The 66,297-nt window shown below is 35.6% G+C and overlaps 4 protein-coding genes, 1 non-coding gene and 1 pseudogene across 7 annotated transcripts; 3 read left to right on the forward strand and 3 right to left on the reverse strand.

The window, feature by feature from the left end:
- Positions 1-174: 174 nt before the first annotated feature.
- Positions 175-909, reverse strand: LOC137719697 (small polypeptide DEVIL 11-like). The gene has a single exon (XM_068458739.2). It carries the CDS (start codon positions 803-805, stop codon positions 506-508), a length of 300 nt encoding a protein of 99 aa, XP_068314840.1. The 5' UTR covers positions 806-909; the 3' UTR covers positions 175-505.
- A 31,167-nt stretch (positions 910-32,076) lies between these two features.
- Positions 32,077-36,605, forward strand: ARP5 (actin-related protein 5). 2 transcript variants are annotated; one of them, XM_068459368.2, is made up of 12 exons: positions 32,077-32,252; positions 32,346-32,416; positions 32,553-32,677; positions 32,891-32,935; positions 33,262-33,364; positions 33,506-33,615; positions 34,031-34,140; positions 34,226-34,316; positions 34,396-34,839; positions 35,102-35,229; positions 35,444-35,786; positions 35,878-36,605. In XM_068459368.2, the coding sequence occupies exons 1-12, from the start codon at positions 32,152-32,154 to the stop codon at positions 36,382-36,384; spliced, it is 2,178 nt and encodes a 725-aa protein (XP_068315469.1). In that variant the 5' UTR covers positions 32,077-32,151; the 3' UTR covers positions 36,385-36,605. The 2 variants fall into 2 exon arrangements, with proteins under 2 accessions (XP_068315469.1, XP_068315470.1); XM_068459369.2 differs by lacking the exons at positions 32,077-32,252; positions 32,346-32,416 and having other exon boundaries at positions 32,595-32,677; positions 33,257-33,364.
- Positions 36,606-37,083: 478 nt separating this feature from the next.
- LOC137720772 (B-type cell cycle switch protein ccs52B) lies at positions 37,084-40,506 on the forward strand. Its single transcript, XM_068459887.2, has 10 exons — positions 37,084-37,984; positions 38,489-38,611; positions 38,735-38,839; positions 38,923-39,102; positions 39,193-39,255; positions 39,360-39,554; positions 39,629-39,730; positions 39,859-39,921; positions 40,035-40,103; positions 40,225-40,506. The coding sequence occupies exons 1-10, from the start codon at positions 37,385-37,387 to the stop codon at positions 40,276-40,278; spliced, it is 1,554 nt and encodes a 517-aa protein (XP_068315988.2). The 5' UTR covers positions 37,084-37,384; the 3' UTR covers positions 40,279-40,506.
- Positions 40,507-40,645: 139 nt separating this feature from the next.
- Positions 40,646-42,367, reverse strand: LOC137719425 (uncharacterized; annotated as a pseudogene). The gene is made up of 6 exons (XR_015962959.1): positions 42,197-42,367; positions 42,035-42,121; positions 41,882-41,944; positions 41,675-41,776; positions 41,088-41,344; positions 40,646-40,969 (listed from the first exon to the last, which is right to left on the reverse strand). The product of XR_015962959.1 is annotated as an uncharacterized LOC137719425 (transcript).
- Positions 42,368-43,154: 787 nt separating this feature from the next.
- Positions 43,155-43,305, forward strand: LOC137721584 (U4 spliceosomal RNA). Its single transcript, XR_011066659.1, has one exon. It is a non-coding gene; the product is annotated as a U4 spliceosomal RNA (small nuclear RNA).
- Positions 43,306-45,985: 2,680 nt separating this feature from the next.
- Positions 45,986-51,284, reverse strand: LOC137720205 (telomere repeat-binding protein 3). The gene is made up of 10 exons (XM_068459243.2): positions 50,885-51,284; positions 49,574-49,721; positions 48,624-49,464; positions 48,342-48,527; positions 48,167-48,229; positions 47,996-48,075; positions 47,554-47,789; positions 46,794-47,111; positions 46,635-46,698; positions 45,986-46,481 (listed from the first exon to the last, which is right to left on the reverse strand). Exons 2-10 carry the CDS (start codon positions 49,652-49,654, stop codon positions 46,317-46,319), a joined length of 2,034 nt encoding a protein of 677 aa, XP_068315344.1. The 5' UTR covers positions 49,655-49,721; positions 50,885-51,284; the 3' UTR covers positions 45,986-46,316.
- Positions 51,285-66,297: the final 15,013 nt, after the last annotated feature.

Below are 66,297 nucleotides of genomic sequence, written 5' to 3' on the forward strand. Positions count from 1 at the left end.
AATCTCCCCATCTCTTTGTGCTAAATAAAATATTTCAACCATTGCCCCATCTCTTCAATCTCAAAATTCAAGACCAACAGATTAACCAAACCATTAAAAAAAAAAACACAAGAATTTAACCATAAATAGCTAAAGCAAATTAATAATTTAAAAAGGAGGAGGGAAGAATAAGAATTAGACCTCAATAGCTCTATTTTCATTGAAATATTTCTCATAATTCTCAGATAAATTAACATCAAGAACCCACCTCATCTCCTTTGTCTGGAGATTCAGAGGCCCAAAAAAAGAAAATTCAAAATCTAAATTCTTAACCCCCATTACAAATACAAATAAAAACAGAGCAAAATTTTATGTACAAGTATAAATCTTTCTCCTCGTGCTCTTTCCTCAAGAACAAAAGCTGATTGTGAACTGGGTTTTTCTGCAGCAATCAAACCCCAAAAAGATCTAACAAAAACAGAGGCAAAAGATTGCAACTTTCTCTCTCCTCTGTTTTTTTCTCAGTTTATGAATCGCTGTAGTCGTGCCAGCAGATGAGCATGGTGACGCAGCGCCTCACGATGTAGAACCGAGCTCTCTGCTCCTTCACCAACCTCGCACACTTTCTGGAAAACGCGCACCGTCGATTCGACTGCGATGAATTCTTCATCAGATGAATGGAAGATGATGAACGGCTCGATCTCGACAACCCTCCTTTCTTCGACAGCTTCCACTTCTCGTCGAAGTAAAAAGGAGGCGGGTGGTGATGAGAAGCACTTGCAGTAGAAGCACTGCCGCCAGCTGCAGGTACAGAAACAGAAGCCATTTCTCTAAAAAGCTGGTATCTTTTGTGCCTTTGATTACTTGGGGTTCTAGAGAGAGAGAGAGAGAGAGAGAGAGAGAGAAGATCACAAGTGAAAAATCAGTGGGTTTGCGAGTAAGTTTGGGGAAGGAATGGTGAGTGAGATTGGTATTTAAAGGGAGATGGAGGAAAGAAAATGAGGAGGTTGCTGATGAGTGGCAGTGGGTATCACCTGGGCCTACTGTGCCTTGAGAGGCCCACAATTATTGTTTTTAATTTTATATCTAAATTATAAAATTGGGAGGTTTTATAATATATGTATAGATATACATACAGAGATATATTTTACATTAAAGGGATGAGAGTTCGGTTAAGCCACATAATGGATATCTAATTTGATATCGAATTTGTCATTTACGAGATTCAAATCTAAGACCTCTTACTTATAAATAAAGAGGAATATCACCATACCGTAGTAAGTATCTATTTTGATTGTTTGTTAAGAAGATAATATTATGGTAATGTGGTGGGTTCCCAAAGCAAACGTCATGGAGTAGTCTTTAGGTCTGTGAAACAGAGGGGGAGAGGGGAACTTAAATGCACCAAATCTCACTTAGCTTGTCACAGTGAATATCTAGGTTTGGGGAAAATAAGATCTTTGTGGAGCTTCAAAGCTAAATAGAGCTATGGAGGAATGGGTGAGGGAGAAAGGAAAAGGTATTTAGATTTCAGAAGATCAAATTAGGCGTACGCATTTTAAAAAAGTTAACTTATTTGGCAGAAATGTGAAGATTTTACGATTTGATGATGTTTTTATTGAGACGGTTATTCAAATTTGAGTGTAAGAAAACAAGTATATTTATTTGCCTACATAAGACTTTTTAACTAAGAAAACAAGCACATTTATTTGGCTACGTAAGACTTCTTAACTATGAAAACAAGCACATTTATTTGGCTACGTATAAGACTTTTTAGTTAAAATGGTTTCTGATATTGTCATAACTCTTTATTTTGGTTCCTGATATTTAAAATTAATAAAACTGATCCTTGAGTTTTTCCGCCTTCAATCATTTTAATCATTCTGTGAAAATCTCAGTGAACTAAGGAAAAATATCAAAAATATCCTCAATTTTATCAAATAATTTTGGCCCATTGTTGCTTAAATTGAGTGTATTTTTCTCATTTTGATCTTTTTATATAACAGAGATTTTTATGAATTGACCAAAATGATTGATAGTGGACAAAATCAAGGACTACTTCTATCTATTTCAAATCTCAGGGACCTAAGTGAAAAGTTACGTCAATCTCAGGAATTATTTTGACCAAAATGCCTACTGCATGATACATATACGAAAAAAGTGAAGACTCCTCAAATTTTCATGATATGTATAATGTATAAATAATTGAGAAAATGTATACCAAGAAACAGTATTCATGTGTATATGTATGGTTGTGTCTACTGTTATGAAATTTTCTAATGAAGAAAAAGAAAATTATATAGTGTGAAACAAAAAAGTCTATCCCTCACTTAATGGGTTATGGAATCCCTAATAGTTTGTGAATTTGACACCATTTATGCCATATTATGGGATCCACAAAAATCTGAGATCCCCCAACATCTTTATTGCCAAAGACAGATGCATTTTTGGGTTCATTCACGTACTAAATTCAAGATCCAAAACTTCATATGAGTTAAATTTATTTCTTCTTAAATTAAAGTAGTTTAAAATATTGTTTTGCCAAAATTCAGAATTTAAAATATACAAAAGAACGACGGACAATCCCAACACTAAGCCGACTGAGCTTCCACATGAAGAGAATGCATGTCACATCTCGACCCGGGCGGGACCACTTCCCGAGCCCGACTCTACCGTAGCACGATATTGTCTGCTTTTTTGGGCCCCAACCAGGCCCTCATGGTTTTGTTTTTGGGAACTCACACGAGAACTTCCCGATGGGTCACCTATCTTGGAAATGCTCTCACGCGTTACTCGCTTAACTTCGGAGTTCCTACGGAACCCGAAGCCAGTGAGCTCCCAAAAAATCTCGTGCTAGGTAGAGATGAGAATATACATATAAGGATCAATTCCCTAGACGATGTGAGATGTAACAATGCACCTATCAACAAGTATCCGAGAAATTCTATCCAACCGCTACAAGCGTATCTGCAACAAAGTTTACCCGCGAATTGATATGCATATGCATAATTAAGGGGGTTAAAGTAAACTAAAATGCTTGTGTGGAGATGTGACATTACGTGAGAATTGGGGGGCCGCCCTTTCCTTCTGTATGGCTGGATAAACGGAAAAAAGGGATTTGAGATCACCAGTAGTGACATATCATAAGGTAAGGTCTGATGAATCAACGGATCCTTCTTAACGGCATGCGGGAAAAAGTTGATTGAACGCAGCAATCTGGTGTTCGAGTGGCTTCATCAGTACGCACCGGCATGCACCTACTCATTTGCTTCACTTTTAACTCTCTACGATCCAGCTACAACTTTCTTTGTATTTCTAGAACTCTCCTTGTATTATTGTAACTTAACTCTTCACGTATACAAGAAAAGAAAAAAGAATTATTCGTGTTGTGCAAGTTTTCTATGCGCGTATGCTATTCTGTAATAAAAATATTTTTAATGTTTACTATATACCTGTTTGGGCCCAAAATATTATTGTTGGGCCTAGCGGCAGAATGTGCTCGGCCCAAGGTGATGATAAATACTATGGGCCGAATAATAACTCTCGGGCAAGCTGGCAGGGTCGGCCAAATCTTATCCCAAGTAGTCCGGGTGAATAGAAAAGGGTCGAGGAAGTCCTGGTGCAACCAAGATTCTCGACCGGCAAGGAATGGAGTCCCGAAAAGAGGAAAATTCAGAATCCCAGTGGGAGTAGGTTTGTTCGAGTTAGAGTCAAAATGGGACAAGGACTCCCAATCCAAATCAGAGTTGGTTTCAAGGAATGGGGCACTATAAATACAAGAAATTATGCAACGGAAAAGGCCCTTCAAAATCAGCATACAATTGCCCTGCGCAAAACCTCTCAAACACCTTGAGATTTTTTTCCTTTTCTTTTCCTGCCAACACACCTTCAGTTTGGATAAACAGCACTGTGGAAGCACCCGGCGAGCATCTTCAGTTTGGATAAATAGCACTGCTGCCGCAGAATCAGCCGACCGAGAAGCACCTTCAGTTTGGATAAACAGCACTGCGTCGAGGTCGACCGATTATCTATCCAAGTCTCTGTCGAGAAAGGTTTTCGAACCTTTGTTGGCAGAGGTCACCTTACTAGCCTTCTCGGCATAGTTAGGTGTTACGAATTGCATTGCTCGGCGTACTGGTCGCCGAGTGGTTTTATGATTGGATACTCACAAGCGAGTTTCAGGGTTCGGCATTCCGACGGCCGAACTACGTTTACCATCAAGACATACATCACGTTCGAGTACCTGTGCCCATACATTTTGGTCTCGATTCGACGTGCTTATACTCTCACGAATATAATCACAGTGACCGAATCGGGCTCGGACGATTTGTGAACTCCGCAGAATTAGCAGCCTTGTCTTCAGGCTGTAGAACCCAGAGATCGAGAGTGTTCCTTCCTCGGTCGCAATCGCAAGATAGAGAAGTCAGCGACGCGCTCAAAGCTACATCAACAAATTTACTCCTCGGCCAGGCTCGGTCGACGAGTTGGCACGCCCCGCATTTGACCGAAGGACGTAGTTAGCTTATTAGTTACTCGACCTGCGCGCCACGTAAGTTTTGTAATTTTTAGGGTCAACAATACCACTATCAAATTGTATGAAAGGAAATCAAAATTGGGTGGGGAGACTATTTTAGTCTTAGGAATGAGCATGAGTTTAAATTCAGGATGCAATTAGTTGAAAATGACTACGGTATACCAGATAAATCTATCAATGCAGGCTTCTTGTATACTATTATTCTATATATTATCATATGTGAAATTTATATTACAAGGGAAATTTGTATTATGTCTATAGCTTATAGAGGAATATATTGGGGCCTAAAAGTAGGATACAAACTTAACTTAATTTTTAAATTTTTTTTATGTAGTCAATCTCTTGAACTACTTTACCTTATATTTGCAATAATACACATTTATATTAATTGATGATTTTTTGAATTCATTAATTTACAAATTACATCTCAATTTCCTAGTAGTAACATTTTTTTTTTTTTTATCAAACGATAGATTTTGTTAAATTAGATGTTACATTAATCATCGACAAGATTTGAACCTATCTCACCATGTAAAGGCGTAATACTTTTTTACTACTGTGATAAAAATAACCACTTGCAGTAGTAACATATTAATTTAATTTTTTTTATTTGTTAACTTATGGGAAAATGATTTGTTTTAAAATGGTCGGAGTTTTAACCCCACAAGCCCATACCTTCAAAAATTTAAGATAAGAAAATGTCCAAAGCGAATTGCAACTAGTTGTAAGGATAGGGTGTGATCACATGCTGCACATGGCGACGGTATCATGAGTGGGCCCGCCTTTTTTACGGTTTGCTTGTGCTTTCTCATGCACACGTGTCGGTTGGCCCAATAGGAGCTCTGTGTCCCCGGTCGCTCGAACCAAAAGTCCCTCCTGTGCTCTACTTTTTAGTCAAAGGTCAACGTTTTCATCTGAGAGAAGATCTGATGCCTACACGTGTACATAAAAATGGTAAAATAGACTGGACATTTGAGATTAATTTTTGTTTATTGGCATGAAAAATTAAAATTTATAAAACCGTTTGATTCCTCCTTGGGTCGCAGCACCAAAGAAAGTAAAGAAAGATTGATAAAAAAAATTAAAAAAAAATTAAAAATAAAGAAAGAAAACTCTAACGTCAATCAAAGCTGCGGAACAATTCTGTAAGCTCTAATATATATATATATTTTTTTCACCCAACATGCATATGCATATGGATCATATATGTTTGAGAAAAATATATATAGATTATATACAACCACCAAATGAATTATGAAGTCAAAACTTTAAACTTTCAATTTATCTATAGAAACAAGTTGCAGATTAAATTTTGCACTAGTTTGAGAAGTATAATCTTAAGAAAAACATATTTTGAGTTTCCAAAGTATTTGTGGTTCCGATGTTCAACTTGAATGCATAATACACTGTTTCGAAGGTATAACAAAGTGGCATTTTTTCCATAATACTAGGGCATTTTGTACATTGTGAGATTTGTTTGATAGGTAAACTCCTAATTTCCAATTTATTGAATTTCAACAATTCGGTAACTTTTTTTTTCTTTTTAATTTTATTTTAGGGTTTGGGTTTGGTAGAAGTATTTAAACATTGGAGGCTGCCCTAATGTTAGTGTACTATTTTCGTACAACAAAATCATTGTGTATTCATACATATTGGTCGAGTTCGTTTGCAAAGTTAAGTGCATGACGAACAGTGTTCACATATTCATGCTGACTCTGAACTCTTGATACATCAACCTCTCATGAATAAACAGCATATATATTTCATGTCTCAGACAATCTTTCGTGGCCAAAACATGAAAATCTTTAGCTGTGTTCTTGTTACATTTGCTACTGTGTATATAATATATTTTTCTTAGCCACAATTGCTTCATTTCCACTCAAAATTGTGTCTTCTATCAAACAACAAAATCTAGGACAAGCTAGGAATCCAACAACAGTGATTAATTTCTCCACATTCAACATTCTCTAACTATTTCATGAACAAAAGGTCAACCGTTCGAACTCATTCATATTGATAAATGATGATTATCCTTGATTATTATTTACGTATATTACTCGTGTACTTTGTTATTGTCCCATATTCTTTGAACTTAGAAGGATATAATTCATCGAGTTTCAGTCATAAGTTAGAATATAACTTACGACTGAAATCCAAGTTCACGAACCACAAAGAACTTGGAGAGATAATAGAACTTATGACTAAAACTCAATAAATTGGGTGTTGACAGTTTTCTTCAATATATATTGTGACACATCATGGTGGATTTGTAATGAGATGATCATTCTGATTGTTGTACATGCAAAATGAGGTGCAGGCAGAACCCTCTTTAAACATGCCATGTTCATGAAATGAGGAACAACTTGCTATAAAAATATTCCTCAAGCTTTTCTTCCATTGGATTTCATGAGTATCTTGTATCGCTTTTCCATGAAACAGATGAACTTAACCAGTAAATAATAAGAATTGTTATATATTAATGCATGCCGCCGCTCAAAAGGGTGCTAAAATGCATGCAGTCATACATCTCCCACATGAATAAGAAGCCAATGAAAGAGTCTAGGTTCCAGAACCTAAATCAGCAACCAGTCGAAGGGCATCTAGGATCATGGGTAGTTAGTCAATTCAACCGTAATTAGACTTCATTAATCAAGTTTTAGAATTGATTAACTCAGTTTTTCTTTGTCCTGCTCGGTCCTTTGTCCTTTCCGTTATTATTATTATTATTTTTTTAATTTAAGCTTTGGGACCACTAATTAGTAGAGATTTTATATAACCCTCTCTTCTAACTTCTCAGATGTGCTTACCAGCTACAGATACTTTGTTGTTTATGATTGAATTGTTGAACAGGTGCTGGATTCTTGTATTGAATATTGAAGCAAATAATAAGAAAGAAACGGTACTAACAGGGACAAGATAGCTGCAAATTATTGAGGGAAGAGCTAGTAAAATAAACATTTATAAAACATAATCAATATAAGTCCGTTCTTCATTAATGGATGGACATACTATAAATATCTGATTGCTTGATAATATAATTAAAATTAAAAAACAAAACGCTCAACATGTTATCCATATGTTATCAACATTAATTATCGATACCAATATCGATTATTATGGATAAATTGGCCATGCTTAGAGAGAATTCTTGACTGTTGATATATAAAGAATCCACAAAACCCTTATCAGAGTCTTCTATAATGTCCGAAAATTAATAACAATTATATTGCAAAACAAAGTGCAGCCAAACTAGCCACCTTTTAGCATGCCATGTTAATGGGATGGGGAAAGTATTCTTCACCAGAAAACGTTTTGATTATGCTAAAAAGATGCCATGCACATGCGAATACTCTAAAAGCCAACTTAAGAAATGAAGGGTTGGAATCTTTATTTTTGATTAATGTCTTAATCTGCTGCCTCTTGCCCTCCAAGTTAAGCTTAATTAGCTGAGAGTTTTCTATTTGTTATGATCCTAAGTTGTCTCCATTTCTCTTTTCAATATCAAATTAATATTTATTCTTCTGTTTAATTGGCATGTATGATCGTTCCACCACACTTCTATTCTAATTAGTGAGAAGAAACAGATTACTGTAATCTGTTCATAATTATATATATGAAATTAGTATCTTTCTGTTGTTTGGCAGTCTGCTGTACAAAATTTACAAATTGCAGACACCTCTAAAATTTTAATTACCCCTCAAACAAGAAAAGTTTTGCTGTGTTTAGCTAGCCATGCAGATTTATAATACCATACGCAGAAGTGAAACTTATCTTTCTTGGTTGATTATGTGACTTAATAATGACAATGCCGACGATGATTTGTTGGGATTTTGAATCTCCATGTTCGTTTGTATCTTCTCCGAGCTAAAAATCAAGTGCATGGACTCGATGTTCCTGTATAGTGTTGAGAATGAATCTCACATTGATGAGAGAAGAAATCTTGCGTAGACTTATAAGTAAGTTGGGCTATTTCCCATATTTCCAATTGGTTTTATGGTGGAACCTCAACTTCTTCATGGTATCAGAGCAGGTTGTCTCATTTGTGAAGCCCAATGGCCACACACGCTCCACGTCACCCTGTTTGTGTTATTCACGTGTTAGGCTTGAAAATTCACCACAAGTGAAGGGACATGTTGAGAATGAATCTCACATTGATAGGAGGAGGAATTTTGCGTATGTGAGGAGGCATGTTGAGAATGAATCTTACATTGATGGGAGGAGAAATCTTGCGTGGGCTTACAAGTAAGTTGGACTACTCCACATATTGTTAATTGGTTTTATAGTGAAACCTCAACTTCCTTCATATAGATCACTAATTTTTTTCTAACTTTTTAACGATGAGCTATCAATATTTGTGGACAATGTTGTGACAACCTTGTCAACGTGATTACTTGATTCATTAGTTTTCTAAAGAAGCAACTGATCTAGTTTTTAGCAACAATAGAAGTGCAATTTTTGCACTTTGCACTCCACGGGGCTGATTTTTCTTGAAATTCTTAGATTGATACAGTAACACTATATTTTCGTATGCCCTATGGTACTTTTACTCACATGCAACTAATTCCTGACAAAAGTTTTCCACTCATTGATTAGTTTCATGCAAATTGACGTTACTTTTTTTGAACAAACATTTATCTTATTTTGCAGCAAGACAATCTGCTTGATTATTACAAAAAAATCTTGCATAGACTACTTTCTACGATCCAAAAGCTCGATACATTGCGAACAATCATAATTAGCAGCTTCAAATATAAATGAGGAGCAGCTCCCTTAAGTTCTATTTTCCTTCTCACATTCGAAATTTTATTTTAACTATCCAGAATACAAAAGAGCATCCAGGTAAGTGATTGGGAATCTTTTTGCAAGAGATACCCGAAGTGGTGTTGCTATCTTTTTCTTATTGCTTGTGATTAGAGATTATGATTTACATGAGGCCAGAGTTGTTTATGCTATCAACTTGGGAAAACTCAGTATGGGAAGTGCAACGAAGTATGGAACGTGCCAAACATTGGGAACTACGTACCCCAGGAGGAGTTAGGAACAGGAAGAACAGCTAACTAAATGAAAGATACCGATACGTACCATGAGTTTGATTTCATAGTGCTGTGCGGACTGTAAAATTAATAAACTGATCTCTCTTAATAGAATACTCTAATTTCTAATTGATCCACACAGTTTGAGGATTTTTTGACTAAATGTTCTGATTGATTGAAGTTAAGTAGCATCCTGTAATATGTTGTCCGATTCAGTTGTGTCCCATTTGACTAATTAAAAGAAGTTGATGAATGTTTCTCGTATAGCAGATTAATGAATTGTTTATATTTGTTGCTTAAATAAATAAACATGCATCAAGTGCTCTCTCCTTCTCTTCTTGTGTTTTTGTTTGAAAGTGAATTAATCACGAGCTAGCAAAGGACATTCCCATGATTGGAAGTAGTGTTTAACTTCTGCAGAAGCAAAGGGCGCTGAAATTGAGCTTAATTAATTACCAGAAGTAGATTTAATTTCTTCCTAATGATGCCTGAGTTCAAGTTAGAATTTACTTAGCTGCATTAGTTATTTGCATAAGATTGTAATCAAGTGGGAAAAGATGAGCACATCTCAGATAACACCATGTGAGCTACATGTTCCAAAGAATCCGAACTCTCCAGACGCAAGCGGCTAATTGCTCCAGGTATTAACATAAAAAGAACTAACATATTATATATATGGTCCAGGGATTAACACACACACACAGACACACACACACACACACACACACATATATATATATATATATATATATAGAGAGAGAGAGAGAGAGAGAGAGAGAGAGAGAGAAACAGAGAGAGATATGGATGTTAGGGGGACATGAGACACCATTCCCCATATTTTTGCTGAAATGAAAACTGATTTTTGATATTGCTGTCGACTACTTGTAAACATATTAACTAAATGAGAATGAAGTGGAGCAACAAGAAATCATCTTATAATTATGATTAATATTCAATTGAATGCATTAATATTTAATTTAGTTCTTCTAACAATCGCGTGATCTTATGGTTGAATATTATCGTATTGGAGGAGATTTTGTTCCCCTTTCTCAGATCATCTTTTGCTAAGATCATGCACATGTATAGCTGCGTGTTTACAGATGTTCATTCCTCCTAATTGTTGCAATTTACATTTTTGAATTTTTTTACGCAAGTTATATATATATATATATATATATATATATATTTAGTTTCTTATTACTACCACATGCAAATTGGTCAAAGTATACATGTTTAATGTGTGCAAAGTGTACAACTGTGTGTATATATAACATACCGCGACATTACTGACACTATATCAACAACAAGTCACAAGAACATGTCCATGTTCATATTTACACTATATGAGCGCGGCATCTAGTATTGGCAACTCATATCAACATTTTATCAATTATGGGTGACTTATCAATGACATATCGAGTTTATATATAATGTTCCACACAAAAGTCTTAGTTAGTATTTTGGGTAAGTGGGATAAACTAGCTATAAGTAAGATCTAGCTCCAGATGAATTGTCCTATGCTCATTTAACCTATGCTTAAGCCTAAGGTTTCATTTTATCCCAGATGAATCATGCACCAAATTAATTAAATGACCAATTAATCACAGCAATTAGCGTTGTATATGGGATACATATAGAATCTAGCTGAACTAGTTTTTAGTTAAACGCATTTAGACAACCAATCCGTATTCATGCCGTTTAAAATTCTGATACAAGCATCTGCTTCTCAAGAATAAACAGGATGCATCTTGAATGTGTTTTCACAGACAACTTATCACGGAAAAACAGGAAAATCTTTATCTGCTTATAATGTTAATGTAATGGATGATTCTGGTAAGTCAGTTGCTTAATTTCCACTCAAAAAGGTGTTTGAGGAATCCGAGAACAGTGATTAATTTTCTCGGAAATTTATACGTGTGTGTGTGTATCCTTAATTAATAAAGTTTTGCAATGGATTAAACCAGTTTGTCCTGCTCTGTTCTTGATGCTTAATTTCCTCTTTTTTTTGGTAAAAAAAACAGGTTGAAAAATTCAAGGTTTTTCTTGATGCATATGACCAACTTAATTTCCTCTTGTTCCTTCTTAAATTCAAGGTTTGGGACCACTAATAATGCTAGCTTTTCAGTTTTCTTGGAAGCAATAGCAAAGATTAAGATTATATACTCCTCTATTCTGACATGTACTTACCAGCTCCATATATTTCTGTTTGTTTCTGATTAAATTGTTAAACAGGTGCTTGATTCCTGCATTGAGTTTTGAAACCAATAACAAAAAAGAGACAGAATTAACAGCCTGAAAAATAAAAATTAAAAACCCTTCAATAAATCATTTTTCTAATTTCAACAGTTCAAAATAAAGTGCAGCCAGCCAGCCTCCTTTAACCATGCCATGTTAATTGGATGGGGAACACTAGAACTATAAAAACTATGTATTGAGAATCTGAGATATATCTTAATTATTTAAATTCATGAGGACCTTATGCATATCTTATCATTTGGCTTGATATAATTAAGATGACTTGGTAAACAATCAACTGTATTCTTCAGCAGCTGCACAAGAAACGTTTGATTTGATTAGGAGTCTTAATCTGGTTGAATAATTATATATATATATATATATATGTATGTATATGTTGTTTGGCTGTCTATACAAATTATCACAAAACAAGAAAGATATAATTACTTAATAAAACTAATGATTCTCTCTTAATTAGTGCAACAAAATCTGTCTTGGGTCAATAAGCTTCCAGCATTACCCCCTCTACCGTGTTTAGTTACGCAGATACGGAAACCCTTTACACAGAGACAAAGAAAGTGAGAGAATCGCTAACTTATCTTTGCTTAAAATAATATATGAATCAGCAGGAAATCATTTAAGTTGATTGCTTTTCAAGATTGATTACGGGACTTAATGATAATCGGGACAATGATTTGTTTAACTTTTTTTATTTTCTATTTCATTGTATCTTCTCCTAATTCAATTCTCACTAAGATCTGCTGCATATTCCTCTAAATTGCTGATTTTGAATTATTACTTTCATTTCTGATTGAACTCATCGATATTTGTGGCCAATATTGCGACAACATTTACAATGTGATTACTTGATTCAATAGTTTTCTGAAGAAGCCAGAACAAAGCGATTGATCCAGTTTAAACAAGTGAAGTATATATGCAGCACTTGGGTGGCGGGGGTTGAAATTGAACGTACTCAAAGTATTCTCAATGTGATGAGTGGTACTTTTAGACACATGCAACAAAATCCCAATCAGATATTTATATATTTCTTCCACTATTGATTAAACAGTCAAAAATTGATAATTCTCTATGAACAGACGTTATTATCTTCTTTTGCATCAACACTTTCCGCATAGACTACTCTTAAGTTCCATGAACCAAAACTTCGATACGTTGCAACAATCCGTTGGGCCCTCCTTTTTCCCGCACCAAACTCAATCATTAGCAGCTCAGTTATGCCATGTTACTAATTGGATGAGGGAATATATATACCCTTGAAATCTTTCTGCATGCTATCTTTCTTTTTGCTTAAGCTTAGTGATTAGGGCTAATGATCGATTGAGAGAAAAGTTGTTTATACTTACTGCATACTATCAACTTGAAAAAACTATTTAACAGCGACCATGAGAGTGATTTGCATAGTGCAGACTGTAAAATTAACAAATAGAATCTTTAATCTTGGTTTTGATACCATGAGATTTGCATATTTGCAGCTTAAAAATTAATTGCAGCAGTGGATAATAAGATTAATGATCTTTTATGCCGGGTTTACAAGATATCTTCTTATATCAGCACATGGTTTCTACAAAGTTCTAGGATTGTTTGATTAATTAGCAATGTGATTGATTGAAATTAATTAACATGCATATATGTTGTCCTATTCGGTCGCATCCTATTTAGCTATTTAATAAGAATAAGAATTATATTTATTTATCAGAAGTACAAGAATACGCTTCTGAGAGATTTGTATTATTGTATAAGCATGCCAAGATTTTATTTGTAATGATGATTAAATTATATTTAGATCCTTGTCTAATTTGACCAAGTTGGAAGAGATGACTATGTATCTCCATGTGAGCAACATGTGCATATGACCAACATAAAACTAAAAAAACAAACACAATATAAAACAAAACTATTAACAACAACCAAGTAGCAACCAAAACTTATTCCACTTTCAAGCAAGAATGAGAGAGAAAGGAGACATGATCATTCCCATATGTGTTGTTCACTTCTAAATAAATTAATTAATCAAATTACGAAAATTAATTACAGCTACAAGGAATCGACTAAGGCGATTTAGTGCCTTATAATGTTTTAATTTTGGTTTTTGTTCATTGTTAACATTTTCTTAAATCTTAGGTTGATTATGGTCATAATTGGAAGTGAAATTGTTCCCATTCCTCAGATTATATGACCCAAAAAAAAAAAAGATTATGTCATGATAATATCATGCAAATTGGTATACGAAAATGTTGATTCATCATGTTTTTTGCAACTAATAACCTGATCTTTTAATTCTGTTTCAAATAGCCATGTGTGTTATTTAGGGCATGTTTTATGACTTTTTAAAATGGTTAAAAATGTCTTTCTCTTTCATATGAAGAGACTGTTGTTGGTTCATATAAATATTTTTTAGTGCTAAAAAGAATATACAATCAACTGCTTTTCCATAAATAACTTAAATTTATATAATTTTTTTTCACTTACTTTGTAGAAAAAACACTTTCAACATAAATTAGTTGTGAGCATAAGTTAGGATATGGATTTATATAAGGATGACTTCCCTAAATACAAATTCTACAAAAGGACAAAAATATAGCCCATTAAATTTCCTGTCACCCAATAGGTCTTTTGAGCTGTTTAGCCTCGCCCAACAAGACCACAACTTACAACCCAGCCTGTACAATTTGTGATCCTAAAGATTAAGGCAAAAAGAAATGCAGCAGAATGTTAAATGTCCCACATCGGTGGGTTCAAAGAAATCCAATAGGTTTGAATAGAATTACTCTACTCTAACTAATACCGAGTTTTTTTGTGGTAAAATCTCACACCTGACGGATTAGGCAGGTGGTAAAGTTGAGGATAGTATTGGTGTCGTTAGAATGGGGTGGGCCCGACGATCCAAAAATCCAACATGGTATCAGAGCCCACAGTTTCGAGTCCGTGCAAACCAACGAGCTTGTCACTCAGAAGGAAACAAGTCTGAACTCATAATATAGAGACAACCGCTAAGTTCCATTAAAAACAAGTGGGCCCAACGTGAGCCGATCTCTGAGTTTTAATTACCAATGTGGATCTCCATGTGTAAACCACTAAATGGGGTTACACGTGAGGGGAAGTGTTGAATGTCCCACATCGGTGAGTTCAAAGAAACCCAATAGATTTAAATAAAATTACCCTACTCTAACTAGCTAATACCGAGACCTATCTTATGCCCAGAAACAAGACTCATGTACTCCTCTACTTGTTTTTTTTACCTTAATTTTACAATTCGTAATATAATCTCGTGCCTAAAGAGTGCATGAAGATAAAAAAAGGAGTGCAAAATCTTCCTCAGAAGAAAATTAGGATAGGGAATTCATGGAAGCTGCGTCCAGTACTGATTCAAGGCCAAACCCATATTAAATATTGTGAGTCACTTTTCACCAACTTATGGAAAATCATATCAAGTTTATTTCGACCAACTTATTGATTGCAGGGAATAAATCAGATTACAAGGTATGATTCAAAACGCATCATTAATTGGTTCATAGGAAGGGAGGTGTATCATAGAAGAACCAAACATGATAACAGAAAGCGAATTTTCTCACGACTGTAAGTTGAACAAAATCTATAACCCTAAAAATTCCTCCATAAGAACAACTGTAAGATCCGTTTAACCAACCAACATAGATGTAAGGTGTCATCAAACCATAGTAGTTTTGGTCTGTTGATACTTCTCTTCTCAACCATCGAAGAGATCCCAAGAGCGAATCACCATTCCACAATGATAAACAAAAGGTGTCATCCAGCTATCTAACTTATATACAAAGAAACAAAATGGACTCATGTTTACAAAACAATGTGAATTTACAAAAAGTTTGAAGCATATATGCACATCATCCCATAGAAAAGGTTCCATATATTTACATACATAATATCTCAAGGACAAAGGAAATTCACGCTTGAAGATAGGTGAGCTCTGTAATGTATTATTCGATACAAGTTTTCCCTTGTTTACACGTCCTACTGTTAAAACATTTACGCACATTAAAAGGTTTTTGGCTCTTTATGTCATTAAGTATAATTGATCACTACTGATTGATGCTGGTCTGGATCTCTCAAAAACAATATGCAAACAAGAGACCCATCAAATAAGATCAAATCACTCTGAGAAACGAAAACTCCAGTAATATCAAGAGACCTAAAATAAGAGTATAATAATTAGGGAAGTGATAAACACTCTTTTTAACTTCTTATACACCTCTATTAAATCTTGTTTGTTGATTTTGTTTGATTTATCCAATATGATTGCCATAAACTAAGAAGAGTGTGTGAGAAGCTAAAACGAGTGTCTCCCTTACAATTATTTCCAGCAAAGATATATAGCTTATGCATCACATTAATGAAATAATTCAAATAAATATTGCATCAAATTAACAAGATATTTAGCATACTAAGTAGTATTGTAGTAAAATAAAACCCAATTAATAAGGATCAACAAGACAGACAATTCTATAAGCAATGTGAAGCATACATTTATGAAAGCAAAACAAGCCACATATATAGCAAAATCTTTGGCTTCTCCAAACCCTAAAGTGCTATGAAGATCAAACTATATCCATAAAGAAAACATGAAGTCAAATATTTTCTTTTAATTAAAATCTCAGGATCCCAAAAGCATATCCTATGTACTCAACAAAAAAACATCAATGAGTACAAAAGATTGTAAAAAAGATTAGAAAAGATATCCTGAAGCAGAGATATAAAACTCAACTATTTTCCGTACAGATGCAAAATCATGATTGTATGTGTGACTCTCTATTGTGTGCCAATTAATTCATGTTTAACTATGAGGAGAAAAGCTGGTCACAAATCTGAACGCCATGGTAGATGGTAAAAATCGATCTAGAGTAAGAAAAGCCAAAGCCGAAATAAAAGAGGATATCTAGAGAGCTCAGAAGTACCCAATAAACAAAAGGTGCCCATGACTTCTCGTACCATTTCGACCAAAGTGGACATTCCTGAGATCAGTACATGGTTTGCAGTTTCAGAAAATTTATCCCCATCTGAAACTCTGATCAATGAACTCAAAAACTCTCCCTCATCTTTCTCTTTATCGATAACGACAAAATCGCAGAACTCGAAATGGTGCAGGTGGAAGCCAAGCAAACCGACACAGAACCCAAACCATAAACATGTGTGGTTTGCTGGTTAGCCTGGTTAAACAAATTAACAGGCCAATAGGAAATACAAAACAAAGCAGCAATGTCAAGATCAATGAGCTTAAACATAGATTAGAGTATTACTTAAAACCAAATTAAAACAATAGTAATGCCAGTATCTCATATAATAAATTCACCAGAACCCTAAAAATTGTAAAAGTAAATGAATATACTCGGCAGTATTTGTTGGAGTGCCGTCTAATAGTAATTATCCAGTCTCCACCCCATGATGCTGATGATCCGCCAGAAACCTAAAAGCATATGATGATATTAGTCATTTATTGCCGCTGCAGCATCATCAAGATTCTCATATCATCAAATGGGGCTAAAATTGGAGCCCAAATAAGATTGTGAATCTTGATGATGCTCCACCCGCAAAAAGTGACTGGTTTTTCTTTCTTGTATTAAGATGGTATTTTTCCATCTGCATCCATCATCACAGGAGGTAAAGGAAACCCTAGATATCGATCTAACCCTAAATCCATGGAGAGAGAAAAGTAAGGAGAGGCAGAGGAGGCATGACTGAGAAGGACTTTAAATACAAAAAGTAAAGGTAGCAATGTGAATAGTTATACATGGACCCAGGGACCACAGGGTGAAAAGATAAAAAAAGAGAAAAGGGTAAAGCCTTATATAGTTCTTCTCTGTGCTTGAACCGGCAATGGAAAAGTGAAAATATAAAAGGAATTATTTGAAGGCTCAACGGGAAGTAGATAAAGAAAACTGAGGGAGTGGTAAGAGGCGGAGGGCATGAATATATAGAGATTCACCACAGGAGTAGGCTGGTAATTTAATGAGAGAGACAGAGAGACAGAGAGAGGTGGGTTGGTGACGAGAGATATGAGGAGGAGTAACAGTTATCAATCGTAATATTCGGTACCAAATTGACCAAAATCTTAATCCCCTCTGACCCAGTCTGTGCTCCACAGATGTAAAAAATAAAACAGAATAAAAATTAAAAATGACTTTTTGCTAACGACCCTCAAGTAATGCTCTATCACTTTATTTATCATTTATCACTGTTAAATGAGTTTATATTTTGAGATGTGTCTATTGAATAGACATAATTATTAAAATTTAAAATCATCCAACAATGATAAATAAAGTGATGAGTGTTTATATTTCGAGATATGTGTATTGAATAGACGTAATTATTAAAATTTAAACTCGTCCACTTGAGGGTGGTGAGAAAAAATGATTAAGTTTGACATTAGAACACCAGGTCTCATGGTTTGAGGAACCTCCCGATGTACTTTTTTGGATATTCTGTTTAAGGATAGTATTACTGGTTAAGTATCTTACTTGAACTAACAAAAGGCCACTTCTCTCTATACAATCAATTATTTAATTAAATTAGCAATTGTACGCATGATATGCATGTGCTTAATTATTAAAATTTTGAAACTATAATTTACAAAGAGAAAACATAAAATGGTCGGCTAAATCTTTTTGGTGACGACCTTCAAACGATTTTTCGTCGTTGAAGAGGTTGTTCATATTTTTAGCGATTAGTTTTTTATAACTATTACATCACTAGAAGTTTATTTTATTTGGGAAAAAAACGTGAAAGAGAAAATGAGGTAATTGATACGGTTACCTAGCTGTGAGGCTTTTAAAAAAATTATTTTGTTCTTAATTTGCTATACTACTCATAGCTTTCATTTTAGTTATTTTTCTTTTATTTTGGTCTTCATCGCCACATCACCTACTAAATCAATGACAATCATCTTAACTTTTAATTATGACCATTAGATGAAAAAAGATCCAAGACCTAATGAGGAGTGTAAAGATATTTGTAAAAATAGTTGTCCCTTAATTCTATCCTTTTGTTAATAGCTAGGTAGTTTAGAAGTTTAGATTAAGACGGTATTGGAAAATGAAAACTTAACCAGTAATAGTACACTTTAACCAGTAAATGTACACTTGGTGATGGTGATCCTGTTCAAATATTATTGTTGTTGATGTTTTGGGGAAGTGTGGGGATGGCGTTTAGGTGTGGAGATTAAATATGTTGCGTCCTCCACAAGCATATTTCTTGTTCTTGAGGGTGGGGATCAATTGACAGGCCCCCTTCACCCAGATCTGTGACCTTCATGAATGAATTGAGACCCTATACATCTAATTCTAGCTAGGGTTTAAGGTTCCTTGTGTTGATCCTTCATTTCCCACTTTTGGTTTCTTTTGAGGGAATAAGTTTTACAATTTTATGCCCTTTAATGTCCTGTAATCTACATGTCTAATCCAACTTAGTTTTCCTAAGCGCCTACACCATCTTCTCTAGCTCTTATGTTTGCATTGGCTTAAGTCACCCCCAATTCTACATGGCTAATTACTTTCCCATCAATCACTGCCTTTATATAAATTTATAATAAACAATCCCATTGTTTCTCTTTTATGTTTCTATTTGAGCTTAGTTAGCTGTTTGGGAAATCTAGTTTTATTATCGTGACGAGTAGTATTGCTAGAGACACTAATTACGTGACAAAGCAATAATTACACTGAAAAGCTCACAAGTAGATGAAACTTATCACATAATCTTTCACAAGTATATGGAGCTTATCACATAATATTTCACTAGTAAACGAGTTTTATTGTTTGGTTTTTCTTTCCAAACCCCATTTTAATTATAATTGTGACCAGTAAGTATACTTGTATCAGCCATCTTGCACGACTCAAAAGTCATTTGAATACGCATTTTTCCGTTTTCAGTGGACAGCTGTAGTGGTCCAAAATTAAAATAAATGGAAATCTGCAGTGCATCTGAATTAATTAGCATGGGGTGGTCATTTTCTGAAAGATCCATTTCCCACTCATCTAAATTTATGCGATGAATTTACAACCAAGTTTTATTTTACTGGTCATTATTTTTATACGCATTTACAACCAAGTTTTATTTTACTTCGTTGACTTTACCACTGGTTTTGCCCGCGACTGATGAATTTCACCAGTCCATCTTTTTTGGTTGGAAAGAGGCTAATGTTTAATTAGAGCTTTTGTACCATCATAGTATTAGAAAACTGAAAAAAAAATGTCTATCCTCCACAGCCCCACCCCATTATCCGTTGCAATGCTAGATATCCAGTATATATATGCTCATAATCATGTTCCCATTCATCAAACTTTGAGAAAGGTGTGATGAATCATGATACTTCTAAGTGGATTAATTAAGATAAGATTACAAGAATCTTGTTATATTAGAACTTTTGGATCTATCCTACTACTCATACGCAGGACATGCGCAATACAAGTGGAAGGTACGATTCCCTGAGTGTAAGATATCATTTTCAACCAAGATAAAGGATTTGGAAGATAATCATAATTTTATGGGGTCTAAGATAAGCTTTATTGAAGGAACAAATTGAACTTCACTAGCTTTAAGAACCTTTTCTTGAGTAGATGGCCTCTTTGTTTTTAATTAAATTTCATAGTGTTTCTCAATCCAGAATATTGTCCAGCTAGGGTGAAGTAAAGAAACTTCAGGTTTTACCACCAAATCAATTAAAAATACCTAGAGAGAGTGGCTCAATTCCTTATTAGCCTTTGTATGGTTTGGCAATTCTCAAATGTAAGACAATTCCTCAAATTCTCATACGAAGGCAAGCATGCCAATTAAATTTCGCAGACCTACTTTAATGATGTTTTGTGTAGATTTCTGGTTCGGGTAAAATATTTATACAATACCAATTAATTTTAAGGTTTTTCACGTTCAAGTCATTGATAACACTTAAAGAAAAACACTTAAAAAATTTCACTGACTTCTCGTTGAGAGGAGCACTAATAGAATCATGTAATTAAGAATCAATTAAAGCATAATAAGTGGTTAGCAGTGGCTTAGAGCATCTCCAAGATAGTCTACAAAACTAAATTTAGAGTGTCACGCATAATTTTCTGTGCTCCAGCAGAGTTGTTAAACTTTAAATTTAGAAAATGTCCTACACTCTCTAGATTTAGATAGTTTCAATCCCACTCTTCAAACATTTTTTTCTGATTATTAAAAGTTATCTTTGTCAGCGTTTATTAAAAATAAATATAAAAAAAAGGTTACATGATGAAAGTAATAAAAAAATATGAAGATTCGTGGAGTATGTAGGAGCAAATTAAATTGTGGATCAACATATTTTAGTGAAGCTCAATGGCCATATATACGTGCTGCATGTTATCCAATTTTTGTTGTTTACGTCCTAGGCTTAAAAAATCACCGGTGAAAGAAGCAACTTTGCATGTCCATATAAGTAATTGGCTAATTTTCATATTGCCAATTAGTTTTATGATAGAACTGTGAACATCGAAATTTTTCGTGTTTACAAGAACCTCAACTTTTTTCAGTATATAGTTATCATGGTGTTTTTTTTTCTTTATCTAAATTAGAATAATTGTAATATTTAGTATTCACATCCACACGCTCTTGTGTGTGGCAATTTACTCTTTTACATCTTATTCTTTGTTATTTATTTGTGTTTAATTTGGATTTTTTAAAAGTTAAATTATTTTGTTTTAAGATCCCAATTAGAGAGGGGTATTTTGGAGATGTTGAAAGTTTCATCATTTTGGTGTGTGTTTCATATAAATATATATGGGACGTTTTGATATAGACATCTTGTTTTTAAATGTCATAGACTAAACATCTATTCCTTTTGCAAATTTGATTAAACATTTTCACTACAATTTTGATACTTTAATTTTATTTCATTAGAAGTCTATTCACATTAGCATTCCCTTTTTTCTCCTATTTTTATGCATCTCTTATTATGATGATTTAAGATTTTTTTTATTAAAATATTTATTTTAGTAAATTAAATAGAATGTAACAAAACTTGTTGTTACATTTAATTATAATGGTACATTTAGTTACTTGGTACATTTGAATTTTTGGTCCATTTGGCTTCTTGGTACATTTGAATTTTTAGTACATTTGAATTTTTGGTACATCTAGTTTTTGGTACATTTGAATTTTTGGTATGTTTATTTTCAAAACATAAGTTTTATTACTTTTTGTCCTAATAATGAAGAATTACTGTAATTAATTTTTTTTATATATAGAAAGAGTCGTTAACAATGTAAAAGTTTAGATTATTTTAATTAATTAATTTTTTTTTTATAGAAAGAGTCATTAATCAAGGGACAATAGCATTTTTTGTTAATTCAAAATTATATGATTTATCGTTATTATTAATAAGGATTTATCTCCGATCAACTAAAAGTTGTTCCAGAGACTTATCTACCAAAAAAAAGACTGTCTAGAGCATTGTGTATGAATCAAACATATTTTTAAACATTCCAAAAAGATGAATATTCATTTTAATATAGTTTATAATTGGGTACGTTTTAATTCGGGGTTGGTATGACGTTGATACGTTTTCATTTAATATTGGCACGTTTTCATTTGGCGTGGGTTTACATTTAGATTTGAAAAGTTTAAATTTTAAGACTTAAATATAGTTGAAATTATTTAAAATATATAGCAGATATTTAAGTGTAAATTAATTTCAATTAATCTGAAGTAGTTCAAGTCTGAGTATCTTAATTAAATGTTTCAAAAGCTTAATCAGAAACTCAAAAAGTATAAATATTTAGTCTACAAAAGTCTAAAACGAGACATCTAATTCTAATTTATTCTCTCTCTATATATATAGACTAATTAATAGTTACAAATAAAAAAACAGCATGCAAATACAAACTCAACTAGCTAGCCACTTAATTAATACCTATGATTTAGTGGTATTTTTGTCCATTTTTAATGATAGGTTTAGGTTCATCTCAATTTTTTTAGATGGTGAGTTCGATACTAACTTATTATGGTTGATTTATTGTATAAATTAACTCAAATTTCTCAACCTTTAATATAAATGCATCCATGCATTAGAAAGAAAACAAGCCAACTGACCAAATAGGATTTTGATTTTGATTTTTTTGAACAAAAATAGGATTTGATATTTAATTTGCATTATGGTTGCAATTTTGTATCTAAACTACCTATTAACAAAATTCTTTTTATCAATCAAAATAGGGTGAAAAGATCAAATTAACCCTGTCAACAAAACCAAAGAAAAATAACCAAAATAAAAATTATGGCAAATATAGTAAATTAAGAATAAAATAATTTTATTGTTTTTTTATTGTGACGAATTAATTATTCAAAAACAGTCACTAAAGATATAAACAACCTCTTAAGCGACAAAAAATTATTTAAAAGTCATCATCAAAAAATTTTAGCCACCTCTTTATATTTTCTCTCTTTGTATGTGTGCAAAATTTGAATAAGCATATTTATAATATATGTACAATTGCTAGTTTTATATTATACAAAGAGTATAAATTCAGTCCGAACAGAAAAAGAACAATGGTTTCAGATTAGTTGATAGCAGTAGAAGTCCCACTGTAATGGAGGCAGATTGACTGCCCTATCTTTTTTATTTTGTGCGATTATGATTAAGTTACGTTAATATTTTATATTAATTTTTTTTATAAATATAATAAAATAAAAAGTAATAAGAATATAAAATATTAACGTAACTTACCATAATAGCACAAATAAAAAGAGATGAGAAAGACATCCAAACAAGAGAGCAGACAATTTGCATCGCAATGTAATTATACAAAGCTTATTATTGGGTGGACGGTGCGGGAATCTGACATACGATTTACAACTTTGAAGCAGCGAGAATCATATATATATAAAGAGTTGATGTGACATTGATGTGGCTGAAATTGTACTGGAGAGAGAGAGAGAGAGAGAGAGATGGCGTCGAACACGAAGTAGTGGATCAAAGAAAGCAACGCCCGCTCACAGAAAACACTCTTGATCTCTTTAGTCCTGAGACTCCACCTCGTACGGGTTGCTGAGGTTTCTGCTAGTCAGCTCTAAGATCAAGACAAAGTTTACTTTATTAATTATTTGATATTTGACTGTGTAATACAAGAATAAGAATCCTTCCTGGATTCATTTTGTAAGGATCTCGAAAAATTTTCAATTATGTGTGTTTATTCTATATCTTATAGTCAGAAATCATTGAGAATTTTTTTATTTAAAATTGAATATAAATAATACCTGACGAAAACTGATCGCACGATATACGATGAATAAATGTGATTCGAAGATCATCAAAATCTTGACAAAGAGGATCCTCGTTCCACTATAGCTTTAATTATTATTGTTCTTTAATCCTAAATTTTGTTTTTGAGGGTCAAATCCTAATCCTAAATCAACTCGCTCCAACTACTGTGTTTTCTTTAGTAGGAAGATATTTCACTAGAGTCCAAGCTTCCATCGATTATAATTACATCACTCGCATCTTTTCAGATATTTCCTCTAAAAGAAGTTTATATATGACGAAAAAAGATCCGGAGAGGATCTCTTACACCAAAACCCGCGAATCAAGTGATTCTTGAAATTTGATCAAACGATTAAAATTATTATAAATTTTAATATGGACCTCTACTTTTAGCTGTTTGATCAAATTTTAATACCCAGATCACTTGATCCGCATGCTTTGGTGGAAGAGATCCAGAGAGGATCTCTTTCCATTTATAGCCTATCAACGAATCAAAAGGGATTTTAGAGATAAGAGCTTCAACAAGATAATTCCTAGAATATAACCTGAAAGGTTTTATATATTCAAAAAAGATCATTTATTTTAATGCACCATGACATGTCACTTATAACAAAACCATAGATTTTACTACTATTTACAAGTATGTCATCAATCATTGTCTTCAACGTAACCTCCACCATCAAGGTTTTAGAAACCTAACTGTTGATTCACTATCAGTTTATCACCATAAATGTAACATCCACCATCAAAATTTTAGAAACCTAACCGTTGATTCACTATCAGTTTATCACCATAAACGTAACCTCCATTGTCATACTTTTGAAAGTTCTCATACTGATATTGTGAACCAGTTCCATTGTCATACCTTTGAAAACTCTCATACTGATATTGTGTGGAGTACATATGCACTTATTTATATCCAAAAATTGTCTTAGCAAAGGCATGATTACTTTACAATGCATACCATGTATGTGTTGAAAGGCCTATGTGGGGATTTTGCGTTGTTTGGTTCTTTCGGTTGAATTGGTACGTTTGGTTATGTGATGTAAATAACAAACATGTACGTTTGTACTAGTTTAGGTCCGATAGTTTTAGTACGGTCAATTAGGTTGTTACGTTATATAGTTTAGGTTGGATAGATTCGGTATGGTTTGTATTTTCTATGTTTTAGTTCCTTAGGTTAGATAGATTCAGTACAGTCAATTTGGTATGGTTTGTATTTAATTTTTATGTTTTAGTCCAGTAGGTCTGATGATTCCGGCATTATTGATTGGTTAGGCCTTGTATATTAGTTATGATTTGTAACACTTGATGCTTTTCAAACCTATTTTTTGTGTTCGAATCCCTAAAACAATTGGGCCTAAGGGTAATATAGTCAAACTAAAAATACAATAAATCCAACAAGATTTAATTAAATCTAACATGGAATATAAAGCTGACGTGGACACAAGTCAAATGACTATTTTTAGTTTTTTATCTTACATAATGTATTATTAAAAACATGATCTTTTTAGGGATTAAAATGAAAACTAATTCTTAATATCACTTATATAACAAAAACAATATAAAGAAACGTCTACTGATTCTAATTGGTAAATTTACATAGTTGTATTTGAAATAGACTAGATTAGAGTTACAATTAGTGAACTATTTCTTGTGCCTCAAGGAATAGTGAGACCCGGATTAATTTCTTAATTATAGGCTAAGAGGTTGCTACGTGGAATACAATTTCATGGCTTTAGTATTGTAGTTATAAGCATATTAGGGTTTTTAGGATCCATTAGTGGGTTGTATTAACTTGAGATGTGATGCCTATACAAGTTTGAAGTCCCTATGCACACTGCAACACATCACAGACGCTAGAATTCCCTACCAATTTGTGAATAAAGAGCAACAATGCATAGAAGTGCTTCGAGCTATCTAGTCCTCGTTTGACGTCTTCTCCAAGAATGTAAAGCTTATGTGTTTTGATTAGCATGAAATTATAAAATCTTCAATATAATTATATACTGGGTCCATGGGGTAGGTCTGCATATTATCGATACCTTTGTTTTATTTGAAATATTGAACCATCAAGGTCTTAATCATGCAATGCACTACATATTATTTATCTTTTCAACATATGATCATTAACATTTCAGAAGAAAAAAAAATTGCCTCGAGTATCAGTGACTTGGTCAATATATATAGCTTAAGAAATTATAACTATAATTAATATGGCATCACATATTTAACCATATCAGTTGGAGTCTCTCTCAACCGTTCTTTGAGGTAGTATATTGAACCTAACACTAGATAGCTTGTGCAACAGCTCAGGAGAGTTCTGTTGGTTTACTGTTTACAATATCATTAGTGGATCTATCGAATCAAATTATCAAATTGCAGCTTTTGGAACCATTCTAATAAAATTAAAATATGTTCAGAAAGCTTTAGGAGCCCCAAGTATGGTGACTCGGATCATTTTCACGTGCCAATCAGCCAATGCCACAGGCCATGGCAAGAGGAAAAACAAAAGATCTGCTTATCCATCAGCTGGGTGTTGAGAGAGAGAGAGAGAGAGAGAGAGGTTTTGTTTTTTAATCTGCTGAGAAATATTCCTTTTGAACCAGTGGCCGGTGGGGACTAAGTACTCTTCTCGTGCCCTACAACCGCCTTGTCTTCTTTTAAAACGAAATCCAAGCCTGCTATAGATTTTCGTAAGCACTACCTCCAAACAAGTCTTTCAATTTTCTTTTTCCTTTTTGTTTTGTTCTTTTGTTAATGCGCACCATCTTAAGATGAATAGTTTATGCTTAATTAATTGGTAAAGTGTTAATTACGATACATCGTCTTCTTAGGAGGCACGATTAATTTAAGGCCTTTCCCCAAGTAACTTTTCTGATATATATTTTCTGTTTACCATGTGAAAAACTCGATTGGAAGACTTTATTAACTTAAAGTTATTGCAAATTATTAATTTTCGAATTATACAAAATTTATTTTACCATGCCCTGATATTTTAATTTCGTTAGAGGAACCAACAAACATTATAAACCTAGTTCTCTAATACGCACTAGCATATAAGTATAAACCAGAATACTTAGAAATTTAATTATTAAATCTTCGGTATAAACCCTAAAGTCTTTTAATATGCACCGGTGTATAGTATACATAAGAATATTTAAATATTTATCATTAAGGTCTCGTTTTAAAGTGTTTTTAAAATAACTGAAAACGTATTTGGTGATTTTTTTTTTTTTGAGAACTAATCCTTAATAAAAATGCAAGTGAATACTTGAAAAACACTTAAGTGTTTCATGCAACAAACTCATAACTAGACTTCTTGCAAGAAGCACTTCAAACACTTTTGGAGCCCAGTAACATTTTCTCTAAAAATGCTTTTAGTTATTTTTAAAGCTCTTCTAAACGAGCCCTAAATTTTTGACCACATATCCAGCTAATCCTCAATTGCACCGGTACATGTCATAAAACAAAGCACAATAAATTTTCACAAAACCCTAACCTAGTATTCTACTTTCTTGCCTTCTGGGCGCACCGCCTATACTGTTTTCTGAAATGATTTGTCAAAAACGAAGCCCTGAAATCTCGCTGAGGAGTCTGGACTGTGTTTTGACACAAGACAACTGCAAGCAGCTACATTGCATTACAATTTGCACTTGTATATATAGGTTTAGCTTACCCCATTTAGAAACCACGGTGACCTCGCTCTACAAATCGTATAGCCTCATTTCAGGTGCCTTTTTTTCTTCATTTCTTCTCAACACGCTATCTCATTTTTCTTTCCCACTCTTTCTTTTGTTTTTTGCTTTGGTGTTTCTCGACATTAGCTCAGATGTACTAGATATATATACTTTTATTTATATAGCAACTTTTTCTCTCCTCTACCTATTGATCCCAGAGTTATATATGTTTTGAGTTTCGACCAAAAAGTATCATGCTACAGTTATTAATTTTGTAAACTCAATGATTCGTCAAAATCTTTAACAGCTCTCTTGAGTCTTATGGACGACTGATTGAAAGTATCCAAAATACCATTAATTGTTGTACGTAGTAGTACCATGTGTATAGAACTTTAGATAAACTAACTAGGATTTATGTTACGTGTCTTGACTTGTTTGTGTGTTGAACTACAAAAGCCAATGGAGAATTTTTAGGTAGTCGTGTTGGTGACAAAGATATATATCAAATCGTGATCCCATGCATCGAGAGTCGAGAGATGGATGATCACAGGAGAAAAGGTTAATTGGCTTTTCTTTCTGGGTTAGGAGGAATATGACTCTGACTGAGTATACGTACGTAGATGTGCAGTGTGTTGAGGTGGACAGACACGAACTGTGCCATGCGGGGCTCTTGCTCGTAAGGTTCATACTTTCCCGTTTTGGTAGCTAGGTCCTTTCTTTTACAGCTCTTAGACTGCTCTCTCTCTCTCTCTCTCTCTCTCTCTCTCTCTCTCTCTCTCTCTCTCTCTCTCTCTCTCTCTCTCTCTCTCTCTCTCTCTCTCGTACTTATATAGGGTGCGCTATCTACAGACCTTTTTTATTTGTCACACATTCATTTCAATTTTTTGTCGTCGTCAAATCAAATGAATTAAAAAAAAATCAAATAACATTAATTAACAAGGAATGTATAAGAGGTAAAAATTAGTGTCTTAGTAGCACCTCCTTTATATATTTAATTTATATTTAGATGCATTTGAGTAATCAAATCCCAACAAGATCCTCCCCGGATCCTTTTGGTAAGAATCATGAGAATCCGTGAATCGTATATGTTCATCGTATATCGTGTGGTCATTTTTTGTTAAGTACTGTTTATGTTTATTTTTAAATAAAAATATTTAAAATGATTTTTGACCGCACGATGTACGATGAACGAACATGATTCATGAATTCCTGAAATCAAGGATCCGAACTCAATCAAATCAACAGTTTCAACCAGAGCAATGATGGATGGAAAGTAAAAGTACGTATACCTTGGGTAGTAATTGTTGTGATGCCATCTCAAGGCATAGCTATATAGCCATATAGGGAAGGGTTTCATTTCTGAAAAGAAACTAGGGTTTGAAACATCTTTTTACATTTCCCCATTTCTCTGGCCATTTTGTTCTATCAGATCGATGTGAAGATATGACGCCATGTTACCTCATTCACATATCTAAGAAAATGTCTTATTGGCCTGTCACGTTGAGTCATCTTATATATTAATTAGCTTTCTCTGTCAATCTCTCTCGGCTGCAACGTACAAACAACTTGCCATGGTTTAATTGGTACGCAAGTGATCATGTTCTTCGGGATTTTGCGCTTGTCAAAAGGAAACTGGTTAAAAGAGTAAAACCGAAAAAGAGATGTTGGGGGTGAGACACTCTCCCTTTCAAACCCTAATTTCACTCTTCCAAATAAAAGGAGTCGCTATATCTAGCTAGCATTTGGATTCTTCAAAGGATAAGAACTTCAATGGTGCGTTTAGTTAGAATACACTAAAGCCTTTATAAACTTATAAAGTTGGGATCAAATAATTTTTATTAACTTTAGAGAAGTTATTTTTTAATTGAGGTGTAATTAAAAAAAAATTATTTATTGACTTATTTATCCTTAAAAAAAATTATTTTTATTAACTTTAGAGAAAATTATGGTGCGTTTAGTTAGATTCTTTGGGCTCAAATTATTTTATTCCTGCACATATGTATTTAATTTACTTGTACTTCAAGGTGTTGTTTCTTTATGCCCAATGCTCTGTTGTGTATGTTGATGATGAATCCCACATTGATGAGAGTAGAGACCTTGCATATGCTTATAAGTAGTTGGGCTACTCCCCATATTGCCAATTGATTTCATGTTGGAATCCTAACTTTCTTCATGGTATCAGAGCATATTGTCCCACTTGTGCTTCAGGTGAAACCTAACAGCCATTTATGGTCCAGGTCACTCGAGTACAACCACTTGTGCTCGAGGTGAAACCTAACAGCCACTTGTGCTCCACATCCACTTGTGCTCCAAGTCACTCAAGTTGTTTGTCTGAGGGGCGTCACTCGAGTACAGCCACTTGTGCTCCATGTGAAACCTAATAAATCTCACATTGATGAGAGGAACAACTTTTAAGTAGTTTGGCTATTCCTTATATTGCCAATTAGTTTAATGATGGAACCTCTTCAATGTTAGAAAGGGTGTTGAATATCTTTTTTTTTCCTCTGTCAATATCAGTCATGCCCACCCAAGGTCAATATGAAAAATCAGTTACCTAAAATATTCGTGTTGATTGTGCAAAAAGAAAGCATCAAACCCCAACTTGAAGCAAAAGTTATAATTACATGGAGGTGTGTTTCCTTAAGATAGGACCAAGAAAATTATAATTGATTACAATGTGAAGTTTATTCCTATACATAGCTGGTTCCAAGTTGAAACCATAAGTTTTTATGACTTTTAAAAAGGTTATTCCTTTATACAGTATTAATTTAGAGACGATTTACTCAATGGGCTAACAATAATATAGTTCAAATTCGTCTTTGGCGAGAATCAAATTTAATATCTCTCACTTACAAACGAAGATGAATACTACTAGACCATAATATTAAGTGCCAAAATGTCTTCAATTAATCGTAAACATATTTTTGATTACTTAATTGAAGAGGATCGATGAGTACCCCTTAATAAACCTCTAGATATATACACTTGAAGAGTGAAATATAAGAGTGGTATCTAATGCACGATAGCTAACAAATAACAATGCACATATATCGATCCCAAACCTCAATGATTCCTCCTAGGACAATAAGACACATCATTTGTACTCCAAGTGTTTTTTAATCAGTGAGATTTGGCTGTGCCATTGCCAATGTACAATAATTCAATCCCTAAAGGACGATCCTCACCTGCAATGTTTCATCACCTCGCCTTTAGTGTCAATCCTTCATCATCATTACTTGTCCTTCACTTTCACATGTGAACTCCATGTCTCTTTCCAAGTAAATGTTGGGCGATGTTACTAGTTAAATTATTTAACAACTTCTCGTGCATAAAAAAGATTAACGCTTTTGGTTTATAATTCATGATTTTCATTTCATTTGTCATCAAATCTTAGGGCTCAACTTTGGGTAGGTGTTGGAAAAACTACCAAGTTTTGGACTACGATCATATGTGTAGAGGATATTTTCGATGGAGCGGTAAAATTAGATGGGAAAGAACACCAACCACTATGAAGTAAATGATATTCTCAAAGTTCATGTAAGATTCGAGGGTTGAGATTTCACAATTTTCATTATTACTACTATTATTTTTAGTAAGTTTGTAATTTAAATGAGTAACAACAGTTATCCATGCACTTGATGTATTATGTTCAATTTCTTGTATAAAACGGAATTAAAGAAAATGATCATTAAGTGAAGGTAAATTCGATACAATAACTTGTGTTAAATAGAAACAAATCAATAGAAAAGGGTCAACAAGTTAAATTAGACGATTTTGTAAATGTTAATTTAGACTAAATTGAGAATGAAGAGTCATCGAATCACTGTTATTTTTTTCATCAAATTCAAGTTTTATTCGTAATCCAGGATGAGTATCAACAACATATAAAATATAAACTCATCTTCCAGCCACCAATCACAAAAGGTCACTACAAATTAACAGTCCACTAAAAAGCAAGCACGCGTGATTATACCACGCATCGTCCACATAAAACAAAATTTATACTACTAGCTTCACAAGAAGGAGCTATAAACTTGCACATAACAAATTAGGTTGAGTTTTTTCAAACTTATTCCGACTAAAAAATTGTTCATGTTACCATTGACCTCCAAAATTCCATCCAAGTAAATTCCCCTATGGCGAGAGGGTGACACAAAGTGGGACTATGGGCTTTGTCTGAGCCCAACTCAGCCAGTCTTTTGGGCCCGTAAAGCCGAAAAAGCGCGAGAAGCTACAGAGCGGGTCCAATCTTTGGCGGCAAAACCGGTTCGAGCGAAACTTTCGTGGGCTTGAAAACCCGAACCGGCCCACTTCTGGCACTGTGCAAGTCTGCTTCTTCTTTACCATGGTTGAACACTCGAACTGCAACAGAAGAAGCAGAGAAAGCTAGGGCACAAAACGCAGGCACGGCCTCGGCTCCCTCCATTCGAAATGCCGTTTATCTCCAAAATTCAACGGCAGTCCGATTACAGACGCTTCCCTTCCTCCACTCCCATCGTCATCGACAATGGCGCCTCCTATTTTCGCATCGGGTATAACCTCGCAAAAACCCTAATTTCAACTTCCGCGTGCGTAATTCATGGCCATTTTTGTTAGTTTTCACCTTTTTTGTGCGGGATTTTCAGGTGGGCAGGAGAGGCCGAGCCTCGTGTTATTTTCCGCAACATTGTTCAGAGGCCGCGCCACAAGGCCACCGGTACGCTCGATTTTCTCACTGTTATGTATTTTGAGAGCTTAATTTGCAAGGTTCAAGAAGCTTTTTCGTGTATAATTTTGTGTTATTATCGAAGGTGGTAACTTTAAAGAAATATCAAAAAAAATTCTGTATTCAGGAGAAACTGTGACCATTGTTGGAGACCATGATCCTGCATTGTTGAAATACTTTGATTGCACGCGGTCGGGACCCCGCTCAGCTTTTGACAACAATGTTGTTTTCCAGTTTGAAATTATGGAATATGTAAGTTCAGTTTACTAATGATTATGTTCTGTATTGGTTGGCGCACTCAATTCATTTTTGGCTTGGCATTTAGCTTTGCTACCAGCTCGAAATGAAAAGTTTACATGGTTTTGGTGTACACCGTGTCTAAAATTTATAGTGCATCAATCTTTTCTGGTTTGCATGCAGTAATCTTAGACTTGTAGCCTTACTAATAGTCTCTTGCGTCTGTAGATTCTTGACTTTGCCTTTGATCGGTTGGGTGCAAATGGATCACAGGTATGATTCAAATTGGACCGTTTGTTTCTTCGTTTTACTATACTTGCTGAAGCTCTAGATTTTGATTATGGAGGTTCATTTTGTTAAAAGCTGTTTTCTTTGCTACCATGATTTTGTCTATCTTGAGGCCAGTTCTTTTTAATGAGATTGCCAATACCAGTTTGCATGAATGATATGCAATAGTGTTCTTTTTTTTTTTTTAGATCGTTACAAGCATATGCAAAGTCATTTATTTTGAAGCCTGTTTTTTCATGTAAGGTTTCAGATCAGTTTATATATTTGTAAGACCTTTTCCTAAACTTTGTGTTCATTTGAGGGCAGAACAGATTGATCACCCAATCCTGATTACTGAATGCGTGTGCAACCCATTTCACTCTCGTAGTAAAATGGCTGAACTTTTGTTTGAGACATATGGAGTTCCATCTATAGGTATCAACAGTAACTTAAAATTTTACCTCTCTTCAGACATGCTTCCTTACTGGCTCTTTGGCCTGTGTTGTTTTTGCTCCCTTTAATATGTCTACTTTTGTTTAGATTTTTTTTTTTTTTTCTTTGTTTCCATACTTACAGCATATGGTGTCGATGCTGCATTCAGCTATAAGTATAATCAGCAGCATGGGGTTTGTGATAAAGATGGTCTTGTTATCTGTCCTGGGTTTACCACTACTCATGTTATTCCGGTATGCTTTCTTGGTCTTGGTAATTGCTTAACTAATGACGGATTTAGTAATGAAAAATATCCAAGACTGAGGTTTCATTACATCTCTGATTGTCAATATAATGATAAATAAGCTGTAGTTTAAAATTTTCTGTTGCGATTCTTGTTTTCCATAAATCCCTTCATTAGTACCTCTTTAAGTGAGCATTATTATACAAATTGGTTACTCAGTATGTTATCATGATTCATTGTGGGATTTATAGATTGGGATTATGGAAAACATATCTAGTTTTATTGGCCTCAAGCAAATCTTCAGTATGGAATTCCACTACTTCAGTTCATATTTTCAGAACAACTAAGAAATTGATAAAGATGATAACATACCCAAGACCTCTCTTGATTGCTAGGTTGATCATTTTTTTGTATGTCATTCCCAGTTTATTGATGGTGAGCCCGATTATAAAGGAAGCTGTCGAACTAACATTGGTGGGTACCACATCACTGATTATATGAAGCAACTTCTCTCACTTAAATACCCTCATCATATGTGAGTATAATTTGGTTGGTTTCCAGTTCACTTGAATGGGGGACCGATTGAGTAATATTTCTGATTATGTGTATCTATGCAACAGGGCTAGGCTTACATGGGAGAAGGTTGAAGACCTGAAGATGGAGCACTGTTACATTGCTCCAGATTATGTGTCAGAAGCTCGGTTATTTCAGGTATTGATGATTGCCTTTTCCAATCCATTCGCCTATCCCAATCTCGTTAGTTAACTGTTGATATATTTTTTGTTTTCAGAGGGGGGCAAAGGAAGCTGAAGATAAAACAAGGATGTGGCAGCTTCCATGGGTTCCACCACCTACTGAGGAGCCCCCTTCTGAAGAAGAGATTGCAAGAAAGGCAGCCATTAAAGAGAAACAAGGTCAACGATTGCGAGAAATGGCTGAGGCGAAGAGATCTTCTAGGATAAATGAACTGGAGAATGAATCACACGGGTTGGAGTTTCTTCTAAAACAGCTTGAACAGGTTGAAGAGCCTGATATACCATCGTTCTTGTCAGCCACTGGCTATGTCTCCAAGAAGGAAGTAGAATCTGCCCTGGTGAAGGTAAGACAATCGTTACTGAAAACAAAAGGTGAACCAAAGGGTGAACAAGCTGAGCTTGACGAGAAGACAGATCCTGCAGGAAGCGAAAGGTTTCCTCTTTTAAATATACCTGACAACATGCTTACCTCTGAGCAGGTATGCTTTTATGCCAACTTTCTTTCACATTCCCACCATTTTGAATTCGTTGTGTATTGCACTTTTAGGATGTGTGCATAAACTGCACACATTCATTGCTCTTAACACTTATTTATGACTTGAAAAACCTGAGGTCCTCTCTGTAAACCTAACATTTGAAGGCATCAACCAGATAGCATTTGAGCTTTTTCCTTATATTCATCTTGCTTTTAGGTTTTCACATCATCGTTAATGGAGTCCTTTGGTACTGTTCTCTTGACAGCTGAAGGAGAAAAAGAGACAGTTGTTTCTAAAAACCACATCTGAAGGTCGGCAGCGAGCTAAACAGAAGCGTCATGAAGAAGAATTAGAGCGGGAAAAGAGAAATCAACAAGATGAGAAAAAACGTTTGTATGTGTTGACACATGGTTTTTTATTTTGGCAACGTAAAACAAAATCAGTTTATTGTGATCAGGCTTTAAGGAGAGAAAACCATTCATGTTTATTAAAATTAAGATTTTATATGGTTCACTGTTTAGCATTCTAGATTCCTCATGATGATTTTATAAGTTTTGGAAATGTGTATCATCTCCTCGTTAATTATTATTTTCTCTTTGTATTGTAGAGAAAACCCGGAGGTTTATTTAGAGCAGTTGCATGCTAAATATAAAGATCTTTCAGAGAAAGTTGAACAGAGAAAACGACTTAAGACAAATGGTGGGGGTCATACAAATGGAAATAATTTTTCTGGAAATGTTGGCCGTGGCGAGAGATTAAATGCTGCACAGAGGGAAAGGATGCGCCTTTTGACAACAGCAGCTTTTGATCGCGGCAAGGGTGAGGATACTTTTGGCGCAAAAGATGAAGATTGGCAACTATACAAACTCATGAGCAAAGATAACGATGATGATGATGAGGGACCAGATGTGGATGAAGCAGAGCTAGCGCGTCTCTCTTCTAGGCTCAAGGTCTGTTTATTCTGCTTCACTTAAGTGCTGGCTGTGGTTTACCTTTGTAGTTTTGATCCTAATTATTTGTTTTGGTTCATTGCTTTGACAGGAAGTGGACCCGACATTTGTTCCCAAACCAGATATTGCAAACCCTCAATCTGCTGAAGCACCAAAGTTTCGTCCTCTTACCCAGGAAGATTTTCAAATTGTTTTCGGTGTTGAAAGGTTCAGGTGCCCAGAGGTCTTATTTTGTCCCAACTGGATTGGAATCGACCAGGCAGGCTTAGATGAGATGGCTGGGGTGTCGCTGAGGAGGCTGCCAACTAAGGGCCAAGAGCTGGAGGAGAGGCTAACCAGTTCAATATTTATGACTGGTGGGAGTAGTCTTTTTCCTGGCATGAGCGAGCGCTTGGAGGCAGGAATCCGGATGATTCGGCCGTGTGGTTCACCCATAAGGATAGTCAAAGCATTGGATCCGATTCTAGATGCATGGCGTGGGGCTTCCGCTTATGCCGCCGCCTCCCACTTCCCGACACAAACTTTCAGTAAGGAAGACTACTATGAGAAGGGTGAAGACTGCGTTCGCAGATACCAATTTCGGTATTATACATTGTAGTTGTTTAGGTCACCTTTATGCCTTGATATATGCCATTATTGGTGTTGTCAAACGTAGATTGCAGAGAACTTGTTAAACATTGACGATGACCATCTCAATTTCAAACAACTTTTTCTTACTAAATGTGTCATTTGCCAATTTATGTGGCAATTTGGTGTAAAAGTTTGCTCCTCTAAACTTTCACTCCAATCTACTTTAACTTGTGTGGGGCTTCCATACCATGTCATTTGTAGGGTTTCTCTTACTTTTACTGTGGATTTTATTCTCTTTAGACTCCACATTTGTCTCATTTAGTGTGATAGTTGCTCTACTAGGCCGTACTCGAGTGACAATCGGACTTATTCAACCCAAAACCAATCCCTAAAAGAACTTCTTTGGCATGACATGACTTTCGTTGTTGATGCATAGATATTATAACATGTATTTAATAAATTTGTTTCTTGGGATATTAATCTAATGCTAATCACATATAACACATGGTTTAGTATCACCCGTAGTCTAAATTTTTTTCGATCCCTTCACAAAATAAAGAATTTTACTATACTTTAGTGGATAGCACGAACGTTGAGTAATAAATACTTGGATGTACAGTTATTAATCTAATAAATAAGAATCCAACAACGAAAAATTCCGGTGTATAGTACGTACTAGAAACACAGTAGGTTTAAAGGCCAAGCAATAAACAATTAACTTCAAAGCAACGGCCAGCTTTAGACGAGCTCGATCAATGCAAAAATGACCGTTGCAGGATTCTGTACATGCACACTGCACATATTACAATTTATTCACAGAAAAAAAAAATTAAAAAAGGAAGAGAAAAACCCAGCACCGCTCCTATAAACCCACCGTAATTCGACCGTTACAAGTCTTCCGCCACACTGAACCAAGAGAGAGAAACTCTAGAGAGAGAAAGAGAGAGAGAGGCCTTTCCTTCCATTTCTGTTCCTTTGGCCTCCTCCTTCTCTCTTCAAAAACCCCATTAATTATACCAATTAGCTATATGATATCTTCACATTCTTCAGACCCAACAACCCAGCAACTCCTCCTCCAAGCAACCAAGAACCGCATCCAACAGAACCCAGCAATGGAGTCACCTCAAACCAGGAAATCGGGGCTCAACCTCCCCTCCGGGATGTCCGAGACATTGCTCCGCCTCGATTCCGTTTCGGGTTCCTTTCGTGCGGTTTCGAGCCTCTCAGCGTCGCCGGGTTCTTGTCGGGCGATTTCGAACCTGTCCTCGCCGTCGAAGTCCTCGACTTGCAGCGACAGATTCATCCCCTGCAGATCCTCGTCGCGGCTTCACACGTTCGGGCTCAACGAGAAGGCCTCGCCGGTGAAAGAAGGAGGCAACGAGGCGTATGCCAGGTTGTTGAAATCGGAGCTTTTCGGGTCTGATTTCGGGTCTTTTTCTCCTGCAGGTGGCGGAGGTGGTGGTGCAGCGTCGCCCATGAGTCCCAGCAAGAACATGTTGCGGTTCAAGACGGAGAACTCGGGCCCGAACTCGCCTTACTCGCCGTCCCTTCTGAGAAATGACAGTGGGTTTTCCAGCGAGACGACGCCTCCCAAGGCTCCTCGCAAGGTTCCCAAGACACCCCATAAGGTAATTAATTATCCCATGTTCCTTCCTCTTTTGATCTTTAATTTTAATGGTAATTTTGGGAGAGTGTGAAAGATCAAATCTTCCCAAGGAAAAGGTGATAAAATATATTAATTTAGCTTAATTCAGCTCAATTCAGCTTAATTAGTTTAATTGTAGTGCAATAACAAGTTGATCTGATGGATTGGATTAAAGGGAATGGTCGATTTGAAAAGCTGCATTTCCTATGCTAATTTGCAGTAACTTCACGGGATACCCGATATATGTCATCAAACTATTGATATTATGTCGATATTGTGTTGTTATTTGATATAGATGTCGATATGGATGTCACTTGTGTCTTTGTGATGTTTATATGGTGTCAATAATGTCTTGCTATTTTGTCGTATATCTATCGATGTGTTGTTATAACCCCGCTCCACGAACAGTGGAGCAGGATCCCCCCTTAAGAAGGGGTTTATTGGGGAAAATGCGATGACTGATATCAAAGGCTCTAATTGGTTGCAGGTTTTGGACGCTCCATCACTACAAGATGACTTTTACTTGAACCTTGTGGACTGGTCCTCCCAAAATGTCCTTGCAGTTGGACTGGGCACCAGTGTTTATCTCTGGAGTGCATCAAACAGCAAGGTTAGTTTAATGACAGATTTACAACTTTCCCATTCCGTGGTGTAGAAATCCAATTTGAAAAATCTCTCTGCTGCCACTGTTCTTCATTTTATAGTGGGTTTGTGATGTATTGTGTTTCCTCAGGTGACAAAACTGTGTGACTTGGGGCCTAATGACGGCGTGTGCTCTGTCCAATGGACACGGGAGGGTTCATACTTGTCGATTGGCACAAGTCTTGGTCGAGTTCAGGTAGTTATTTGTTTGAATTGGTTGTCCTCCGATTTTATACACTTGATACATAGATGGCCATTAATTGTGATGTTTTGTTCTAGGTTTGGGATGGGACGCAGTGCAAGAGGGTCCGAACAATGGGCGGGCATCAAACAAGGACTGGAGTCTTGGCGTGGAACTCGCGCATATTAGCTTCAGGGAGCCGAGATCGGAATATACTTCAACACGACCTTCGAGTCCCAGACAACTATATCAGCAAGCTTGTTGGCCACAAGTCTGAGGTATGAAGACTTCAAAAGATTATGTACTTAAATGAGGCTCTTGGGAATATGCAAACAAAGTTAACTTTTCTTCAAATTTCAATTCTTCAGGTATGTGGGCTGAAATGGTCCAATGATGACAGGGAACTTGCATCCGGTGGCAATGATAATCAGGTAGCCATTACAAACTTGTGTTTATTCTTTTCCTCGTTCGTGTTCTCTTCTCTTGCTCTCTTATGCTTTAGTCAATGGCTTACTTAGTGGCTTGTGGTGAGCAGCTCTTGGTCTGGAACCAGCAGTCTCAGCAACCGGCTTTGAGACTGACAGAGCACACAGCTGCAGTCAAGGCCATTGCTTGGTCACCCCACCAGAGTGGCCTTCTTGCATCTGGAGGCGGAACTGCTGACAGATGTATTCGGTTCTGGAACACTACAAACGGCCACCAATTGAACAGCATCGACACAGGAAGCCAGGTAGACTTCTGTTTCTGTTTATGCGTATGGGAATAAAGGAGAATACCCTCAACTCACACAAGTCGACTTTGTAGGTCTGCAATCTTGCATGGAGTAAGAATGTCAATGAGATAGTCAGCACTCATGGTTATTCCCAGAATCAAATTATGGTGTGGAAGTATCCATCCATGGGAAAGGTTAGCATTTCAAGTGATTTAAACTTTGTAAACCTTTACTTCAACTCGAAGCATAAGAAAATTCAGAAAAAAGTGCATTTTTCTAGCTATAATCTTTCTATCTAACTCCTAGTGGAATGTACTTATAGGTTGCCAATCTAACCGGCCATAGCATGCGAGTTTTGTACCTTGCAATGTCACCGGATGGTCAGGTATTGCACCATTTCCACCCCCCCCCCCCCCCTATACGTGTATGCACAATTTCTTGTTGCTAACGCCGAGATCTCAGTTCTAACAAGCTCAAATGAAATCTCTTTTACCGCAGACAATAGTCACTGGTGCCGGGGATGAGACTCTAAGATTCTGGAACGTCTTTCCATCTGTGAAGACACATGTAAGCATGGATATCATGATCCAATCCTTACACTGATCAAAATTTTAAGCTGCCTTATCTTCCCTCCAAAATACGTCATCACTGCTTCTCTGATCCTTTTTCTTTTTGTTTGGTATTTCAGACGTCAGTGAAGGATACGGGTCTTTGGTCACTAGGAAGAACTCAGATTCGATGATTCTCTCTTGCACATACACATGAAGCCATATCTTGTAAATGGAGATACTCTTATCCTTTCCGGTCAGAAGAATACTGTAATTTATCAGTAGTGAAGGGCACAAATTTACTTCTTTTTCTTTGGTTCTTGTTAATCTACAGGAAGTTTTGAAGTTTGTAAAGTGTTATCTGGTGTACTATGCAAACCCTAACGATTAAGAAATTCAAATATATACATTTTCGGTGTTCATTCCCGGAGCTCTCTGTCTTCGTAAGTTTCGTCAGTTCCTTGATGTTTTTCTTGTTCTCATCCTTCTTTTAAGACCAAGAACATGAGAAATGTGTATGCAATCACAACTTGGTTCATGAAAATAGAAGTGAGAACCAAATAATATCAGTAACTTTTGGTTGTAATCTCTCGAAAGACGCATTTCATCAGTAAAAGATTGTTTAACGGAATCTAGTATGGTTCAATTCAGAACACAGTAAATCACGGCCGCCATTTGATCAGTTTACTCGTCTTGCAAGACGCCTACAAGGTTCACAAATGTTGGATTCTACTTCTAAGTTTGGGGTGCAATCTTCATTTTATGTCTTTGCCTGTGACTGCAGACCTTGACAGATCAAATAAATCTCTCTCGATGATGATCTTGTAGCTTTAGGCCTCAACAATGACGCCTTTCTGAACAGCGGTTTGCAAATCTGATTGATTTCTGCAAAACAAGCAGCCAGAAGATGGTAAAGAAATATATCCAAACAGAGATTCAATGAAGCAATTACCGCTCTTATACTACCGAAAAAGGGGGAAAGGGAAGGAATCAAGAAAAGAACCTTGCACATCTTCACTCTCTAAAAGCTTTATCACAAGATTGCCTCCCCTTTGCAATACACCGTTATCATCTGAACTCGTAGTTGGCCCAACACTACTTTCCTCCGTTTGAATTTCGTTGTTTGAATGAGAAGGCTGCTCCACCAACAGCCAAATTCAGTGCTTGCATTCCTAACTCGAGCGATAAAGCTGCATCTTTACTTGAGATTCCAGAAACGAGGGGACACATATCCAACAGCACCACAGAACACGCTTTCAGCTGCACAAACATAATGGCAAAACAATAAATCCTTTTCGTATTCATACATCTGCAAGAGGATCCTAGAAACTTTTTCCTTCGTAAAACGTAAGGTTGGCTTCTAAGTTGGAAATTCATGGAAAAATGTTACAATGCCGGAAGTTCGCAAGGAACCAATATATCATTTGTTTCACACCTTCAAACATCCTGAAACAGGGTTGAAGGACAACATGATCATAAATCGAAACAACAGCATAATTAACCAATATTTTAAGAATCGAAAGACGTAAATTAGCATAAGCATTTTGAAACCATTGTTAATTAAAGCTAAAGAAGCCCAGAGAACAGTACCTGTGGAGAGAGTTCCCTGACTTGAGCTCTCGGTAGCTTCATCACGTCGGCGCAAACAGTTTGAACCCTTGAATCACAATGATCAGCAGGAACCTTCACCTTCTGTTCTGCAAATTCCGCATTTCACAACCCAATTACTCTATAAATTATCAAATAAACAGATAAAAGCACGGGAATTTAACTCGAAAGGATAGCGAAAAATGAGACCTTGAGATCAATCCCGACAACAAGGCCGCCATTTTTTAGGGGACCCAAACTCTGGCAAGCCACCTGCAAATTTCAACAGAAACCCATGAATGCTACGAGGAGACAGTTGAGATTTGAGTATAAAGTTTGGATTTTGAAATGACCAAAAAGGACCTGAAGCCAAGCGCCGGGAGCACAGCCGAGGTCGAGAACAGAGGAGCCAGGGGTTATGAGCTTGTACTGCTTCTGCATCTGAAGGAGCTGTTTCAACGATGCGGGTGGGTTAGTGGTAATTAGAGACATGGATTTTGGGTAAAATGGTAAATCAATGAATACCTTGAAGGCTGAGCGAGCCACATAACCCAGGCGTTGAGCTTCTCTGTAGAATAAATCTGGTTTTCCAGCCCCACTCATCTTACCTCCTCCTTCTCTGTTTCTTTCTCTGGTTTCTTCTTCACAATAAAACCCTAAACCCCAACCAAGGCCGTGGAAAGTTTTATCATTATTTTTTTTTTCAAATAATAATAACAGGAGAAAGGGATCCGGAGATGTTCATTTTTCAATTTTAAAAACCAAATCAAAATTTTGAGTGATATTTTTTTCCAACATGTTTATACAAAATCATATAGACATAGTCTTATACGTGATTATGTTTTGGTAATCGAAGACATCATAGTGAGATGAACAATTTTACTTAGGTAATTATTGGTTCTTAATTAAATTGATGATGTAGTAAATATAAGACTGACGTAGAAACTTCACTTCCACCATTTAGACTAAATTGTACGATTGGTTTTCCTTCCATGTTACTAATTTGAATAGAAGCTGAAGCTCTACGATGACGAGTTTTTGTTCATATGTGCTAGTTTGGTTTTCCTCGTTAGCCCGCAAATAAATCGAATGCCTATCATATCATTATTTTGACGAACAGTCAAATTAACAAATAACCAAAAGAAATATATCAATATGATATTTTTCTAATGGTGCAATGTGAGAAAATTAGTACTCATATTGAAACTCGTTTCCCAACCTAAAATGTGTAAATCAAAGTAGCCCTAAATTCTTTGGTGGGTAATTGAAAAACCAAATTGCAACTCATATAAGTTCAAAAGATCATTGCCCATAATAAAAACGCAATTTTGTTGGATAAAGCCGGTGGCCGTTGAATGGGAAAGCGAAGAATACAATACAATTGTGAGATAAGAGTTGTTTCTGTTGTCCCACATCGCCCAATTGACAAAGGAGAAGCTGGTGGAGGGATTATAAAAAGGACCAGAAGCTAAACTCCAAAAGCATCTTTGCGCTTGGGGCAATGACGCAGCTTATGAGGTTCTAACCGAGGCGCGTCTATTGCTGGTTGAAAACTATTTCCAAACCCCCTCATTGGCCTGGGTTCAGCCTTGGCCTTTGAGAATTTCTGGAAGGGCTCCCTTCGGGGTAAAGCCCTGCAATCCTCAGTTTAAATTTTTCTAATTCGTAAACAAGTTAGACGATCGTATTGCGTTTTACTCAAGGGGAACTTAGTAGGCGCCTTCCCGTAGGTCGAAAACCTGGTAGTAGAAAATACCGTAAATCCCAGTAACCCGAAGGTTTGATGGAGGTCCACCAGGCCTAGAACGAGAGAAGTTGAGTGAGGCAATGCCTCAGGCTTGGACAAAAGGACTTGAATGAGGCAAGGCCATTGAAAACCACGAGCAATCTGATGCTGGCTTGGACAAAAGGTCTTTTGCATATCTGAGTACCGGATCCAGCCATGCGTGCCTCTAGACCATGAGCAAAATAGGGAGCTAGTCTCTGCATTGCGTCTCCCATAGCCATAGGAGAAGAATGTTGTCTGATCTGCTTAAGTAACTCGTTGCCAGTCCTCTTATCAATAGCTGCGACCGCTCGTGCACAAAGCGTCAAAAAAATTCTCAAATCCACGCCACATCCTTTTTCCCTGCCTCTTTCCGCAGCCTTTTCTACCATTTGCCCCCACTTCGACTGACCATGTTGTACATTCTTGATTGTCTCGCCCTGCAATGTTTCACAAAGAGGAGATTCTCCTTGTCCGCAGTTTAGGAAAACCGTGTCAACCATTTCCAAACTCACAGTTGATTTGGTGTATACTGCTAATTGCTTGTTACTCCTCCCACCTTCTAAAATCGCATCCTCGTGATGAGGGTTCTTCCTTTTCCTCAAACGATTAGAAGAGTATTCGTTCTTCTCTGCCTCAGCTCCCATACGTATAGCCTCTGCCTTCCCCTCTTTAAATAAGAACGCGTTACTTTCCAAATCGACTATCAGACTATTACCATTTGGAAGAGTATTCATTCTTCTTCTCTGCCTTCCCTTCTTTAAATAAGAACGCGTTACTTTCCAAATCGACTATCAGACTATTACCATTCGGAAGAAACCTACTCGCTTCCTCAGGTCTCTTTTAAATTGCACAACTGACTATCCCTAATGCTACTGTTATTGCGAGAGGTAGTAGTGTAATGACTGGAACATGAAGGATGAATTTCATCTCCGCATTCATGGTTCTGATCAACATAAGTAGTCATATCAGAAGGGGAAGAAGAATAAGAAGCTCATAAAACGATTGCGTCTGCATTTTGTAGTGTTGCAGGCTCATGATACATTTCGGTCTTTCTTCTTTATCTTCTTCAATAAGAATTTGTCTAATGTACTTGAGAACTACATTACTAAAATCAGAGTCCTCCGGTGAATCCCCATCTGAGTTCGTGCTCAAATCCGGGCCCAAATTACTCGAAGATGGACGGGAGGTGCACAGTTTTGATCAAGAAACCTACTACTATTTCTCAATCCAGTATCCAGATTCCAATTCATCAAGGCTGCAAGAGTTTCTTCCCTGAATTCCCATAGCTCATTACTAGAACCACAAAATCCACTCAAAAGATTGATCCGTGACCACTGAGATTACAAGTTTACTCCACAGCACCGGAACTCAAAGGCTCCGATGTGCTTCAAATTTGTATGTATCTCAGGTTTTCTCACACACTAATATAACTGAGTATCAGAATTTTTCATGCATCAAAATCCCAGAAAAATAAAACCTACAATATATGTATAAATACATTTTGATGCATATGAGTTAGCATTCATGAGAGTGAGTAACTGTCAACTGTTGATGCATGTGAGTCTCATAAATCTATCAGACCCAAGTAACAATCACTTACATGCATGTGAATATCTCTATTAGCCCTTTACTCCTATCTGTCACAATCAATTACTTTAATGTCTTTTGTAGTTACGCACTCACACGAATCACACCAGACTCAACTCAATTTTAATCTCTCTTTTTAAGTTATTCTTTTTCTTCTTCATGTTTTCTTTTTGTTTTATCCTTTGGGTTTTGACCCAAGGCCCAAAGACAAAAAGGCCATGAGAAGAGTGAGGAGATCAAATTCTCAGAAGCCCTTTCACACATATAGGTAAATAGAGCAACATTGTTTCAATCATTCAACTTCTATTTTGGGCCGCGTTTTGCACATAATTGTGAGCTTCCGACAGTAACATGTACGGTTGGTTAACACTCCCACAACATGGTGCATTGTTCGGTTACAATTTAGAATCTAAATCATTACAAATATATTTCATTCTGCCATCCAAGTAAATTGAAATTAAGACAAGACCTTCAATCACAGTGAAAACTAAGTATCATCAAACCAATTAGTCATGTGGCGTTCAGTATGTACTTAGAACGGGCATTATTCGCCCCCATACCCCGCTAAACAACCAGGTGACCTGAGCCCGTACCTTTTTGAGGTGTTTTAAACCCAACTTACTTCCTTACGATTTTGTTGACCAATACAAAATACGTAGGTAAGGAGGCAAGAAGTTGAGTAGTACACACTAACAACTCAACTGTATAAACTTCTTTTTTCTTCATCCATACATGTGATTTCGCACGTGCTAAACGTGCTAGCATGTCAGAGCCACCACCCAAGTTAGTTGGCCAATTATAAATAAATAAAAAATAATTAGTCCAACAGAAAAGGTGTAAATTGCACGCAACTCAATCATCGCATTTGCAATCCATCTTTGAATTGAAAACAAAGACTTTGATTGACTTGCAATGCAAGTAACAGCACATCCAAACGGAACTAACGCAGAAGCAACAAATTAAAGATAATTAAATGTTTATTCCTGTTGATGAACATTCACATTTCTCTACATTACATGATAAAATAAAATTTCAATTGAATTAAAACTGTGAGTTTCTGTTAGGCTGATCTTTATTCCGGCGAACCATTTACATTTGCCGGCCTCCCTCAGACAGAGACGTCGGCAATTGAATTTACCTGTGGGGGGTGAGGATTTTACACAAATTTCGGGTCATTTGTACATTTGTCTTCTTCTTTCCCTGTTTCTGTCAACGTTTCCTGTTTTTTTCTACATCATACAATCGGATACCTTTCAGCTCCATGCCAATCGGTCAGGTGGGTCTGTGATCTCAGAATGCCGGCAAGGCTGGGTGCTTGCCGTGTTGCTTAGCTTGGTGTTGGCACCAGTAAGAATGGGCAGCCAACACTCGGTCCAAAAGCTCCTGCGGGACTGGCTCTCCCCTTCTTTGCTGAGGAGAGATTTTCGCCGTGTGGACTAAGGTTTTCCATTTATCCTGCATAAAACCACCAGAGTACATCAAATACAACATAAATCAAGTAACTTGTGCTTTCCAGAGAAGCACTCAGCTGCAATGTAAAATTGCTTTATCAATCTAGTAACAAATAAACGATTGAGTGATATAGACAACCATACAAACAAAATTTACCTTCAAGTCCACGTAAGTTCGATGATCTGCATTCTCAAATGCACGCAATTTAACATCGCGCCACCTGCAAATTCAGAACATTGTTAAACCACTATATATCCTTCAAAATGGAATCACACGTCTCACACTGATTCTGTTACATGGTAAAGAACATCACACCTTCCAGTGCCAAGTTCCTCAACTGCGGTCACCAATGCTTCAACTTCTGAGACAGAGAATGGTCTCCTGGTTCGCCGCTGTGCAAGCTCAGATCGCTTAGTTTTCTGGCTCACAGGAACTACGGCTAGTGGCTCCATGCTCATTTCTGGAATAGCAACTAGCGCCTGGGATTCCAGCATTGTTTTGTCAGTCAATATGTCAATATGGGATGAAACTGGTTCATGCTTAGTTTCAGCAACACAGCCTGAATTGGTTATAGGAGGAAGGACAGATAACACATCGGACATCGTAGAGTCCAAAACAGGTGTGCCTGGGGACCTGAAACAGCAATGCAATATCAGCTATAATGAGAACATATGTGATAAGCTGTAACTCAAGTCATTAGAGCAGACCCGTAATTCAAAACTTGTCCTATCCATTGAGATTAAAGCTCAATACTTTTTCCACAGGAATCATAAAACCACCATTATGCAGAATTAACACACTATTGCCTACAAAACTTTATTAATTAAGAATATATGATACTAAAACAAATAACACATACCGGAGGGAAAATTCATCCATTAGTTGTCTAAACAGCCTTAAATATATTAGTATAAGCGGGCTGAAGACTTAAATAAATATAGAAAGGAAAGTCATAAATTCCAGCAAAAGAACACTATCTCAGATCAACAATTGTGAAAGAAAACAAAGTCGACCCAAATGGCCCATCAAAAAAATTCAACTTAAGACAAGGGTCTTCTCACAACACGTCAATTACCTGGTCACAAGTACTGTCTCGCATGATAGTGAAGGAGGGTCGCCAAAACACAAAGATGGAAGGGCTTGCATGGGACTAGGCTCCAACATAAAATCCAGAGAATCCAAACTGTCTTTGGAAGATATTCCCATCTGCATTAGAGTTCTGTAGTCATCTGTTATCTTTTTCCCTTGAACAAGTACTCCAACACCTAATCCATCCCTAAGTATGGCATTCACTGCATCCATGACTGTCCTCTGTAAAATTTTGTAACACAAATGTAAAATATTTAGGCCCACAAGTGACGAATAGTCAACAACTACTTGCTAAAATAAGACCCACTACTAGCGAATAACAAGGATATTCCATGCCATTTGAGAAACATTCTTATTGTAAACAGGATGGACAATAAACTATTTCGTGTCCAGTGCACGTACGAAAACTAAAGCAGTTGAGTTAATACCTTCAATGAACCGACAGTTTCAGTTTCTGGGACCTCAATGACTAGCTCTGGCACCCTAAAGGATTTGATTCTCAATTTCACTGCACAAGGAAAGATAACGCCCCGTGATACTGGTTAAATACAATCAAATAAGAAGTGTGTTTGACACCAAATCTTCTAAACTTTAATCACCATGAGATTCCTCAGAGCGAAAAGATGCTTGATGACCAATAACTGCAGCTGATATTCCGTTTGCTGCACAGAAGAACAACTATTAAGCAAAACGAAACCACAAGCCTTAATCCCCAGAACACATCAAGGAACAGTAACAACAAAATATCTACGTAGTTGTGCCAATGTAACATACCAGCTGGACCAGTTTTATCTCCGTTATCAGGTGAATTAGAAACACTTTCACCACTAAACCCTCCATCAGAAGTCACTACCGAACTCCGGTCAACTAGTTTCCTCCTCTTATAAAGAGTGTCACGTTGAGATCTTTCACGGTTGTAAAAGGTTTTCCTTTTGTGATAAATAGGTTTTACTCCCCCATCTAGAAAACCGAAAACATAAGCTCAACATTAAATGAATTCGCATATATATATATATATATTTATGAGGCTAACCGAAGCACTAATTAAAAACTTACCATATCTATAGTGTTCAAATTCCCTCAACTTTGGAGTCGCTTTCCAGTACTTGGATGTCAGTAACTTCCTTATTTTTTGGCCTCCAACACGTGGTGGAGGCCTAAAGACCTTCACCCTATTGCTAGGTTTAATGCACCTAGAAAAGTTTTCGTCATCATCTCTACTACCTAATTCAATATCATTCCTATGCCTGGAAAAAGAAGCATTAGGAATAGGATCCCTGAACAATGACAATTTGACATTGCTGTCTCCATTGAGCATTGCAGGATAGTTTGCATGCAGTTCGGTTGGATCCTTTGAACTGCATGGGTTAGCTATCTTCAAAGGTCCAGTTTCTAACGGCTTACTATCTCCCTGTACTTCAATTCCAGTTGCTACATTACCATAACAGGACTCCACAATACCCGGGGAGTCTCCCTCTACCTTACCAGAATATTTCTGAAATGTGGGCCTGCTACTGCAAATTACAGACTTAGCATGACGCCCAGCTTTTGCAGAGCTGTCAGAACTTGTAATAACTGAAGTGCGTTCCAAAACAGTATCACTGTCGGCATGCGGAAATTCTTTTATAATACCCTTCCGATTGATGTTTTGGGATGTCAGCCCTAAAGAAACACTTTCTTCAGAGCTTCCCTGATCAAGGCACTCTTCTTTCAGAGGTTTATGCTCATCTTGTCTTTCCTGCTTAACATCTATGCCAAAGGCAGGCTGCAAATTTCCTTCAGAAGCATTACTGGAGGCAGAACTTTCACTCTCCTGCAACAACTTGCCAGCTAAAGAAGCCAATAATTCAAATGCACTGATTTGGCCATCCTCGACGGACTTCCTATGTGGGCCCCTCTGAAACCAGTAACAGAAATTGGTGAATTCAATGCAGGGTTTATCATCCAAAACCAAAAAGGAAAGAAAAACACAGAAAAGCAACCCTAGAATTTTGGCGAATACTTACCCTAGCTGATCTGGGAGCTCTAGGTATATTAGGGACCTGGAAGCCATTAAATCCAAAATCTAGCCTCTTCTTCAACCCCATATCTCATGCATACATGGCAATTTGAACTCATCAAACACAAAAAAGCATCACCCCCGCATCCAGTTCACTGTCATCGGATATTCATTTCATAGAAAGAAGAACACGTGTCAGGCTTAGCTTGGCGAAAATGTCGAAACAAAATCTTATTGATCACAAAAGGAAGATAACAATAAATTCAGAATCCTACATCATGCTACCATATCGAAACCAACATAAAATAAAATCCAGCAATGAGACTGTAGCGATATAATGTTCCTTCTTTAAAGCTGCATATCCTAACTAAAATAAGAAAATATAGCAAGAATAGACTGCCTCAGTGATCAATAACGTAAAACTCATGATTAGCTCTCCAAGTCTCCAAACTACCAAACCGCCCATCTAGATACAATTGCCTATTCTTTCCCATATTTCTTAGAAATCAAACAGATACCTCAGATTGATTGAGGAACAATACCAAAAACCAACACAGTAAGATTTGGAATATAAAACTACTCGAAAGACTTGAACCACGCTTGAAATGAAAACATAACGGTACGTAGAGAATCATAAACCAAATCTTAAAACCCTAACCAAAGGTCTTTTCGCAAGAAAATACCAGGTAATTGAACAGATACAATATCAGTCATGAACAGGAAGCAAATTGGAAGTTAAGACTCCAATCACATCTGAACTGATTGTTTAACATAGCAAAGAACTTAGAAATGTAAACTGCATTCAAATTCATAAACCCAAAAAACCAATTCCCATTTGATAAATTAAATACATAACATGAAGTTGAAGAATTGCAAATCCAATTAAATTCATCAAAAGCAATAACAAATTCAACGCCAATTCCGATCTTAATTTTGTAATCTGTTTTACGCAGCGATGAATTCAAAACAAAAAACTAAAATCCCATAAACCTCAGATCAACAGAAATGGACTCCATGCAAAACAAAACCCATGATTCTGATCACGATCACAAATTCTCAATCAAACCCAATTCAGCACAACCAAACACGACCCAAATTCTACAATCAGATCCCGATCTCAATTGGAATTCCGAATTGCATGCAGCAATTGAAGACACCAAATTGCCCAAAATTCCAAACAAACACGATAAACCGAAGCAAAACCCATCAGTTATTGACCAAAACAACGCAGAATTCCCAAAAACTCACCCCAAATTGCATCCAACAAAAAACCCATCAAAGAAAACCAAAATCCAGCACAGAAACTAGATTTACTCACCTCTTGGACAAAGATCTTCTTCTGGGTTAAATCTAACACCATATCTACAAATTTTCAGGGAAAGGAAAAAAATACAGAAATTCTGGGAAATGTGTAAGAGATCTGCGAGAATTGGAAATGAGAATTGGAAGTTTCTGTCTCCAAATCTCTCAGTGAAAAGGAAAAAGGAAAAACCCAAGTCCCGAAAGAGGTCTGATTTGATTGTAAAATTGTAATAAATTGGTATATACAAAAACCATGCAGAACAAACAGTGGCCTTAAACCCCTTGTTATATAAGCTTACGGTTTTCTGACCACATAACCGGGCGAGCCAGTAAAAGGGCAATAATGTCCGGGTAATTGCATATTCCCTAAACCCCCTCTCCTTTTTTTTCCTTATTTTTTCTCTCTTTCTTGGACCAGTTCTTCCTCTTCTTCCTCCTCCTTTTCTAAACCCCATCCATCCACGCGCATGATGAGGTGGGGATGGGGTGTCTTGCCACGTGTACCTCTCTCTCTATCCACGATGCCATGTCATATTTTTGTCGTTGTTTTCGTTTAATTTATTGGTCACAAATTTAGAATCATGAAGTTTGCGAGAAGTTGAAAATAAAGAGCAAAAAAAGCCTCCTATTTTTATTCTTTTTAGTTCGGATAATGAAAATGAAAAAGAGAGATTTTGCACTAATTAATATTGAGAGGAGAGAATGATAAGAACAAGGACAATTAACAAAGTTTGAGGCTCTAACTCTTTTGCTATTGTATTGCTTGGTCCACTAGGGGAAATCCTTTAATGGAAGTAGAATAAGCAAGCACCAGCTTTACGTTGGTGTAAATGGGAATCTATATTTTAACTGTCATAAGTTTTCTTGCAAAACGCTCTTTTTCGCTTCTACATTTAAATGACGGGAGTTTCAGTCAAATTGTCGTTGCCTAGGAGCCGATTTTGAAACTCAAGTGTAACCTCATTTCATAGTTTTTCTCCATGAGCATTTTAGTTTGTTTGTAGTATAGTATGTCCTTTTGCGGTCGATTTGTATTGACGACTCAAATGGATTTGGTTTTGATGGCTGAATCATGTGTTTATATGTACGTGTTGGTCTGCAAGTGATTCTCTCCAAGTCATTTCAACACAAAAATGTTTGAATTGGTCACTGAAAAAGGTTTTAACCACGTTTGGTATCCTATTTTTTATTCACAATTGCAATTGTTAATATTAAAACTTACACCCTACACCTTTAAAAACAATACAAAACTTACAAACTCTATAATTACTATAATTTTGGGGCGGTATTTGTCACATCCCGACCCGGGCGGGATCACTTCCCGGGCTCGACTCCACCGTAGCACGATATTGTCCGCTTTGAGCTCCCAACACACCCTCACGGTTTTGTTTCTGGGAATTCAGACGAGAACTTCCCAGTGGGTCACCCATCATGGGATTGCTCTCGATCGCTACTCGCTTAACTTCGGAGTTCCGATGGAACCCGAAGCCAATGAGCTCCCAAAAAGCCTTGTGCTAGGTAGGGATGGGAATATACATATAAGGATCACTCCCCTAGGCGATGTGAGATGTCACAATACTACACATCAAATTTGTGCATCAAATAATGCGACACATTATACATTATATAAATTTTTATAACAATTATTAATCAAATTTCAAATTAAACTAAAGTACAAATTTAATTCGTGCAACATCATTTAGTACACCTAACATTATTCTAGTTTGCATACGCTCATAACATACGAACGACATGCAATGTGATATTACTATCATGCATAGTAATTTTTGGCTTTTTATCCAAAATGCTCCTTGAGATTGACATAACTTCTCACTTTGAACCATGAGATTTAAAATCGATATAAGTGGTCCCTGAGTTTGTCTAATATTAATCATTTTAGTCATTCCATAAAAATTCTTCGTTAAATAAAACCAAAGTGACAATATACCCTCAAGTTAATAAATGATGGGCCAAACTGATATGACGAAAATTAAGGGTATTTTTTCATTTTTCTTATTTAACGGAATTTTTTTATAGAATGACTAAAATGATTAATGGTGGACAAAACTAGGAACTAGTTCTATCAATTTTAAATCTCATGGACCAAATTGAAAAGGTATGTCAATCTCAAAACTATCTTGACTAAAAAACATAGTTTTTCAAAATAAGTGTCTCTTTTAGGTATGATATGCTTACCAAATTTGTGTTTAATTTTGTCGCTAAAATGGGGCAGCATGTAAATTTGGCCCCGCTGAATCTCCCGTTTACTAAATAAGATGCATTTTTTGAGTTAGCAAAATAAGCACCAATTAAATTTTGTTACCAAATGTGTATTGGTAGTTGGTACATTTATTTAGTTAGCAAAATGAGCACCAATTAAGTAAAGTGTTTCGACCCAACAAAGAAGCACGTGCCGTAGCAGCTTTCATTCAATCGACAGGAGGGTCTTATATTTGGTTATATTGGTCCTGACTTTTTTTTTAATATTCTTGTGAATGATGTAAACTTATCTATTAAATTTAATTGAATAAAATCTATTATTTGACAAAAAATTAAAAAGTTTTAAGTATTTCTACATAACTAACTTGTTGCAAGGAAATGTTTTCCTTTTCATGAGAGGTTGTTTGCGACAATATTATACTTAAATGGTCTTTTATTTTCCGACAGTTAAATAACTTAAAAGGTATTATGTTCGATTTTCGTTAAAGGCGAATTTGAATCACATTATTTCTAAACCATTGTAAGGCTAGGCCCATCCCCATCCCTTTATTGTAGATAATATCGCTTGTTCAAAAAAAATATGTTAAAACATTATGTGATATACGTCAAACTAAATTTTAAACTAAATATATTGAATATGTTCTCGTTATTATTTAGCTAGTTTTTTTTTTTTTTTTTTTTTTGTAGTATAAGTGATATTCAACACTAATTTACACTGAAATTACTTGGAGGGAGGAAAGTTTGAGCCGGAAACAAAACGTTTCATCTTCGTACCATCACTCAATTAGACTTGGCTTTATTTTGTAAAAGAGGAAGGTGGAGTATTGGTTAATTTCCTTTTGCTTTTTTTACCAAAAAAAAAAAAGCCCCTTTGCTTTTTACCAGCTCGAATTAATCTGCAGTATAAAATTAGTCGATGAAAGAAACGCACAGTAAAACTCAATAGTAGTATATTACTCGTGGATCCGTGATGGATCGATCTTAGAATATTCGAATATTACAAGAATAAAATGTTTAACCTTTTGGCATGCCCCATGTATATACATATCTATGGACTATAGGCATGTGATCATGGATTCATAAACCTTCAATTTAATATATATATATATATATATGGAGCGCATCAAAAATGGAATCACCCCAATAATTTGTAATTGTATATTCTAAGGTTTTTTTTGTCTAATCAAATTACGAAAAGGCTTATACATTTAGAAACGACACATCATCAGTAAGTGGGCCTCATTTATGCCAATTCAGAGACTTGACGGATTTTTTGACTGAAAATGAAAAATTGACTAAAAAATTGAGTTTCAGATGGTAAAATAAAGTAATGAAATTCAAAAAGCAAAGTGAGATTCAAGTCGAGTTCCAAAGTCGTTGCAAAAAAGAAGCCTTATGAAAATACACTTCAAACCAATGTTAGCATCAACTAAGTTCCATTAATTAATTAATTCAAATCATAGTTATATTTGTATAGAGTTTTTAAAGAGTATACGGGCCTATTATTTACATTAAAAAACAGATTCAACCTATCACATATATATATATATATATGTGGGAAATTATGCCAACTTGTTAATATAATAACAGTGAGTGTGTTCCTATGCAACAGCTTGCAGTGGTTAATCCAAGCATCTAGCTCCGGATCCCGTCACTAATAAGATTATTCTTATTTTAATTAGAACAGAGAGATTATAAGTAATTATACACTTATCCGCAAGGAGATCACGAAATTCGTTGCTGCACTGCCATTCCATTTTCATAAGTTGATATAATTTTAATTGGTTGTTTAAACCCTAAAAAAAAATTGGTTTGTCCCGTAGCACAAATTTGACTTCGCATTAGTAATAATGTGGGATCCATAGGTGGCACATCATTTTTTAACTATCAAATTAAAGGACTGACTAACAGAGGTATGACATTGCAACGAATCATAAATTAATAGACTGACTAACAAATGTATGACATTTCAATATTCAAAATATGAGGTATGAATTTATTTGTGACCTAAAATTAAGGACGCAAAATATGATTTACCCCATATTTTTTCACTCACTTTACATGGATTGATGTCGTTCTTTTAGTTATAATGTGAATGCAATAATATGATATTTGGGTGTGCATGGCAATAGTCGTATAAGAGTTATTAATCTTCACGCACAAGTTAAGGTTGTCAGTTACTTAGACCATCGTAAGAAGGAAAACTTGAGTGGCAACTGCCTTACCACATGGTAGGAACATATGTTACATCATCAGGCTCATTAGTAGAACCTTTTGATTTCAATTCCTTTCACGTAGTACGAAGTTTCCAACCAAGTTTTACTCAAGGTGATTCGTACGAGGGGATTCTAGCTAGCATACAATGAACAACTTATCTTTTTTTTTTTTTTTTTTTTATCTCTCATGTCACGTCATGTAATTAAAATAACATGACGGATATTACAGAAAAAAATTACTGCGTTTCTCATTAACAGGCAAGACCCTTCCCTCATTAAGGGACGTTGTAGAGGCTAAGGCATGTTTTGAGAATATTTTGTTTAATGGTTTAATTGGGATAGAGCTGGTTTGACATTGTTGAAATTATTTTAAAAACAGTTTTTTAAAAAAGTTAGGGCTAAAGCAGAAAGTAGAAAGCAGCTTTATCTCTACTTCTAAAAAGAACAGTTTTTTTTCCCACAACAGAGCAACCATAAACTAGCCCGTAGTAAAACCGCATAAACCTAAGAACAAATCAATGGCCTAAAACGAGTTAAACTAAACCAATGGTTTTAACATCACATGGCTAATTAAGATTATGATGTTTCGCCACGTGGACATTGTGCGACACTTTCCCATGACTTGTCGTCAGTCGCAGTCGGACATGGATAAAGAAGTGGTGGTAGCGGAAAAACGATGGATTAAGGCAGAGAATATTTGATTTCAACTCCTTTCACGTAGTACGAAGTTTCCAACCAAGTTTTACTCAAGGTGATTTGTGGGATTATAGCTAGCATACAATGGACGATTTATTTTTTCTTTATCTCTCACGTCACGTCATGTCATGTAATTAAAATGACACGACGACAATTCTTTCCACATTACGAGACCTTGTAGAGGCTTAGGCATGTTTTGAGAATATTTTGTTTAATGGTTTGATTGGAGTTAGGGCTAGTTTGACATTGTTGAAATTATTTTAAAAGCAATTTTTAAAAAAAAATTAGGACTAAAACAAAAAGCAAAAAGTACAAAGTAGAAAGCGAAAAGCAGCTCTATATCTGCTTCTAAAAATAACATTTTTTTTCATATACTAGCCCGTAGTAAAACCACATAAACATAAGAACAAATCAATGGGCTAAAACGAGTTAAACTAAACCAATAGTTTTAACACCACACAACTAATTAAGATTACGATGTTTCGCCACGTGGAGTTTGTGAGACACTTTTCCATAATCTGTCGTCAGTCGCAGTCGGACATGGATAAAGAAGAAGTGGTGGTAGTGGAAGAACGATGGATTAAGGCAGAGAATATTTGACGGCGTTAGTTACGATGAGGGGATTCGAATGGGTGGTGCGTAGAAAAGGCATACGGAATGAGTGGCCAAATGCGTTTCGCGGTTATCCCGTCAAACTGTCTGGATTAGCAGTTGTCTTACACGCTTCCTTCGCTTTCTTCAAGAAACCCACAATAACTGTCCTGCCACTCCCGCCAACGTGCCCGGTAACCGGTCACCCTCTTGCTTTTTATACCAGCCAGTCACATTTTGTGCGTAAAAGGTTACAAAAAGAGATTTGTATACACAATTTTTTATGCGGACACCATATTCGTAGGAAAACTAACAAAAATTTTTTTAAAAATTAAGTTTTAATGAAAAAAAAGATAAATAAAAATGTAGTGAATAGTATCAACAAAAGGTAAAAATATGATTTTTCGTTAAAAATGAACAGTATTGATAATGTTTTGTTAAAACTTTCTATATTTGTTTGGATACCGTATTTTTATTTTTTAACAAATAATATTATTTATACTAAGGAGAAAGAGTGAGATCAATCTCATAATGTGCTAGCGTTTGGATACTATACTTAAACATACATATTTCTTTGGACACACCACTTCGTTTTATAATATTCTTAAATTAATCCTATGTTAAAAATACAAAAGAAAAAAATTGCACAGACTCACCGTTGTAATAATCCAAGTCAAGTGAGTGAAAAATAATACTACTATATTGTTTTACTAACGGCAAACAAGTCTCATCTTTAAGAGTCTTGTAGATAAAATATTTAATCATGATGATACAACATGTTTCTCCTACTCATTGAAAAAAATTACTTGAATGTCACAAGTGTGTACCCCTTTATTCCTTTAATACAAGTTCAGTAATATTTCTTTGGCACTCTTCATGCACGTTGCATGATGAGTACTAGAAAACGAAAGGGAATACACATTGTGCATAAGTTATTATCCTACTGATCATGTGTGACGGGGTAGGAACATTTTAGTCACGCTAGCAAACGAATAATGGTGTCTTAAGAGAAATCACTAAGATGACACTATTAATTAATCCATTTTATGATTATAAGGATGGAAAATTTTGTTTTGTAATTAGAATTTAGTGAGGACATACAACAAAATGCCAACTATAAATCTTGATAGAAATACAGTATATACACAATTAGGTAATCATCAATCATAACCACCACGAGATGGTTCAGTGGTTAGGGATAAATTCCAGGTTTGTATCCACACGGCACGTTTTGTTTTCAATTCTTTGCACTGATGAATCACACGATGGTAGTTAGAGGAGGCTGAAAAGTTTCTATGAGTCTTTTCAATCCCCAGAAAGAGGGACTGTCATAATTAACGAAACCACCCGTTGATACTTTTTTAAAGAAGAAAAAACCAATTACACAAGTGATAGTTGTCAAGTCACTTAAAGACAAAAGTAAATGAATTAAGTAGGGGTGAGTGTACTAAACAAATGGATCAAGCCAATTACTTGACAACAAATTGGGAACCAAGTGGGATTGTGAGAGTGTGTTTGCTCAAAAATAAATCGAAAAGTGTGGAATCAGACATGTCCCCAAAGGCAACGACGACAAGGGCGTATTTACAAGGAAGGAATTAATATTGCAAACAAATAACATGAAAGAGATTTGATGGATTAATATTAAATAAAGAGAATTAATAAAAGATTTACGTGTAATATATGGTGCATGGAAAGGTGATATGATCCAGAACAAAAGAAAAAAGCACGTGATTGCTAGCTAATTGTGAACATGCTGCCGATCAATGCCTGCCTATGGTTGCTCCGCCCAAGCTTTGGCTAGCTAGCTGTTCCATTGTCCCATGTCCCATGAGAGAGAGAGAGAGAGAGAGAGAGAGAGAGAGAGAGAGAGAGAGAGAGTTGCAGCTAAAACAAAAGGGATGGGATCATGGGGGTGGGCGGCAGGATGGATATGCAGATGTGAGGGATAAGATAAAAATTCATGAGAGAGCTAGCTGGGGAAGATATGTATAGATGACAATAAGTATGCATGGCTTATGTATGTATGTATGTATAAATAAATATATATATATATACACACACACACACACACAAATACATACAAGGATCATGGATGATTAATTTCTTAGAATCTTGAATTATGTCTGCATAAAAATAATACTCTTGGATATATTACTTTATTAGATATCTTGTATAGAAGAGTTATGTTCATTAGCATTTGTCTCTCAATGGCCTAAACGACTAGAAATTCTTGTATAGATCAACCACTACTCATAAAGTTTTATTACAAATTGTCTCAACGCAGTTAGTAGTATAACTATTTACTATGTATTTTATTATAATTTGTTAAATTTGATGGAAAATTTTTAGATTTTTCAGTACGTTTCTACACATGGAACCACCAAATAGTGGGCCACACTTGCAACCAATTCAACATAAATCCTTGATATTAATTCGGGCAAAGCAAGTAAAGACCCACTAACTTGAGCCCAGTCAATTAGCATGCTATGATACCATGTTATATTTCAGATAGATGGATATGCAACCTATTACTTGCACTAATATTACCCCCTACCTGCATTTCCAAATGATATTTTTTTCACAAAATGCCTTATAGTAATGAGGGCTCGCTACATTTTACACCCTTTAGCTTTAGAGTGATTTTCAAATTCAACCATCAGGTTTTAGCTTTTTCACATTGCACCCCGAGATTTTAAAACTGTATCAATTTACGTCTTTTATTGAAACCTCATTACCCATTTTGAAAATCACTTCAAATTTTGAGGGTATAAAATGTAGTTAGCCCTTGTAATCAATAGCAAAACCTTCTTCATTACTATATTTATTCTGTGAATTTTCCGTTGCTAGACATTTTACATTCTTAAACGAATAGTGCTACGCTTACCATCTAGTTGTACCAACACTTGTACCGTCTCTCTAATAGAAATAGGGTCCATCAACGCATGTGGGTTCCATCTTTATTAGAGAGATAATACAAGTAATAGTACAAATAAATAGTAAGTATAGCATTTTTGTTCTTAAACGTCTCTGCCAAAGAGAGTCGAAGATCATGTGTTTCAAAAAAATAAAAAATAAAGAGTCGAAGACCATCTCCATAACGACGATGGAGTTTATAACAGCAAGCATAGAAATGTAGTGGACTGTGTATAATATGGATCAAGTTTGGACCTTATAAGTTGAAAGTGGAGGACTGGAGATTTTTGTGAAATGTCTCTCTGTTCGGGGGTCTCTACATAGTTAAAATCTAACAAACCCAACCCAAGCCTTGATAGTTTAGTAGACTTGTTCTCTGAAGCTGCCCAAAAGTGCTATTGGGTTCCAATTGGACGAGGTGATCCAAGGTAATATGGGGTCATAGCAAGACCCACCCAACTTCAAATCATTTTTATCGAAGTTGTTAGATAGCATTGGTTCCATGTCTTACCAAGTAAGCAAATGGAGGAGAAATTTCACGAATGAACTAATGCTTCACATTTTGTAAAATATAAATATCTCAAGGCATATTTGAGATTGATTACAACACTTACATGTATTCAATACAATTTCCATCTTGACAGTCAAATGGCTATTGTATATATTCACATAAATTGTATATGACTGTCAGATGGTGATTGTATTAACTACATGTAAGTACTATAGTCAATCCCGACAAATTTGATAACCATTTGCCTTTTGGTATTTAGTTTGTATTCTTGTGTTAGTGAAGAGGGGAATGCGTAGAAGGAATGAATTGGATACATAACAATGGAGGAATGATGGTGGGATATTGAAGAAATGTATAATGAAAAGAACACAAACTATGAGTACTAAAAATCATAAAACAAACATTATTTAAGTTATTTTCACTTTAAGATTTTGTTTTCATTCATTTTTTATTACTTCTCTTCTTCCCTTCGACTGCTGTTATGTATCCCATCATTCTTCCATATACTTTTCTTATCTCTCAAGCAAAAAAAAAAAAAAAAAAAAAAAAAAAACCTAAATAAAAGGCTATCAAACCGAGTGTTGATTCAGGACCAAATCTAAACTTTTAGAAAGTTGATGGCCCAAATATATAGTTTTCTCCAAAAATAAAACAGAACATCCTATAAGCAAATAACACAATCATTTTGAGGTAATACTTACTACAAGCAAACACTAATTCTATATACTAATTACACACTAAACTGCATTACGTTCTCTTAATCCAAAAGCAAGAAATACCAAGACGATATCGTAGAATAATTACATAATTACTTAACATATATTATCTGTGAAGGAAATTAATTACATGGATTAATTTAGTTCTTTTGACGATCATTAATATTTGATATTCCTGATGAAGCTCCTTGTAACTCCATTCAACTATTCGAGTCCATTGGCCCAAGATATTGGCTGTGTTTTTATAAGATAAAATTTTTATGTTCTAGTGAAAAAATGATGAGGGTATTTGGAAAGGGATCATTTCCGAATCCCTTCCACCAAATCCACTAAATCCACTAATCCGGACCCTTGAAATTTGATCCAAGGCTAAAAACATGACCCCTTTAAAAGTTATAATCACTTTAACGATTGGATCAAATTTCAATAGTCCGGATTTGTAAATTTGGTGGAAGGAATCCGGATAAAATATCTTTCTAGGGTATTTGACGGAACCAAGAGTTTTCATTGTCACCAGCCACCACCATAATATTAAAAATAGCCTGAACAGCAGAAAATAAATTGATCAGAAAACAAGGAAAGAACTTTGAAATCCCAACTTGACAGAAATCTCTAGGGTGGAAGAGACGTCGGCTTTCCATACGGGGACTAAAACCTAAGTCGCCGGCTGCTGCCCGCGAACAGGAAAATAGGATCGGTCTTGGTCTGCAATAGTGGAATTATAGAGACTTGAGAGATGGAGGGTAGTGTGTTATTCATTATTATTTGATCTGTGAGACCATTTTTTTTACACAATTTTTGTTGTGTCCACTTCGTAATTTATTTCAACGAGCCAAATATTTTATCTTTATAGCATTATTCATTCATCCTTGTAAAAAAAAATTAGACAAATCTAAAACTATTAAGACATTCATCTGTAGTGAATGAAACAAAGTATTCTTTTTAGACCCGCAAAACTGACATACTTGTAGACATATTATTTTTGAAACAGGTAATCACATAGCTTCTCTAATCTCCATCATCTTACCTAGCCTTTCTTGGGTACTTTTGTTGAGTTCGGATGTGGCTTTTTTAGGGGATGTTTCTTCCTCGTTGGTTACAAAGACGATAAGATTTGTATTACAAAGATCCTGCATACAATAATAGCACTTATCTATATTAAAGAATGTGCCAACCAATACGTAAATTTTACGTGTCTAATTAAAATTATGAAACAAAAGTTAAAGAGGAATCCCATCATTTTGGTCATACATCTCCAATTGGCCATTATATATAGTTTATCAGCTAGTAGGTTAGTAGTATGCTATATTCAGCAAGCAAGCATGCATGTGCCTCAGAAGCAAATGTCAAACAAATGTGTATATTAACCTACAAAATCCCTTTGACTTAAACCAAAAAACCCTTAAAATATTCCCATAAAAAAACTTAAAATTTAATTAACCCAGAGTTTTTGCCTCATAAGTACTAATTTATACTTTATACATATATATTATCTTCGCAACAAAGCCATGTGGACCATGTAAGTTTCACAGCGTAAAGACTGGCGAGCTAGCTCATGTTCATCAATGAATGTTTGACGTAATTAGCAATAAAAAAAAAATTTAAGTTCCTTCTCGACGTGCCCAATTGATATTAAATAACATATATTTGAAGAAATAAAGATATTATATAATATGGATAAATTGACCCCAAATGCCCAAAAAATGGAAAGTAAAATAGAACTCTTAAATATTGAATTGACTCTCTCTGAAAATGATTTGTAATTTGGGTCTTTTGCCCTATAAATGGGGGTGGTAGTTAGATTAGTTGATGTGGTAGTTAGAGTCCTCATGAGGCAGTGTACTCTTTAACAATTGGCCTACGTAAACCAAAAAATTGAATAAAGAAATTAAAGTTGAATATGATTGCAGCCACTTGCGTATTTAGGATTGAATATTGGGAGCTTCTAGTGTAAACGCCTGAGTTTTTTTAGTAGATACAGAGCGCGAAGCATGCAAAAAAATTTTGATTAATTTATTGAGGTATTTGTCAAACATTTGATGGGCTTGTTGTTGTTAGACGAACCACGTTGCGCATATGTCAACAGATATTGATATATATCGAAGCAATATGATGAGTGATATTGAGAGAATTTGTCGAGTATTTTCGACGCAACTTGCTAAGTGCTGCCGACAAATGCCTAGCAGGCATTACATTCAACACTTGATGGGCACAAAAGGAACCAATACCAAATATTTGAAGGGTCCTTGAAAAATCTTCACGTATATATTTCCTGAAGGGTGGTCTTTTGGACCACCTTGGCTTTAATATGTATCTGCCACTGATTGCAACCATTTAGTATTATGTCAAGTGATATTTCTTTTTACCTATAAGTGAGAGATTTTAGGTTCGATTTTCGTCGATAACGAATTCGATACCAATTTATTCCTCTTATCCCATAGTGTAAGTATATTCTTGTGTGTGTGTGTGTGTGTACACATATATAAAGTGAATATAATTGCAACGGATGTGATGCAGGGCGCAACAAATATAAACGAAATAAACGAAAAGTTAAACTGATATATGGGTCCACTATCTCCTAGTGCGAGGAGAGACCTGAAAACCCCAAAACCCCGTCTCTAGTACCAGCCTACAACGTAAACAACTAGAAGAACAAAGCAGAACAATCTCACAAAGAGAATGGCACAAAATTGAAACAGAGAAACACTCTGAGAATTTTCATTAATAAAAAACGTCCAACTCCTTCATCTTACAGAAAGAGGTGGCATTTATAATCATTTTGTAACATACATTCAGAAATGAAAAAGGCAATAAACTTAAAATGACAAAAAATTGAAAATTACATAAAGAAAGTGATCTAATCAGCCAAAAAAGGTCCAAAACACCCTGGCTATTATTAAGAGCTACTAATGTTATTAAATTCTTCTGATTGGCCATAGTCATTGATTTTATCCCAATGATTCAATAAATGCAGTGACGAACTGATTTGCATCAAGATGTGTCACTCAATTGATTAAGAACATTTTCTCTTGCATTTGAGCAACCGAATTTGAATCCTTTTTCAAATATTACTTGTATATAAATCAATAAATAAATAGAAAAGTTGAGTATAATTAATCTAGTTGTGGTGCATGAAAAGGAAGAAAGTTGAATTTATGATTCTAAATTTGCTTGCTTGAGAAACTTGGAATTTATTTCTTTTCCATGGTAGGGGCTTTGCGTAAAACTCAATGGAGCCTAGATATATAGATGCATGCCTTTTTTTTCATCTAAAGATGAGACATCTAAATATAAAAAATGGTCCCCTTGTCCTTGCTAGGTCTAGTAAAGATGAGTCAAGTTTTCAACCAATTCCAAAGCATGAATGATGAGGTTTCGAATTAATATTAAGAAAATAATTAGGTTGGTCAATTTGTTTTAGGACTGTAATTTTACAACCACCACATGTATTTGGTGCCCTTTTTTTTTGCACATTGAGTGATGAAATTGTTTTGATTAAATGGAGATATAAGATATTAATTATCTCTTAAATAGTATGCCTTAATTGGTGATTATGATTATTATTATGGAAGTTTTAACGAAACACTTCCGGTACTGTTTTTAACGAAAAATCACATTTTTACCTTTCCATGGTACTATTCAGTATTCACTACACATTTATTTGTCATTTTTCATTAAAACAAAAAAAATATATTTGACTTATAGTTAATTTTCCTTATTATTATTATTATTCTTTTAGTGTATAATGGAATGTACCAATTACCAAACCTTGAAGAAACGCATTGGACTTTTTGGGATTCAGTTATTATTATACTACATAATTATATGAATTGCTTGCCAAGTGAGAAATATTGTTATATCCTTGAATAGCTAGTTAGTAATTTACACTTCTCTTAAAATTACTTTATTGAGAGATTATTCTCTAAAGTTGTCTCTACTATTTATATAATCAAATTCTTATTAAAAACATTAAATTTCTCGGCTATATACTATGAAACGAGTGGATCTGATGAACCTCACATACAATAGTTGTTCACAGTCGTTCATGCTAGAATTTCTCTCATTTGAGTGAATTCCATGAAACTCACATCGATTAGTGGTCCACAGTCGTTCATGCTAAAACTTTTCTCATTTGATTGCATAACACACACCCACACACGACATGCACCCATTTACATACTCTGCTACACAAGGGCGGATGGAAATAGGGGCCAAGGTGGTCCTAGGACCACTCGAGTCCAGAAAATATACATGTGAAGGTCTTCTGAGGACCCTCCAAATGTTTGGTACAAGTCTCTTTTGTGCCTACTAAATATTTGATGTAATGCATGTTAGGCTTATCTCAACATGTTGCGTTGACAACATTATTAGACAAGTTCTCTCTATATATCACTCGTTAAATTGTTTCAACATATGTCGAGAGCTATTGACATGTGCATAACAAGCCTAGCAAGTGAATAAATTGAGTTTCTTTTTTGTTCGCTTCGCGCTCTGTTCCTATCTAAAGAACCTGTATTTAACATTGGGACCCCCAAGGTTCAAATTTTAGATCCGCCACTATCACTATTTATAGTGAAATGAGTGAATCTCATAAAACTCGCATACATCAATGGTTCACAATCATTCATGCCACTCTCATCTGATTGCATAACACACACTCACACACGACATGCACCCAGTTACGACATATCAACTACTACTACGTGTATGGACGACGAAACTTGTAAGTGTCGCAGTTAACAGAATCACAGGCAAAGTAATCAGCAACATCAACATCCTTACCAGCTCTGAAGGTGATCAATAATGTCATATGTTCTAGCTACCAAAGCCATGCACACTCAAAAGTAAAATTTAAGTCTCGGTTTGACTTGACTCTCTCTCTCTCTCTCTCTCTCTCTCTCTCTCTCTCTCTCTCTCTCTCTTTCATACAATGATACAAACAACACGTAAAACACAAATGAAAGACCTACAAAATAATTAAACCAGACTTCTAGTCGTGGAAAATATTCACATGCATTGAGATTTGAGACCGTACGTGTTTTCATGGAATTGAATCCAAAACAGGGTGACTGGGCGAAGGGTTTGGTGATGTGTTGTTGAACAACACGGCTAAATAATTTTGGGAGATGTGATGACGTGGTGAATATCTCTCTTAGATTTTGTTGATGGATATGAAATAAACTCTTTTCTGTCAACCCAAATCGACATCCTTAATGCGAAATGAAAAAGCAGTAAAGCATTACCTTCCTAACCGTTTTTGTGGCTTCTCTCTGTCTTTTGCTGATAAAGCTATGAGTGTCTCGTTTAATGGAAATGCCACCCTCTCCTTTGTCCTCCCTCTTCAAATTGTTGATTAAGATCTTGAGTTTGTATTAGAATGCGATCATTCATGACAACATATATCAGATGACGTGAAAGTACGTGAATAGATATGAACGTTTATTCTCTACAATTATTCTTTGTTTTAGTTATAATTAAATTTTATTTGTGAGTTAGGTTAATGATAATTAGATAAAAACAAATCATTAAACGAGATAGATAATTGGATAACAACTTACAATAA

This window comes from Pyrus communis, chromosome 1 (genome assembly GCF_041283825.1).
Source record: "Pyrus communis isolate YQ-2024b chromosome 1, ASM4128382v1, whole genome shotgun sequence".
Classification (NCBI taxonomy): Eukaryota; Viridiplantae; Streptophyta; class Magnoliopsida; order Rosales; family Rosaceae; genus Pyrus; species Pyrus communis.

Bases quoted from the DNA above. Each gene is read 5' to 3' on its own strand.
- LOC137720205 (XM_068459243.2), bottom strand. From the start codon at position 49,654: ATGGGGTTGAAGAAGAGGCTAGATTTTGGATTTAATGGCTTCCAGGTC. The intron at 47,790-47,995 runs GTATTAACTCAA...AAAATTTTACAG, and splicing joins AAACTGTCGGTTCATTGAAG to AGGACAGTCATGGATGCAGT. The intron at 46,482-46,634 runs GTAAATTTTGTT...GGTTTTATGCAG, and splicing joins GAACTTACGTGGACTTGAAG to GATAAATGGAAAACCTTAGT.
- LOC137720772 (XM_068459887.2), top strand. From the start codon at position 37,385: ATGATATCTTCACATTCTTCAGACCCAACAACCCAGCAACTCCTCCTC. The intron at 38,612-38,734 runs GTTAGTTTAATG...GTGTTTCCTCAG, and splicing joins GGAGTGCATCAAACAGCAAG to GTGACAAAACTGTGTGACTT. The intron at 39,103-39,192 runs GTATGAAGACTT...TCAATTCTTCAG, and splicing joins TTGTTGGCCACAAGTCTGAG to GTATGTGGGCTGAAATGGTC.
- LOC137719697 (XM_068458739.2), bottom strand. From the start codon at position 805: ATGGCTTCTGTTTCTGTACCTGCAGCTGGCGGCAGTGCTTCTACTGCA.
- ARP5 (XM_068459368.2), top strand. From the start codon at position 32,152: ATGCCGTTTATCTCCAAAATTCAACGGCAGTCCGATTACAGACGCTTC. The intron at 32,253-32,345 runs GTATAACCTCGC...CGGGATTTTCAG, and splicing joins GCCTCCTATTTTCGCATCGG to GTGGGCAGGAGAGGCCGAGC. The intron at 34,840-35,101 runs GTATGCTTTTAT...TTCTCTTGACAG, and splicing joins ACATGCTTACCTCTGAGCAG to CTGAAGGAGAAAAAGAGACA.